At 31.8% G+C, this 60,948-nt stretch overlaps 3 protein-coding genes across 4 annotated transcripts; 2 read left to right on the top strand and 1 right to left on the bottom strand.

Moving 5' to 3' along the window:
* Positions 1 to 2,936: 2,936 nt before the first annotated feature.
* Positions 2,937 to 4,682, top strand: LOC124938288 (serine/threonine-protein kinase PCRK1-like). The gene is made up of 4 exons (XM_047478707.1): positions 2,937 to 3,145; positions 3,224 to 3,888; positions 3,973 to 4,095; positions 4,170 to 4,682. The coding sequence occupies exons 2-4, from the start codon at positions 3,238 to 3,240 to the stop codon at positions 4,665 to 4,667; spliced, it is 1,272 nt and encodes a 423-aa protein (XP_047334663.1). The 5' UTR covers positions 2,937 to 3,145; positions 3,224 to 3,237; the 3' UTR covers positions 4,668 to 4,682.
* A 1,584-nt stretch (positions 4,683 to 6,266) lies between these two features.
* LOC124940504 (OVARIAN TUMOR DOMAIN-containing deubiquitinating enzyme 9-like) lies at positions 6,267 to 11,916 on the top strand. 2 transcript variants are annotated; one of them, XM_047481024.1, is made up of 7 exons: positions 6,267 to 6,408; positions 7,054 to 7,260; positions 7,350 to 7,525; positions 7,892 to 7,965; positions 8,131 to 8,185; positions 10,200 to 10,284; positions 11,126 to 11,916. In XM_047481024.1, the coding sequence occupies exons 2-7, from the start codon at positions 7,227 to 7,229 to the stop codon at positions 11,164 to 11,166; spliced, it is 465 nt and encodes a 154-aa protein (XP_047336980.1). In that variant the 5' UTR covers positions 6,267 to 6,408; positions 7,054 to 7,226; the 3' UTR covers positions 11,167 to 11,916. The 2 variants fall into 2 exon arrangements, 1 of the variants encoding a protein (XP_047336980.1); XR_007099471.1 differs by lacking the exon at positions 6,267 to 6,408 and adding an exon at positions 10,067 to 10,119 and having other exon boundaries at positions 6,751 to 7,260.
* On the bottom strand, positions 10,969 to 11,641 carry LOC124940502 (transcription factor TCP11-like). Its single transcript, XM_047481023.1, has one exon. It carries the CDS (start codon positions 11,639 to 11,641, stop codon positions 11,087 to 11,089), a length of 555 nt encoding a protein of 184 aa, XP_047336979.1. The 3' UTR covers positions 10,969 to 11,086.
* Positions 11,917 to 60,948: the final 49,032 nt, after the last annotated feature.

Below are 60,948 nucleotides of genomic sequence, written 5' to 3'. Positions count from 1 at the left end.
GGCACGGTAGCGGCACGACAGCAGCACGATAACGGCACGACAGCGGCACGGCATGGTAGAGGCACAGTAGCAGCACGGCGGCGGTTTTGATTCTCAACGGTCGCGACAAACGCGACACTGACAACGGTTGAACAAGACAACAACGACTTCTTCTCCAGAGGCGGCAACGACTTTCTTCTTCCTCTAGTAGTAGCAGAAGTAGAGAATAAAAGAAGAGGATTAAGGAAGAAACAAGGACAAATCTACGCTTATTGGTGAAGATAACTTATATCCTCCAACCCAATCTCAAACTCCAATTACAAACCCTAAACCCTAGCTCTGATACCACTGTTGGGTGTGAATGCAATTGAAGTTTGGCTCAGTCCTCTTGTTTATCGATTCCGTTGCACCACTATCTCACACAAAGGAGGCAACCCTCTCACTAGCACCACAAATGAATTTGACCTCTCCCTCCCACCAAGAGAGTAATATATATTTATATTTTTAGGTCAAGTCCAATAAGCGGGTTACTAGAGATTGGGCCACAATGTTGGGCCAACCAATACCCAACACATTTCTTTATCCCTTTCTAAACCTTACAATTCCCATAATAAATTTTGATTGTTCTATTTAGAATGAAGTGATCGAATTATAAATCTGCCGATGAAACCTCGTCGAATAAATTCAAACAAGTTCAAATTGCTTAGTTCTAATTAAAACATTAGGAACAATATTGATTATTTTAGCATGAGGTTTAATATTTAAATCTCTCTTAAGCGATCTAACACTTATATAATTATAAAAGAAAATACGTGAAAATGAAAAATAATTAAGAATTATTTTATTTTACTTTTTTTTTTATGAGATAATAGAATTATAAGAGAGATTAATTTCGAAAAAATATTAAAAAGAAAAAAGTAATTAAGAATTATTTACAACAAAAGAATAGAATCATGAGAGAGCCACATTTTATTTGATTAAGTGAGAGTAAATATATATTTGAAAAGGAGATAGAGTAAATTTAAGCAACCATTATATCAATATATATATATATATATGGATTAGACAACCCTAACTATTCTAGTATAAGGTTTAATATTGAAATCCTTTACTCAGCGAACCTTGTGTAATTATAAAAGAGACGTGAAAATAAAACATAATTAATCCGACTCAAATATTCATTTACTCTCACATATATATTCAAATTAACTAAGTTCTCGATCCGACAACCCAAACAAATTCAAATTAAGCATTATTATTATTATTATTATTATTATTATATATTATGTTGTTATAAATGTCGCGCGCGTTTATCAAATTTTGTGTAAAATTTATAATATAAAGTCTTATTAGCTTAATTGGATAAAGGATTTTATTTGTTTTTGTTAAGTGGTAAGTTTGAATCATACCTATAACATTTTTAATTTTATTTTTAACCGTTTAAAGTTTATGGACGGATCAACCCATGTTCCTACCAAGTATTTATTTATTCTCATATATATATCTAAATTAACCACAACTCGACTCGACAAACCAAACAAATTTAAATTAAGAATTATTATTATTATTATTATTATTATATATATATATATATATTAAATTCAAATTCAATTCATACAACTTAACTACTACAAGTAGAAAGTAGAGGTGGTTTTTATGTTAGTTATATTTGATTTTTAAGTTCTTATGTTCATTATAATTTTTTTTTACCCTATATATATATATATATATATATATATATATAAATAATTCAAAACTTAATTTATTAATTAAAAATATTTAATTTTTATTTTTATAAAATTTAAAATTTAAATAAATAAATATATTATAATAATCTAATAATTAAAACACAATTAAATTTATAAAAAAAATATTTATTGAAAATTGAAATTAAAATATAAAACAATTAATTAAAATAAAAAAAGTATATATATATATATACTCAATAATTATTTAAGAATGAACAAATTATCTATATATATATATATATATTATATATATATATACTCAATAATTATTTAAGAATGAAGAAATTATCTATATTGTTGGTATATATAACTGTGACCACAAGATAGTTAATTACATAATCTGCAAACACTTAACCATTTAACTAGACGCATAATTTATCGTTTGACGAACTAGCTCGAACTCAAGATCTTTGAAAATGATTGGATATTCACCTCTATTTTGTCCTAAATAGTTTTATAACTATATATATTTATGGCAATATAAAATATTGCTTTATCTTAATATTGTTTTTATATTAATTAAAGTATTTTTTTAATAATTTTTATTAAAAACACATTAAATTGAAGTAAAATTTTATAATTACAAAAAAATATTATATTATAATTTTCTAGATAATAAATTTTAGTTTACTAACTTTTTTTTTAATCTTGTGCACGTTAAAAAAAATGTTAGTAACTAAACTTATTTTTAGCTTATAAGGAACAATTATATTTAAAAAAAAAAGATTGGAAAAGAATAACAACATTGACTTGTATATCCACGGAAAGATTTTTAATTTTCGTTACTAATTCTAACAATTAAATCACATATTATTAATTTTAAATATATAAAAAAAAACATTTTAATAATTAAACAAATTAAAACCTAAATAACCTTTTCTTTTATGTAACAAAGTTTTTCAATAAAATAAAAAAGATCAAAGAAACTCCAATGGAAAGCAAAAATTAGGAACTGTTTTTCTAGATTTTTTATAAAACAAATTCTATAATATTATATATTTTTTCTTAAGTTATACTACAAACCCAACAAAAAAATGTTCTACATTTTGTATTCGCGTGTGAAAACGGTGCCGCCTGCCATCTTTCTGCTGGAAATGCATCTGGATGAAGAAGCTTCTTTTAACATTCAAAGTTTTAGATCGAAAGAAACCAGTTTTTTACCTTCTTTATTCTTCTAATGTCTCTCTCTCTCTCTCTCCTCACTCATGGCTGTCCGTCTCCCCCAAACGTTGGATTACCAGTGTTCTAACGCTGTCTCAACACCTGTCCATCAACTTTACTCCCGTCCCATTCTCAGAATTTGGTTGGTGACCTTACTTTTGTCAATTCAAGATTCTTCTTCTTCTTTCAATTCAGCCGTCGATCGCTCTGATATTTGTTTGCAGTCCTTTTAACAAACAGATTCCCAAATATTCAAGGTGGGTTTTCGTTCAAACCTTGTTTCTCATATATGATCTTATTAGATTTTGCAAAAATTTGATCTTTACAATTTTCAGTGAGAAAGAGCGCGATGATTTGTTGCCCGTTCTACAGAGGAGAAAAGAAGGATGGAAACAATCCAGGGCCAACAATTTCAGGCCCGTCTACAGATTCAACTCTAAACGATCTTGATTTCAAGGAATTCAGCTCTGAAAATGTCTCCCTCACTAGCACAGACACGGAATCCATGGTGGAAAGAAACTCGAATTCATCAATTTTTTCGCACAAGCCAAGCGATCTCAGGGTATTCACCTTTTCTGAGCTGAAAACTGCAACGAAGAATTTTAACGGCGCTTACAGAATTGGTGAGGGCGGTTTTGGTTGTGTATATAAAGGTACTGTTAGAACAAGTAATGATCAAGATTCAAATAAGAAATTAGTTGATGTTGCTGTTAAACAATTGGGGAGTAGAGGATTGCAGGGACATAAAGAATGGGTGAATGAAGTTAACTTTTTAGGGATTGTTGATCATCCAAACCTTGTTAAATTGATTGGGTATTGTGCTGATGACGATGAAAGAGGAATCCAGCGGCTACTTGTTTATGAATACTTGGCTAATAGAAGTGTGGATGATAATTTATCTAATAAGGTTGTAACACCTCTTCCATGGGGGATGAGATTGAAAATTGCTAGAGATGCTGCTAGAGGATTAGCTCACTTACATGAAGGAATGGATTTTCAGGTCTCCTTTTTTAATCTTCTTCTTCTTCTTCCTTTATTATGTTCTTAACTGTTATGAACTTATGATGATGATGTTCTTCTGCAGATTATCTTTAGAGATTTCAAGTCCTCAAACATTCTTTTAGATGAGGAATGGAATGCTAAGCTGTCTGATTTTGGTTTGGCTAGGTTAGGCCCTCAAGAGGGATGTACCCATGTCTCAACTGGGGTATGTATATAAGTTTCTTCAACAATTATGGTCATTTTCTATTGCTTATTGATAAAATTGATAAATTCCATCAGGTTGTGGGAACACTAGGATATGCAGCCCCTGAATACATGCAAACGGGGCGCCTCACATCAAAGAGCGATGTTTGGGGTTATGGGGTTTTCCTTTACGAACTAATCACGGGCAGGCGCCCGCTTGATCGTAGTCGCCCATCGAGCGAACAAAAACTGTTGGTATGGATAAGGCCATATGTACAAGATTCAAAGAAGTTTCATAAGATTTTGGATCAGAGGCTTGACTGGAAATATTCTTTAAAGTCTGCACAAAAGCTTGCCAATGTTGCTAACCGTTGCTTGAACAGTCAATCAAAGTCGCGGCCGAAGATGAGCCAGGTTTTGAAAATGGTGAATGAGATTCTCGAATATTCAAAAGGGGCCAATAATCCTCAACGGATGATAACATGTCAGGAAGAAGAAACGTTTAAGAAAGCAGAAGGAAGATCAGGAAACACGGAACAGGGAGCAAGTTGGTTTGCTCGGTTGCGGTTGTTTTTCAATGCAAAAGCAGGCTGACTTTGTTTCATTGCCAAGTTGAATATTTTTTCTTCAATTCCTTTGTTTTAAGATTTTAGATTAGACAATGTTTTTTCTTAATTATATCATGTACATAAATCTGATGTTGTTGTTCTATCTTGTAATGTACAATATAACTCATTACTTGGTTGATGATCACAATGAGATAAGAAACATTATAGAACAAGGTTTTAATATTCTTTAGAGACCTAAAAATAATACAGATTAGGTAATAATAGATATTATTTTCCATATATGTTTTAGTTGCTTCAATGATTATGTTATTTACTATCAACTTGGATACTATCCTAGCCCAAACAATGGTACACAAAAAGTAATGGCATGACATAAAATTTTAATAACTTTAAGACTTCAAAATATATATATATATATTCATGCAAACCTATGCATATGCATGATAACAGTCACCAAAAAATATATATTTCTCATAATATTTGAACCTATTCATTTAAACCATTAAATTTATTAAAGAATAATTAACTAATTAAGCTAAATCATTTTTATTACTTTTAATTTTAAAATATTATGTATTTTTTATTTTTTTTAAATAAATGTAAAAAAGAAATTGTATAGGACACCCCAACAATGACTACTGAAAAAAAAAATATTACTTAATAAAATTTTAAAATAGACCAAGTAGTTTGAGGGTAGATTATGTATATTTTGTGAGTATGAATCACTACTTCACTATCACAAAAGTAAAGCATGTTGCTCAAGAACAATGTCATTACAAATTACACATATAAACAACATATTATTGTTTAACATATTATTGAGTGGGTAGATATTCGAAAAAGATGATAAGTTCTCGACCAATTTTATCGACTTTCTTGAATAAATATTAAAAAATGTATGGCTACAATCATGGAAGGTTCAACGTTTTTCTTTTAATAAGATAATGCACTAAAATAATAAGGATAATTACCCAAAAATTCAAGTTTACAATATCTTAGTGCAAAAGCAAAATAAAATCTATTTTCTTAATCTAAAATTTTCAATAACTATCCAAAAACTCGAACAATACAAAATTAGGATGTGTCAATTTCTCTCTAATATCTTTATACAGAATTATTTGCCTTAATATAACCATATTACCATAATCAAATTAGTTCTAAAAGAGTTTTTTTGGCTTACCATATAAATAAATATTTTTTAAAAACTATTTAATTAGAGAAAAATCGACGAATCTTTAACCAGCTTATACGTATAATGCTATTATTATATAATGCTATTATTATATAATGCTATTATTATGATATTTTCTGAAACTCGTTTTGAGTTAATAGTTTTTCACAAATATGAGTTCGATAAACTATTGAGTAATTGTATTTTAATATTAATTTTTTTCATGTCATGTTTTAAGATTATTTTTAAGTTATCTTATCTTTTTAATTTATCACGTTTTAAAATAATATATATTCCTCACATTGTCTGTTTTTATTAAATGAATTGAATTTTTATTTATTTTAAAGTAAATAAAAATAATAAAAATAAATGAGAAATTATAATTATAATTTTGCTGAATAATAGCTCATTTTAAAATTTAGTCTTTTAGAAAAAAAAAAAAAAAAAGTTGTCGATGGAGCCTTCGTCAAAGATCTCTACTAGAGAAGACAGAGAGAAACCGTTCTTGATCTATCACTATCAGCCTTTGATGATGTTCTTCTTATCCATTGTGAAGAACGGCGGATGATCGTTCAATTTAAGGCGTCTATTCGAGGTTAGTTCGTCCAATTGCGCGACCGTCTTGCTGAGATAAACTCGGATTTCTGAATAAAATGTACAAGCACGGTGATACTGACTTTCGTTTAGGTTATGATTAACTTGAGCTTAAGAAGACTTATCTTCTAGGCAGCTACATCCAGATATGCATTTGCAAAAATCGATTATACAGGTCTTGTGTGCTACTAGTTAACAAATTCTGTTATTTGAATGCATTCTGATTGAGCTGTTCTAGATGTATGATTGATTATAGATTCATTAGTTAAAAATAGGAACTAGTATACAAATGCAGCCTCGACTAGATCAAATTGACCAGGGATATACTTCTTCTTTCCTAATACAGAATGTTACTTGTTTACCTGGCTATCCATGTCTATATGATCAATAAATGGATAAATACAACTATAGAGCTTGTACAATTTCCTAGGAAATATAGTATTTACTGCATAGAACTTATATGAATATCACAATAGTTCTCAGTTTTAGCATTATCTGATCATTGGAATGATTTTGGTAATGGAATTTGACTTTCTGTATCTTGTAGACTTTATAACGGTTTATATCAAAAAGCATCAATAGAAAATAAGAATTTATGAACCAGATTCTGAAGTCATTAGGTGAGGACTCAATCTTCTTGATGTAGGTGAGATTTTCAGTTCAACATATTATGGTGAAAACATCCAACATGACATGCACATCTTCCCAGAACAATACACTACTGAAGATACTATTTATGAGGCAGCACGTATAAATTCAGAAAATGATGAGATTGTGCACATGTTCTTCTAGATGAGTTCTCACAATTAACAGTTGAAGATGCATCTGTGTCAAGAAGTTACCTGTTCTGCAGGTATCAGGAAGCAACCGGCACTAATTTGAAGTTATTGTTTGTTGACAGTTTGGCTTGTCATCTAATATAATGTTTTGAACATCTTGTAGGCCATAAGGAGGGCCAGTCAGAAGCGCGTGATATTGAACTCTCTAGTTCATGTTCCAGCCGTGGAGAAAAATCACGTGATGGAGAAGAAGAAGAAGATTATAATCTGGAGATAACCGATGAATCTGCTTGGGATGGAGAAGTGGAAAAGTGGTTGAATCAAATTGAACCTATTCCTGTGAGTAGTGGAGCTTGCTGTTTATGCTTATTATTTTTTACATTTATTGATAAACGCTCTTTGCCAGTCTTGTTTTATGCATTTAACGTGTTATGTAGGGATTATTCTATAGAAGCGAAAAAATCCAGTTTATATTGACCTATTGACTTGAGAGTGAGACTACCCTTTTCCCTATTCTTTTACCCAAAAAAATGGTTATGTAGCGGATTTTATTATTTGAGAATGCCTCATTTGGAAACACTTACAATTTTGTTTCTGCATTTTACTAAGTTTAGTTTCCAAAACTGAATCCAGATACAAAAACATAAATAAAAAGTGTTTCCATATGGGCAGACATGTGCTCTGATGATTTATTATCAAATGCAGCATGTTCCCAGAATTAATGGTGATATACCTTCTATGGTAGAAATAACATCTGATCATCAAAGGCTATTGAACAGGTTTCTTTATTTGGTTTTACATTTCTTGCTTTATTATGTGATATTGTCACGTCTCATCCTTGGTATAGTGCTAAGGGGATTAACATATTAAGCATTTGTTGTATTGCATGTTTTGTATTATTGCATTAACTGATCTTGTTAACTTTGTAAATATTTACCATACAGATTGCAATTATATGACTTGGTTGTACGCAAAGTTCAAGGAGACGGTAATTGTCAGGTTCGTAATGTATTTCCTTATTTAGAATGTAACTCTTGCCTCAGATTGGGAAGTGACCTCTCAAGTCTCAATATTGGATCTAAATTTGTATATATTATCAGAACTTCAATTCTTACTAGATGACATTTTTGAAACCGGCTAGTTTAAGTCCTTGGAAAACTCCTTTAGTAATATATTTCTTAACTTCCTGCTTCGTTGCCTTCAAAGGCTCCTTTTTTGTGCACTTAATTTGCAGTTGTTTTTGTTTTTTCAACAAATGGCTCATAAAGCCTTGTTAGCCATCAGCCTTGGAAGTGTGGATCTGATAACCCCTTCGTTGCAATAATTTCAATGTGGTCCTAAAATCTCCTTTCCGTTGGTAACTTCATTTTTCAAATGGAGATTCGAGACAACGTTAACTTATTCTAATAGAAGGGGTTATTTAAGTTCAATGGGTATTTGAGTCATCAAAAGTTTCAGTGGCCTATTTGATATTTTCTTGCAAGTGCAATAGGCTTTTTAGATTAGTTCAGTGGGGTTAGGTATGGAAGTTTCAGTGGCGTATTTGATATTTTATTGCAAATGCAATAGGCTTTAAAGCATAGACACATCTACTAACCAACTGAGTTCCTTTTAGTTGAAGAATTTCCTCCACATTTACTGCACCATGAAGAACATACCAAGCATGCAAAGATACATTGAATTGAATTATAATAATGCAATTCAATGAGAATTAAGCATGCAAAGGCTATATTTGGATGTGTATAATTGGAATTAGAATTATTATTCCAATTTTATAAGAGTTGCAATTCTGAACTGGGAAGTACTTAACTAAAACTTAAAAATAATATGCATTCGATTTCATTGGAATTATAATTATAATTTTTATTTTAATTCTTCAAACAAACAAATGATTCGACTTGGATGCCGAATTCCATTTATAATTTTATTTCCACCCAAACCAAACATAGCCGAATGGATTCCATAAATTCTTCCAAGAAAAAATTCCAGTGAATACAGAGACTAAAAGGGCACGGCTGGCTATATCCTAAATCAGAAAAAGAGTTTGATTCAAAATACAATAATAGTTCTTAACACTCGACTCTATGTTTGAGCTCTTCCATGCACCCCTTTACCGACTTCCATTTGATGTGTGTTTCATTATTTCAAGGAGTTCCATAAATCTATTTCTGGTTAGGGTAGAATTGCAATTGCATTTGGAATTGGGAGTTCAATTCCCTTGTTTGTTTTAAGTCTTGAAAAATAATGGATTAGAATTGTTATTATAAATCCCACATTCCCATGGAATTAATGGATCCCATAAATTCTTCAAAGGAGAAACATTTGGCCGAATTATTTCAAGGAGTTCCATAAGGGTATGTCTGGTTAGGGCAGAATTTGAATTCCATTTCTTGGGGAATTGTACAATTTCAATTCCTTTTATTATTTTTGTTATTTGTTTTTGTAGTTCATTTCTAATTCCATTTCCATGTAAACAAACATAACCGAAGAGACAAATATACGCATTATTTGCTTGAATTAGAATAGTATGTTTGTCCCACTCTTGCAGGACATTATTTGTTTGGTCTTGTTCTTTTCCTTTTTGGTTCCCTTCAAGTTTCGTGCCTTAACAGATCAATTATATAGTACCCAATATCATCATAAGTTTGTGAGACAGCAGGTCGTTAAACAGGTGGTTCTCCACTTTCTGGAAACCTTCAGTTTGTAATTTGGGATACACCAATTGGTGTGCTAAAGAGTAAAGACTTATTTTGAACATGTACTGTCATCTCAAGTCTCACACAGATTCTTACTAGGGCTATGTGCCAATGAAATATAGTGAATATTTGGAGAAGATGTCCAAGTATAGTTCTTCATTTCTTTTGCTTATCCTTTTCTCAGTATTTTTGACTCGGGCTAGATCGCGTAACATTGCAGGCAGAGCTGCTGATGCAGTATGTATTATTATTATTATCATTGTCAATCTTGTTGTGATTTGTCTCCATTTCTCACTTTATTCTTACATTTATTGCAGTATGGTGTTAAGATCATATTATTTTCATGTTTCAAGGAGACATATTCAATTGAGATACTTCCTAAAGAACATAGATCTAAACGAGGTATGAATGTTTTGCCTATTTTGATGGTCATTTTCACCACTCATTTTTTTTTACTGAATTGAAAACTGAGGGTTAAATAGATCCCTTAAAAGGGTCCAAATTGGTTGTATTGTTTTTTTGCCAAATCTTCGCATTATGGTTTTTCTTTTTTTGCTAAATCTTCATTAATAATTAGACTTTATGTTGATTTCTAAGTACATTTACTTTTATTTAGAATTGATGAACTAACCTTTTGCATTTCCAAAGAGGTAACATACTTTGAGATTTTATGATAAAAAAGGAAAATCATTTTCTATGTGCTACACTCAATCAGATAGTTAATAGGAATAATTTTATTTATATTTCCTGTACAAAACCAGATCTACCACCATGTGATACCAAGAAGATGAAAAGATAGTGCCAGAAAGTTCAGCAGTTTTAGATTCTGCCTGACACATCTTATTACTAATAAAATTATTAGTTTTTTTTTTTCATTCTTTCTGAATTTTGAATTTAGCAAGTAGTACACTACACAAAAGTATTTTCAAAAGGGGACCCATATTAACTTGATTTGAAAACACCATTTTTGTTTAGAGTGACATAGATGATGAAACTAAGTTTTCAAATGATCATCGATGAGAGCTGAAACCATATTTTTAAATATACAAATTTATTTTGTATATAATTGTTTGTCCCCCACCAAAACACATTGAAAGCTTCCATTAATAATATGCCGGCCGAAATAACAAAATTCTAACAATAGTATACTAAAGTAGAGGCTGCTCTACAACTCCACCATTTTTGTTTATTGAGTTGTAAAAGTTTAAATATCTTGCTCACCAAGCACCTCCTCTTCCTCCAGCTCCATCTCCATCGTCTCCGGCTGAAGCAACATCGCCGTGAAGGGCATGTGCTGGTACACATTTCCTGTAAAATCAAGACTCTTCTGCATCGACTGGCATAAGTTCAACGTGCTGTTGGGGTGAGGCGGCGGCGGCGGAAGAACAGCAGACATACCTGATGGTGGGTTCGGATGAGATGTTTCCAAAATTGGAACTTGGCTGACTGAAGAAGACACAGATTGTTTAGGAATTATGCCGGTACCGGTGGCGGCGATGATAGAGGGTTCGGCTTGTCGGAGGAGCCACTCAATCGTTTCTCCATCGGATCGATGACCGAGTTCTCGGGTCAGTTGAAAGATTCGTGCCGCGCATAGAGCTGGCATCCGAGCACGACGGCCACGACCATTGACTTTTGTGTGTCGGTCCTTGGAACCTCTGGACGACTTTCTCTGGACAGCTAATTTGTCGGGCCGACGGTGGGTGTCGACGGTGGTTTGGATTGTGTCGGCTGGTGAGGCCAAGCTTTGAAGGATCATATTTGAAGGGAAAGAAGAATAAGGACAGAGAGTAGTTTATTGTTGTTTGTAACTTTGTACATAAAATTATATATATTTATATATGTATAATATATAAATGAGAACAGAACTGAGTTTTTTAGGGTTTTCTTGAATGAAGAAAGTGGGGCCGAAATAGAGAGAGCAAGAAAAAAAAAAAAAAAAAAGGTGAGGTGGGGTCCAAAGTGAATCTATATGTGGGCTGCTGTGGGCCCTCCGAGCCCAAGCTTATAAAAGAAGTTTAAGTCTTTCAATTATATTTCCATTAGAACTTAAACAACTTATTTTTTTTATTAAATTAATTTTCTTATTGGGAAGGTTTAGAAGTTTAGACGGCACCAAGATGCTCTTCAACAACAAAAACAAAGAATGATGATAATCATGAAAAAGTTCTATCCTTATTTTATTGTTGAACATATTAACTTTTTGATATGGTTAGTCAATCATAATTCATATGACATTTTTATTTCAATTTTAAGAGTTGTAAGAGCTATTTTGATCTTGCATTTTATAGTAGTTGTTTAAGAAATTTGAAAAAATATTATTTTATTTTTATCACATTATTATAATTTAATAATAAAACAATTTAATGTATCAATTAAAAATATTATTAATTTACTTGTATTATATTTTAATTTTAATAATTCATATTATAAAAATTCCACATAACTTTTTCTATCAAACAACTTTTTTTAGAAAACTTATAAAAAAATTATATTTTTTTTTTAAAGATAAACCAGATCTTGTTTATCTTTTTATTTTTATTTTCTTTCTTTTATCATTTAACCATTTATATTATATATATAAAGTATTAAATAATAATCTCAATTTAAAATTAATAGATTAGTAAAATAAAATAACACTAAAACTAATTGTACGCGCCCGAGTCGAACCGAAAGGGTGGATCTGATGAGCCGTCTCGACCAAATCATCAATAACGAAGCTACTAAGATCGCAGGTCGTTTATTCCCAAAATTTTGGACTGAGTTTTAGACTTTAAGAGTCGTCATCCAATTCATTTTAAAAATTAGGAAAAGTTTCGCGTTTATTGAAACGCGTTTAAACATTAGAAATTATGTTCGTTCGATATTTGGTTACACTTGATAAATGATCTCGATGTTATGATCAATGTGTCATCCGACTTAAACTTTCGTCTATAATTAAAAGTGTGATTTTTATATAATTAATTATTTTATCCATACTTAGACATATATGTCTACAAGTTTTCCATCTAAACATACTTTTATAAGTTTTTTATATTTAAAATAAATCATAATCATGCAATAGTTAAGCTAAGAAAATAAATAGACAAAAATAATCGAAGTTACCTGTAGCAAATAAGATCTCAAAACCGTACCAGCGACTTGAGTCTGTTTAAGACCATCTCCAACCTTAAACTCATTCTCAAACCCAAAATGCAGTAAACGTCACATCAAACACTAATTCATCTCCAACCCAAAAATCCATTTCCAAACCAAAAAAACTATTTTTAGAATATTCTTTTCTTACACTAACTTTTTAACCTTATTAATATTATCTATATATTTATCAACTTTACATATTTAACCTCAATCTTTTCTCATTCATTTAATAATATTAAAATAAAATTAAGTATATATATGAATAATTCATAAACAACAAAATAATTAAATAATACATTTAAATAAACAAACATTATTAATAAAAAAATACTTGGTACACGTGCGCATATAATAAATTTAATAATTTAATTATACATTTAAAAAATATTATAATTTTATATCTTAAAAGTAAAAAAATATAAGTTAAAGAATTAATTTATATGTATAAAATTTGAAAGTTATCTAAAAAAGAAAAAGTCTAAGGGCCATTTTTAAAAATAGTAAAAAATAGTGTGAATGAATAGTGATACTGCAGGTTTTTTTTGAGAGAGAGTCCATTCCCATTTTGGGTTTAGGTTTGCTTGCTGGTTGGAGCAAAATTTGGGTTTGCGTTTGGGTTTATCGGCCGGTTGGAGATGGTCTGAGCCTTTAAGGGTTCGGTTCCAAACTGAAATTTATTTTTCCTAATTTACATATTTTTTTATTAAATTAATTTATTTTATTATTCAAATTCAGTTTTTTATTTTTTATTTTATTTTAATTTTTATAATTTATTATTAAATATATCCTAAATTTAATAATTTATATATTATTCATATATTTAAATTATTATTTTTATAAATTTAAATATTTATATTTTAATATATCTATTCAAATTATTATTTAAATTATTATTATTACTTTTATAAATTTGATTATATATTTTAATATTACTATTTAAATTATCACTTTTATAAATTTAATTATTTATATTATATATATATATATATATACATTTAATTTATTTTTTATACAATACAAAATATTTACTTCATCATCTTAGTAAATAAGTAAATACTAAAATAATATTGATGGAATATACAAGGTTGAGGAATATGGTAACCTCATTCTCAATTAAAATATGAGAAAAAAAACAAAATTAATGAGGATAAAACCAAATTGAGATGGATAACACTAAAGACTATAATTTGCGTGAGGTCAAGAAGGGTATGAAAGACGTAGAAAACATTATTTTGAACAAAATCTCTAATAATTTAAAAAGTGGTAACCTCATTCTCAATTAAAATATATGAAAAAAACAAAATTAATGAGGATAAAACCAAATTGAGATGGATAACATACTAAAGACTATAATTTGTGTGAGGTCAAGAAGGGTATGAAAGACATAGAAAATATTATCTTGAACAAAATCTCTAATAATTTAAAAAAAAGATGATTACATCATTTGTATGTATTATTAAGTTAGTGGTATGATTAAAATGTTTTAAATTTGTTAGTATTCACTGTTATAGATATGATCAAGTAAATATTTATTATTATATAAAAAAATAATTTAAATGTATAAATATATATATAATATAAATAATTAAATTTATAAAAATAATAAATTAAATAGTAATATTAAAATATTTAATTAAATTTATAAAATAATAATAATTTAAATATATTAAAATATAAATAATTAAATTTATAAAAATAATAATTTAAATATATATAATATAAATTATTAAATTTAGGATATATATTTAAGACCTTATTCGGTTTTAAGTTATTTAAATAATCGAAAAAAATAACATTGGTTCACTCTAATCTTATTTATTAAATTATTAAATTCATTAAATAAAATGTTAAAATATCAATAATTTTATATTTAAAATTATTATATTATATTTATATATATCAATATCTTTAATGGTTTTTTATAACCTTACAATTATTAATCATCATTTTTGTTTTTCACTTCAAACTACTATTCAAATAACCTCCAAGAAGCCCTAATAATAAGTTTAGAAAACTGAGTTTGAGAATAAATAAATGAACAAATAAGTTATTTTGACAAAATTAATTTCATACTAGCTGATTTTGAGAACTGACCCGACCCGTCAATTAAGCACCCCTTCATTCCGTCTGTTGGCATGTTTGACTGGTTTGACCTAATTAGCTTAAGACTCCATTTGATTTGCATGTTTCTCTCATTAGACAAAATTTAGAGGTATGTTTACCTTTCAAAAATACTCAAGGGCTGTCGATAGTGGGTTGGAAGACCTAAACCCCACTGACATCATTCATTACCGATCCAAGTTCAGATTCAGAATTTGAAGATCTAAGATCGAAGAAGATCCGAAAAACAATGAAGAACGACTTAATGAACCATTTTCATTTCAGATTCAGGCATGTTTCCGCAATTACAGTTTATCTCAATTTATTGACATATAGTATTAAGATTATAGAACTAACGAATAAATATTTAGATTAAAGTTTCTAACAACGAGACCCAATTATTGCTGCCTAAGACGTGTATATATAAGATAAATATAAAAATAGATAAGGAGGGAGAGAAATGTAAAATGATGATTTAAGCCAAAGAAAAAAAATGAGGGATAAAACGATGACGTTTAACTTGTGGGACACAAAAGAAGATTTACTATTCTCTTCTCGTTATACATTGATTTTTTTCAATACAATCCACATCAATTGTTTTTTTTTCTAAATTTGGGTGGGATGCCTCTATGTAAAATTAAGTTAAAGTGGAAATCGTTAAATCAAGTTGAATTATGAAAACGTTTTAATTGATTAAATGAACTTAGGATAATTAAAATGAACACACATGATTTTGATGAATGAATAAAACTAAGTTTAACAATGTGTTAATGTGCATGTAAAATCAAAGACATCTGCTCTAAGCAACTGATCGTAAGCAGTTCTCCATCAGCCGAGTTGTTCAAACAATAGAGTTGCCATCAGCTGAAGACTCGCTAACAACAGAGTTGCCATCAGCTGAAGACTCGCTATCAGTTGAGCTGCTCCATCAGTAGAGTTCGCCAACAACAAAGTTTCCATCAGCTGAACATTCTCTATTAGTAGATTTTCTATCAGCAAAGTCACTCAAACAGTAGAGTTCACTGGCAATAGAATTGTTCAAATAGCAGAGTTCGCTGGCAACATAGTTGCTCAAATAGTAGAGTTTGCTGGCAGCATATTTGCTCAAACAGAAAAGTTCGCTAACAGCAAAGCTCGCCATCAGCAGAGTTCGCTAGTAGCTGAGCTGATCAACAACTGATTTCGCTATCAGCAGAGTAGCTCATCAGTAGAGCTCACTATCTGCTAAGTTCCACATCAGCTGAATGCTTATCAGCTAAGTCAAGTAGCTGAACACTCATAAATTGCAATACGACAAATGTACAACCAACTTTCTACTCTGACATGCAAAACGATAAATATTCGTTGCCACGTTCGAAAAAATGGATTCAACCGTTTCCATGCCTCAAGTATAAAAAGGCACCAGAGAACAACGATGAAGGGGTCTTTTGCAAGTCACTACGTTACATATACACGAGACGATATACGCTGAGAGACGTTAACATATACAATAGTCACACAAGATAGTTTATTCGATAATATTTTGTATCATTTGATAATCATTTACTTGTGTAAGCTGAACAGATAGTCGTCTATTCAACAAGATAGTGTGAGAGCTAGAAGTTCAGACAGACAAGTGTTAACACTTGTGATCTAAGTGGATTTGTGTAGCGTCTATACAAATCAAAGTATTCTGGTGAAATCCTTATGGAAACAAAAGAAGAGGCGACGTAGAAGTTTTTATCTCTGAACATCCATAAAATCTCATGTTGTCTTTTCATTACTTCATTCATTCTTATATTTTCTCTTTCAAATCCTGCAAGCATTTTCCGCACTTGAAACCGTTCAAGAGTTTGCTACAATTTTTTAAATAAAAGAAACATATTTTCAATACTTAATAGGATTAAAATCGCATTTAAGTGAAAAATATGACAACAATATTCAACTCCCTTTTATTGTTGTCTTCGATCCTAACACTTTATATCGTATTATTTAAAAGAATAAAATATATCTATAATAAAATTATATAAAATAATATTTATCTATAATATATTAAAATTTTTTCTTAATAAAAAAATAAATTTAAAAATCTTATAAAATATGAAAAATAAATAAATATATTAATGATATAGAACATGATGGTCGTGGTGAGGACACAAATTATCCTCACTTCTTCATCGATAAATTACCAATTAAACTAAAAATGTTTGAAAATTACCGATTAAACTAAAGAGGTTCGAAGTGAATCTATTATATTTGATTTTTTAAGAATCATTATGGTTAGTGGAACTATCTTAATAGGTTATATAGAATATATATATATATATATTAAAATTTAAAAAAGAATACATATAAATTTATTTTAATTTAAAAATGACAATTACAACTATTTAATTTTTAAGTTTAAGTTTATTAATTAATTTAAAAGTAACAAATTATATTTAAATAAAAATAATTCAGTTATTATTAAAATGTTATATTTTAATAAATTTATTAAACCCATTGTTGTCATGTGATTGAATTCGTGACAATTTGCTTCTTACCCCGATGAATAAGATCCTCTGCTACCAAAGGGTGGTGTTACCTTGTTCCATCTCACATGGGAGGGACATTATGATAATAAAAGAAAAAAAAATTTCTTTTATTACGTTAATGCCCCTCCTCATGTGAGAGGGAATAGACGAAACACCACTATTTGGTAGCAAAGGATCCCATTATCCCATCTGGAATTAAATTTAGTCATTCAAGCTCATAGATAAACAATTCTAATTTTCCAATATTTGAAAATGTACTTGTATGAGTTTATTAATTGATTAATCTGGTAGTCATCTAAACTAATCATATACTTTTTTTTCTTTTCTATGTCTTATTTAATCACTAAGTCTATAGAAAACTGATACTATTTCAAATAATAAAAAATCATATGTGAATTAAAAAGCAAAATCATTTTTTTTGGGAATATAATTTGGTTAAACAGATGTTCAATTAGTACATTAATTTGCTTCTAGTGGTTGATGAATTAAGATCATCTTCAACTGAAAAATTCATTTTCAAACTCATTTTGGTGTAAATGTCACATCAAACAGTAAATCTTCTCCAACCGGAAAACTCATTCTTAAACCCAAAAGAATATTCTTATAGGCCTTATTCTCCTTGGGTTATTTGAAAAACCCAAACAAAATCAATTTTCCAATCAATCACTTATCAACAATCACATCACTCATTTCATTAACCAAAATACTAAAATACCCTCTATTTTAAATTATAATTTTTTATTTTATTTATATATATCAATACCCTTTAAGTCATTTTACCAAAAATAATCATCACTTTCTCAAAATCATCATCAATCATTATTATTTTCCCTTCTAAGTTTTACAAAAAACCCCAATCCGAACAAGCCCATAATATTCTTCATTACAACAATTTTTATAACTTTTTAATATCACCCCATATATTTTACAATATTATAGATTACACTACAATATTTTAATATCACCCCATTATTTTAAATTTGATTTTAAATAAATTATTAAAAATTCAAAATTCATAATACACAAACTAAATAAAAAATTAATGTTCATTATATAATGTTTTTGAACATTATTATAATTTTTGAACATTATTATAACTTTTGAATATTATTATATTTTTTTTTGAATATTATTATAAATTTATGTTATACAAAAAAATATTATATGAATGAATTAAATTATATAAATAAATTAAAATAATAAATTATATAAATAATTTTAATATATAAAATGGACCTAAATTAAGTGTAGGGGTTAAATTAAAAAAAAAAAAAAAGTTTTGAGTTTCATAAATAGTGCAATTGCATATAATATATATATATATATATATATATATATATATATATATATATATATATATATATATATATATATATATATATATATATATATATATATATATGCGTTTGCAAGAGAAAAGGAGGGAAAACTCATTTTGAGTTTGGGTATTGGTATCTATTGGAGTGAAAAAGAGATTTTGAGTATGAATTTGGTGTTCGGTTGAAGTTGCTCCTCACATGTTCTTTGTGAAGAATTTTGGGATCTAGTTGTAAAGTTGCAGACATATGATTACAAGGGTCACCAACCCCAATCTTTATTACAAAATAATTAACCTGCATTTTTTATTTTTTACTTTTATTTCTTTGTTTTGCTTAACTTTTTTCATTTTATTGGTTTCCTTTTGCAGTTCTGATTATATATAAAAATATTTATTGCAAAGTATATTATTTAAAAATAATAAATATTATTTATGTGAGTTACAAAAAAAATAATAATTTGGGTTTAGAGAAGCCCAATGTTCAATGTTGTGGGCCTGGTTATTATGATGAAAGTTATTCTAAAAAATTGGTGTATATGTAGCTAGGTGTGTAAAAATGTATTGGAAGGAGTGTGAATTCTAACACTCTTGAGGTTAGTAATGCTAATTAGATAGATGTGGCTATTATGAGGCATAACATTAATATAATTTTGGTATATGGGTAGACTAGTGAAATATTTTGAAATATATTTTAAATGAAGTTATAACTTAATTTAGACATCCTTTATACTATTAGTTTATTAGTTGTATTATTTGGTCTAGTATTCTAGACCTAATTATAGGCATAATATTAGCGGTATTATTTGGTCAAATATTCTGAATGTAATTATAAACATAATTTAGAAATATAGTGTTACGGTCTAAAATCAAGGCCTCGGTCCTAGAATAAATTCCAACAACCTTTCTTGGCACCCGGTCTCGGTCCTATGGTGCACATGGGCCAAATTTCTGTTTTGTTGTATAATATTTTGTCAAATATTCTGAATGTAATTATAAACATAATTTAGAAATATAGTGTTACGATCTAAAATCAAGGCCTCGGTCCTAGAATAATTTCCAACAACCTTTCTTGGCACCCGGTCTCGGTCCTATGGTGCACATGGGCCAGATTTCTGTTTTGTTGTATTAATATTTTGTTTTGCTTCCCTTTTCTATTTTACAAACTGAATTATGTTATTTTCTAGTATTTGTTGTAACCGAATATTATGGGGCAAGACATCACCTATATAAGGCTGGTCTTTCTTCCCCAAGGACCCATGAATGGAATAATGAAGATATGAACTTCGACCCCGTTCGTCTATTATTATTTACTATGGACTGTTTGGTGTAAACCAACAGTATTTTCTCTTCGCACCCTTGGTTCTTATATCCCTCCACCCAAATTCTCTATCAAAACCTTCCGCTGCCCTTTGATTGTAGAATTTCCACCGGTCTTAGAGATCAAGAACTTGATTCTTGAACCTATAAACACAACTTACGAAATAAGTCGTAACATCTTGGTATCAGAGCAAGACGATTTTCAAATAAAAGAAACCTGATAGCAGCAAAGATGGATGATCTTAAGACCCTACTCGAAGGGCTGACCCAACAATATGCCTCCATGAATACTGCCATGCGACAACATATGACCGAACAGGCTGCCTTGCACAATGCGTTTCTGCAAAATATGAACAGAAGGTATGCTACTGGAAAAAGTTTGACAACCATTGAAAAAGGTGCGTTTAATGATGGGCAAAATCCCCGCACCCGACCCTATAATATTGCTTCTTGCTACCTTCCTCCAACCCGGCTCACAAATGTTAATATTCCTGAATTTGATGGGACTAATTTGGAGGGATGACTCTTATTTGCCGAGCAAGTCTTTAGGGAGAGCAAGACGAATGATTCCACAAAGCTAGACATTGTCCGCACTCACGTCTCAAAAGAGGCAAGAACGTGGCATGAATCATATCTATGTAATCGCAACCAAAAGGTAGCGTTAAAGTGGGATGCATTCAAGAGGGATCTCTTGCTGCGATTCGGTCGCAGGCCCTAGTACCGTGCCAAGCCGTCGCTGCTGCCCAAACCATGCATTGTTAACACGGTCTGGCCGAGCACAAACCGGACGACCGATCCCAAGGAAGACTGGCGCTATACTTGCAATGATAATTGGGAGCCTAATCATAGGTGCAAATCCAGATTGTTCATGGCCCCGGCTAATCAACAAGAAGTTCAAGAACTCGTCCAAGAATCAGGTTTTTATGACCCACCTTTACTGCTTGAGACAAGGGACGAACGTGTCATTATCTTGCACACTTTCACGGTCTAGCAAGGTACCCCTCGGTCGCGGGTCAACATAATACAAGGCATCATTCTAGAAAAGGCCTTGGAAAATCATAATTTTGTTGCCACAGTACAAATAAAGAGCAAAAACGAATGCCAAAGTGTTTCACTTGTTTTGGAAGACGCTCTTGAAAATTTCCAAAAAATAATCAAAGGGCTCACCCAGCAACCCAATAACCGACCATCAGCCAGGAAGGTAGTCAAAAGACATGGCTATATTATTGCACATGTGTTGCTGGTCTGGATAAAGGACTAGGCTTGGTTGTTTGAAGACATTCTAGAGTATACCCGGAAGAAAAATGGCTCTTTTGCAGCACCGGGCGTGTTGGGCCGAAGGAAGGACTGGTTGTGGAGCATGAAGACCGAAGGCTTCTAAGAAATGCGGTCCTAAGACCCCGACACTTGCTGGACTTGCTGAAGTCCGACCGAATTCTTTGAAATATTGAGCACGCGCATTAAAGGCTCGACAGACTCGGCAGACCACGGTCTTTTTCGTCGAGGGCGATGAATTTTGAAGGGGGAGATATTGTTACGGTCTAAAATCAAGGCCTCGGTCCTAGAATAAATTCCAGCAACCTTTCTCGGCACCCGGTCTCGGTCCTATGGTGCACATGGGCCAGATTTCTGTTTTGTTGTATTCATATTTTGTTTTGCTTCCCTTTTCTATTTTACAAACTGAATTCTATTATTTTTTAGTATTTTTTGTAACCGAATATTATGGGGCAAGACATCACCTATATAAGACTGGTATTTCTTCCTCAAGGACCCATGAATGGAATAATGAAGATATGAACTTCGACCCCGTTCGTCTATTATTATTTACTATGGACTGTTTGGTGTAGACCAACATTATTTTCTCTTTTCACCCTTGGTTCTTCTATCCCTCCCCCCAAATTCTCTATCAAAACCTTCCGTTGTCCTTTGATTGTAGAATTTCCACCGGTCTTAGAGATCAAGAACTTGATTCTTGAACCCATAAACACATATTACGAAATAAGTCGTAACAGATAGTTATGGAATCATTTGTATATATGTGAGTTGTTTCATAATGCAGAGGTCAAGAAAATATACATACTCTTTTTCAATCTTATTATGGTATTAGAGCTCTATCGGTGAGAGATTTCGTTTTCTTTCAAATTTTCAACGTTGATTTTTTCTTTCAGTGTCTTCTTCCTCTAACTAACCCTAGACAACTCTAAACCCCAACCATGGAATCTGAATTAACGGTTGAATCTCCTCTGTTGCTCGTTATGAGCTTTTCTTTCCATATTACCTTAATCCCAGTGAAGGTACATGCTCGATTATTAGCCCAATTATATTAATTGGTGATAATTATGAAGATTGAAGGTGTATGATACGTAATAATCTTTATGCGAAGAACAAACTAGGCTTCCTTGATGGTGATATCATACCTCAAACAATCACTCATCAAGATTTTGCTCAATGGGGTATCATTAATTCAATGCTTAATGCGTGGATTGTGAGTACATTGGACGAATCGATCCGGGGTCGCATTCGTTATTCAGATAAGGTTAAAGATTTGTGGGATGATCTTCATGAGAAATTTGCCATGGGCAATGGACCGCGTATTATGGAGCTTAAGTCTCAGATTGCTGAGTGTAAGCAACATGGTAAGTATATTTCTAAATACTATTCCGAATTGCATCATTTATAGGATGATTTAGCTGCAATTGAAAAGCTACCAAAGTGCACATGTGCGACTGCAACTAAGTATACACAGGTTCAGAATCATGCTATTTTCCATCAATTTTGTATGGGATTGGATGCTACTAAATTTGGTAATTGTGTCTTCTCTATTCTAATGATGGATTCATTACATGCACTTAATATTGCATATGCTAAGGTTGTTGCTGAGGAATGAAAGCAAATTGTTTTGGAAGGGAAATCTACTATTAGGATTGAGGCTGTCGGTTTTTCAGTCAATGCTGCAGTCTTAGGGTATCCTAACAGGTCCGACAATGGCTCGGATAAGCAAGTTTGTAACCATTAGAATATAAAAAGGGCATACGAAGGATAGTTTCTTTGAGATTTATGGCTATTTGGAGTGGTATCAAGAACGCCATGTTAAGAGTAGTGCTCGCGGTGGTGATGGAGGACAACAACCATAACCTGAGCGCACATCTCAAGCTGCTCCTTGCCGCAATATCATAGTTCTGGGCGTAGCCTTGCCTCTCACATGACAACCGCCTCCTTTAGTGAGGTGTCTACCGGTTCGATTGACCGTGCACATTTTCCATATATTTTCAATGAGCATTGGTCACAAATGTTGTAAAATGTGAATATCATCAATGCTTCTTCTAACAAATTCTCGGGTATATCTTTTTCCAATAATTGGATTATTGATACCAGGGTTTCGAATCATATGATGGGTAACTTAATTTTTTTTTCAAACACTATCTCAATTAAAACTAGTGTTGGTTTACCTAATGGTGCTACGATCTTTGTGACCAAAAATGATAGTGTTTTGCTTGATGAATTGTCTCTTGATAATGTGATATATGTCCCATCGATAACTTGTAATTTATTATTGGTATATCAACTCAATGTTGTCCACCGTTATATTATTATTTTTATTGATACACTTTGTGTTATTTAGGAACGCACTTTGAGGAACCTGATTGGAGTGGGGGTGTTATCTAGAGGGGTTTATATTTTTCATACGATTATGGCTCCAACAATTCAAGCACATGTAGTTTCTAATAAAGGATCTGATGTGTTATGGAACTAGCGCTTAGGTCATCTCTCTATAAAAGTTAGTTACACTTTACCTTTTGTTTCACAAACTTTGAATAAAGGTTGTTCTACGAACTGCCATATTTGTTCTATGAGCAAACAAACACGTGCTCCTTTTTCTGTTAGTTTTACATGTGCTACTACTGTTTTTGATTTAGTCCATTGTGGTATTTAAGGACCAAACAAGGTTTTATCGAGTTGTGGAGCTCATTATTTTCTTACTTTTGTTGAATATTTTTCACGCACTACATGGGTATTTTTGATACTTTTTGCAAAAGTGAAGTTGGTACTTTGATTAAGCAATTTTATAAGATGGTAAAAAAGAATTTGCTAAACGTATTCGTGTGTTTTGTTTGGATAATGATCGTGAATTTACCTCATTGAAATCATTGTTTTCTTCTTGAAAGGCATTCTTTTACAAATTTCTTGTGTTGATACGGCTCAACAAAATGATAGAGTTGAACGTAAGCACCGTCATATTCTTAACGTGGCCCGTGCGTTACGTTTTCAAGCTAATCTTTCGCAATATTTTTTGGGAGAATTGTGTACTTACTACTGCGCACCTAATCAATTTCACGCCAACACCTTTGTTGGATCTTAAGACTCCGTATGAATGTCTTTTTGGTAAACCACCACCTCATTCTTACTAAGGTTTTTGCCTCCAATTCCCCGTATATTAAAGATAAACTTAACACACACTCACGTCGTTGTATATTTGTGGGATATCCGTTTGGTAAAAAGGGTCGGCGGTTAAATGATCTTAAATCCCAATTTTTTTTTGTAAGTCGTGATGTTTAGGTTTTTGAAGATCAGTTCCCTTACTTGGATTCTCTTTCGGATACTGCTAAAACTAAATGGAAAAAATATTTTAATCAACCATCATTATGGGTTGATTCAGATGATGACATAGGTATTGACTCTAGGGGAGTTCAACCGACCCCTCTCAGTCCACAACTACTACCTCGACCCCAAAGGAATTGGGTCGTGTCTTGTGTACCAAAAGAGTTTTGATTCATTTTCGCGATCATGTGAATAATATAGTGGTTCAATATAGACCCCCTACTACTACACCACCATCACATTCAGGGACCTCAGATAAGCCCGTTGACATTGCATGTTTTGTATATTATAATAATTTTTTGTCACTCATCAGTATTATCTAGCAACTCTTTTAGATAGAAAAAAGCCTTCCTCTTTTATGGAGGCTGTTAAATCACCGCAATGGATAACATTAATGACTAAGAAAATCTCTTCTTTAGAACGCAACAATACTTGGACTTTAACCCGGTTTCCTACTAGTAAGAAAGCAATTAACATCGGTTGGGTTTATAAAATTAAACATACCTCTTCTAGCACGGTGGAACGTTATAAAGAACGTCTAGTGATTCATGGTAACCGACAACGTGCTAGCATTTATTATACAGAAACTTTTACTCGTGTTACGAACATGGGTACGATACACATTTTTCTTGATATTGCTGCTATTTTTAATTGGGAACTTCATCAGATGGATGTGCATAATGATTTTTTGCATGGTGACTTGTCTGTGGAAGTGTATATACGTCCTCTCCCAGGCTATTCTACTACTTCCGGTATGGTTTGTCACTTACGTAAATCTTTATATGGGTTACCCCAAGCTCCTCGTTAGTGGTTCGGTAAGTTGTCTGCTGCATTACGTTCATACGAGTTTACTCAATCTTATGCTGATTATTCCATATTTAGCCTTATTTGAGATGCCTATTCTATCCATGTGTTGATTTATGTGGATGATTTAGTTATTGTTGGTAGTTATTCCACACTGATTTCTCATTTTAAGGATTACTTGCATTCATGTTTTCATATGAAGGACTTGGGACATTTGAAATATTTTCTTGGTATTGAGGTGGATCGAAGTCCTGATGGGATTTTTTTTATCCCAACACAAGTATGTGCTAGATTTATTAACTGATGATGATATGTTTGGGTGTCGCCCTATTGACACACCTATGGAGAAAAATCACCGTCTTGCTTCGTCTACTACTAATATCTTCGATCAACCTGACCAATATTGGAGTTTGTTTGTCGCTTGGTCTATCTTTCGGTTACTCCCCCGAATTTGAGTTATATTGTTCACACTCTAGCAAAGTTTCTGTGTAATCTAATGCAACACCATTGGGATGCTTCTTTACTAGTCCTTCGATATCTTAAGGGTCATCTGTGCCAAGATATTTGTTTGCGACTTACATCGTCTTTAACTATGCGAGTGTACTCGGACAGTGCCTGGGCTGCATGTCCTCTCATTCGCCGCTCTTTTACTGGCTATGTAGTTTTTCTTGGATATTCTCCTATTTCTTGACGTACTGAAAAACAACCTACTATTGCTAGTTCCTCTAATGAAGTTGAATATCGTTCTATGGTGGTTACTACTTGCGAACTAATATGGATCAAGTCTTTGTTAGAGACTCTTGGAATTTTGCATACGTTCCTTGTACCTCTTCTGTGACAGTCAATAAGTTCTCCACATTGCTAGTAACCTTATTTTTCATGATCGTATGAAGCATATTGAGATTGAGTGTCACTTTATTCGGGATGAGATGATTTCTAGAAATATTGCCACCCAATATATGCCTACTGATCATTAGTTAGCTGGCATTTTGACTAAGGCCTTGGGATATTCGTCTTTTACTTTTCTTCTCAAGGGCATTCGTGACCTCTGCTCCCACTTGAGGGGGAGTATTAACTGTATTATTTGGTCTAATATTCTGGACCTAAATATAAGCATAATAATAGTTGTATTATGTGGTCAAATATTCTGGACATAATTATAGACATAATTTAGGGAGATAGTTATGGCATCCTTTGTTGTTTCACAATGCAGAGATCAAGAATATATATACTATTTTTCAATCTTATTACATACAAATAACTTTTTAACAAAAGATCAATATATTAGGACTATTGAGAAAGCGAACAATTCTAAAAGAATAATGCAAACATAAAGACATGCAAAAACAAAGCAAATAAACACAAACATTAATACATAAATAGAATTAAACATAACTCAATTGCATAATGTGACTACTTTGCATCCAAAACTAAACTTAAGCATAAATAGGGTTAAACATCCTTACCACAACAAGCTTGAGGAATACTCTTTGTCAAGTCCTCATTAAAACAGAGAATATTGGATCACCTAAGCGATCCTGATTAAAGCTCATAAGAATGTTTTCACTTGTATCGTGATGATGGAGGGTTGAACGTTTCCATCTAAGGCTTTACGATTTGACTTTGGACAAATAACCCACAAAAACCAATAAAAATATGAATCCATTTTTCTCCATATTAGTTGTCACAACACCCAATCCACATCTCCCACATTCGAATTTGACGTCCATAACATGGTATTTATTGTGGAATTTCTTTTTAGCTATGAGACCAAGTGTGGTGATTAAAACTCAAGCGTTACCCATATGACAAAACGTTTTTGTTCAACTTATACTTAATTAGCCAAAATTTATCCATGTATAATGCTTCAAAAATAAATACATTTTGAATGGTATAAACTATAAATTGGTTCCACTAGGCACTAATTCACCCAGAATAAGCCAAAATCATATAACCTCAGCTCATCCTCCACATCTAGACCGATGTATTTTACTTGTAATTTCCTCATAAAACATGTTCTTATTGAGCCAATTTCGTCATACTATGTCTGCTCCTGAATTTGATATTGGGTTGAAACCATATTACCCACTACCATAATTAATTAGGCAACAACAACATAAAAAAGGCTTAGGAAAGTTTGATCAAAGCTATGCTAGCACATGAGAAATCTTAATAAAAATTAATGAACTTCCATTCTCCACCTTAAATTCTCCGTTCCTTCAAGTTATCAACGTTGCATTTGAGAACTCTTATTTGGTTTGAATATATATATGAGACTAAATAAGATAAAAAGAGATGCGTGTAATAATACAGGAAGGAAGGACGATAATAACACAAGATTTACGTGGAAACTTTAAATGAAAAAGATCAAATCTAGAGGAGAAAATATTTCACTATGTTATCAAAAATATTTTACAATTTAAAAAGAGCAAGAATAAAAATGAAAAATATTATAGGTATAATAAACTTTAACTAAGACCATATATTTATAAGTCACATAACTAGATTAGTGAGCCCAAATATTAAATATTTATGATTTCTTTTATCGCATTACGAGCCTAGACCCATACTCTGTCAAAAGTACTCTGGATCATCACAACTCTAACAATCTCTCCAGTGATATAAATCTAATATGTCAAAGAAAATTTGATTTTCAAAATACATACAAAAACCATAACCATTTTCACCTCTTTCAAACACCCTATGAGCTTCAACAACCAATACCAACTAAATTTGGGCAATGCTCAAACTTAGTAATGAGAAGCGTCTTCGTAATTATATCGACATAATTATAAACAATACTAATTATACTCACATCAATATCACCAAAAGTAACATAACATTCAAAATAATAGCGCACATCAACGTGTTTAGTTCTTTCTTGAAACATCTAATCCTTCATCGGGAAAATATTATTTTTACTATCACAAAATACTATCTTCATCTATAAATCCTTTTAAGTTCCACGAATAGGTCTTTTAGCTAAATAACCTTTTTTACAAACTTTTGTAATGATGTATTCTATTTCGGTAGTAGATAACACGAATATACTCTATAAAGTAGTTTCCAACTAATTACACAATCGCCAATATAGTAAACAAAACATGTGAGAGATCTTCTTATATCAAAATTGCTAGCATAATTAGAGTCGAAATAAGTTAAATAACAGATAACTTGATCTCTTTTCCTCCCAAACTGTAGGTGAATATCCGTTACACCTTTTAAATAACATAAGATTCACTTAACTGATCTCCAATTCTCTTTACCTAATTTTTCAAGGTATCTACAAACTACATTTACTAAATATATCAAATTTGATTGAGTACAAACCATTACTTACATAAGTACACCAGTTTTAATAAAATATGGAGCTTGAAACATATACTCAATATCCTTATCAAACTAAGGTGGTATTTTAGAAGAGAGTTTAAAGTGAGTTATTAATAGAAAACTAACGGGAGTAACATCAAGTATATTGAAACAACAAAAGACTTTCTCAATATACCTTTATGACTTATGTATAACTTTCTAGCAGCTCTATCTTTTGAAATCTCCATTTCAAGTATTTTTTTTAGCTTTTACACCCTTCATATCAATCTCTTTACCAAGTTACAAGTAATATTTCTGTATCTCTTATTAACTACTATCAACGTATCATCACCATATAAGAGGAGATAAACAAATTAACTATTGTGATCAACTTTAATTTAGACACAACTATCAAAACAATTTCTTTGAAGTCATGAGTGATCATAAAACAATCAAAACTTTTATATCACAGCCTTTACGATTGTTTTAAACCATAAAAGATTTTTTAGAATAAAAAATTTAATCATGTTCTCTTAAGACTTTAAATACTTTAGGTTGATGCATATTGATGTCTTCATCTAAACCTCTATGAATAAATGTGGCATTCACATTTACCTACTCAAACTCCAAAAAATACATCGCCACAATGCCAAGTAATACTTGAATCAAAATATGTTTCACAATAGGAAAAAAACACGTTAGTACAACAAATCTCCAAAATTTGAGTATAACCTTCCTCATCGAGTCTTTTAGGATGTCTAATCACATATGGGCTTATATGTAACAATATGATATAGTGGTGTAAGCAAGTGAAGTATCTTTCAAATCTAGTTTAGTTAACGACATTGTCACATGTTCAGATTTCAATCTAATCTCAAACTCCACCCACATGTTATCATAAGAAGATATAAGGGGTGTAACAATTAATATAGGTGTCTCGTCAAAAATAATATTTAGACTAATTATTACCTTTATGGTTTCAAAACACCATAGTTTATACCCCTTTATAATGGACTTGTAGCCAATTCAAATTCACTTCACAAATCAAGCCTCCAATTTTCCTTCATCAACATGAGAATATACAGAACAACCAAAAAAATTCAAATCAGAATAACTAAAAGGAATATCATACTTCTTGTAGAGTCAGTTTATTATCGCAATCGAAAGAGACCAGTTGATGAGAAAACATGTTGAAGCTATAGCTTCAGACCAAAACGACATTGGTAAATCAACATTAAGAAGTATATGACATACCTTATCCATTAAAGTCTTATTCATTCTATGTCACACCATCATATTGTGAATTTGTTAGACACTGTGGTGCCTTATGATTCCTTCAATACTACATAGAATATTGAACTCCTCGGAACATAACACCAACTCATTATCGGTATATAAATATTTTATTAGTTTTTTAGTCTGATTCTTAATCATAATCTTCTACTCCTTAAACTTAGAGAACACATCACTTCTGCTTCAAAAAGAAATCCCAAACTTTTTTAGAGAAATCATCAACAATCGTCAACATATAATATACACCTCCCATAGAAATTACTTTAGACGACCCCCAAAGATTTGAGTGAATATCAAGTGTTCCTTCAGTGTTGTGGAATCCTTTAGAGAACCTATCTATTTTCTACTTGTCAAGGCCAAAATACCCACAAAATTCAATTTACTAATACTTTGTCCATCAATAAGTCCTCACTTACTCAACTCGATCATGTCATTATCACTCATATGACCAAGTCGTATATAACACAACTTTGTAGCATCATCATCATATAGCAAAGATGTGTCGGCAACAACATCGCCTATAAATGTGGAGTTTTTAAGAATATATATCATGTCAAGTTTTCTTTCCACATTCATCATGACAAGAACGAATATACTAACCTTTATAACTCCACCTTCCACATTGTGCTTGTACCATTTTGAATTGAAATACTAAGAGAAATAAGATTTCTCTTCAAATCAAGAACATGTATCACATCAACAAGTATTCAAACAAGTCCATCAAACATATTGTGTTTATTGTTTCTATAACCACGATCTTGAATGTTGAATTATTTCCCATTAACACAACACCTTTTGAAAACTGTATCATATGTTGAAAACTAGTCCCGATTGGGACACATATGATATATACCACCATAATTAAGTATTCAATCATCCTGCGATCATGCTTCACAAACAAAAGCCATGAAGAATTCAATGTCTTTGGCTTCATCAATATTGGTTTCCTCAAAACTTTTTGTATGTTTTAAATTCAAAATATCATCCTCTTTCTTAATTTTATTTAGTATCTTCCAATACTCAAATTTTATGTGACCTCATTTCTTGCAATAATTGCAAGTCTTCTAAGTTTTCTTAAATTTGATCCATTTGTCTCATAATATTTTTGAACCCTTTCTTGGGTTCTCCCTCAAGCAATAAAATCTTTTAGTGAACTATCAAAATGACTAACAAAATGTTTCATCTTCTCCTTAGATAATAATGCATCATAAAATCATTAGTCGTGACAATATCACGTCTAGATAAAATAGTATCACGGAACGTGATATAGATAGAGGCAACAAATATAGTAGAATTAAAACTAAATATTCATCATCATACTTGACTTCAAGGCCTCCAAATCAACAACACTTTTTTAAATGCCGATAAATGCTCTGGTAAGGATATAACTTGTAGAATACGATGAAAATTTAATTGCTACTTTAGACGCATCTTACTAATAAGACTTTTCGTCATACATAACTGTTTTAGCTTCAACCATAACCCATCACTCTTCTCCTTAAGAACATCTTGTAAACTATTATTCGATAAATGAAGATGCATATGAGACATAACGTTACGATCCTTCCTCTTTTATCTTCTATAGTCCACGAATTGTTCATCTTATCAAACCATAATAAAGTTCCGTCCAATCCATCTAAATGAGCAGAACTCGCATCTTTACATGATATAAAGAAAAGATAGTGTTGGGATCTAACAACGGAATATTGTAGTTCATACTCGACATCTTTAAAAATAGATATAGTCTTTTATATATATATATATTATATATATATATATTATATATATATATATTATATATATATATATGAATATATATATGAGACTAATAAAGATAAAGAAGCTATGCGAATACTAATAAATGAAACACGATAATAATACAAGATTTACGTAAAAATATAAAACGAGAAAAAAACCCGACCAAAGGAGGAAAATTTTCACTATGTTATTAAAAGAAAATTACAACTTAGAAATAAAGAAAAATAATGACATATTTTGTGTGTAATAAATGCTAAGTATGACCATATATTTAGAGGTCACATGATTGAGTATACTGAATCCTAATACCAAATAGTTAATATTTCTTTTATTGCACCAAAAGTTTAGAACCCGGTCAAAACTCATATGGTTCATTATATATATATACTGAGAATATTTTTGTTGAACCATTAATACTAGTGCAATCAATAATTTCTTTGGTCACCTTAGCCCACAAGGCCAGTTGGCTGGTTTAGTTATACTGATTTTTATTTTTTATCAAACTTAACTTGTATCCCTTATTTTTAAGCTTTCTTCATTTTAGTTTATATAAATGAGTGGTCTTATTCTTAAATTAACATAATGTTCTTACATTGCAAAGAGAAATATTGATATTTTATATTATATTATAATTTTAAAAAATATATTTTTGATTTAAAATTAATAATAAATATCACATTAAAAAAATTCATTTAATAAATATTTAGTTAAATTGATAAATATCATATAATTCAAAATTATAGCAAAATTGAAAAAAAAACCACATAATTAAATGATTATAGTAATATAGATAAATTAAAACTATATTATTTGTTAAATAAGGTATATATGTTAAGGTTTATAGTATAAATAATATTTTATCTAATTTTTTGTATGCATTTATAATATCTATTCTTTAATCTTTAAATTAACCATTTAAAATTATCATACAAAAGGATAGTAAACAAAAAGAAATCATATAATTAGAAGATAATAGTAAAACTCACAAAAAAAAAAAATAAGAAGAATAAAATGGACAAAAAATAAACAAGTTAAACATGTCAAAATTTAAAGTACATAGATATGCATGTTACTCATTTTGGATAGATTTATTAATTTCTCGTATAATATTTTATTTGATATTTCTAAGTTATCCTACCCATTTGCAAAACTAATAATAAAATAAACATAAAATGACATTAAAAAATGATAAAATGTACATAATTTAAGAAGAATCACACTCATAAAGAACTATATTTCTTCTCTGTCTAACTCTAAATAATAAAAAGGTAAATCATTAATTTCAAAAGCAATACAAGTACCCGAGTTCTTTACCTTACCAAATATATAGCTTTCTTCACATGACATTCAATTCTCAATTCAAACTTTCATACTCACATGTACCATTTGTTTAATTCCAGAAATGAAAGATAAAGCATAAATTTAAAAAAGAACACAAGCACAAGAGTTCTTTTTCTTAATGTAACCCTCGGAAAAATCCTTTGGTTTCGTGGAAGCTTGAGGTTCGAGAATTTCAACTTCGGTTTGTGTGTCAGAATTCTTTTTAAAATAAAACATTATTTTAAAAGATTTTAAATAATTTCTGACGGCTCTTGAAGTTAATTAAAAATAATTAATTTGGATTCAAATTTAAATAACCCAGGAATTTGTATTAATTAAATTACAATTTGATTTTTTTAGAAATCTGTTTTGTTTAAATTAATTAAATATAATTAATTTAAAAGATTATTTATTTGAAACAGAGTTGCCAATTAATTTTTGAAAATTAATAAAAATGGCATACGTGTACAAACATATTTTAGCCACACTTTTTTTTAGTTCGTAGTTTGGTGATACTCGGGAAATGGCTTTCGCGCTTTATTCTCCGTACCCATTTTAAAAACAGTCTCTACTTATAAATTTGGTTTTTAAAAATCAGTTGTGTAACGTTTTATTTTAACCAATTATTCTTCCGATCCTAGGCATGCGTATATTTTATTGTTATTTTAAAGAATTGTAACAACAATTATTTAAATGTTGGTACATGTTGTTGATGAAGACTAGGGAGGAAAATAACTAAAGAACATCAGTTTAAAAGACATTAGAGTTTAAAAATAAATCATATACAAGCCTTTGTCAAAATATTTTTTTTTTGGAAATATACCAAAATCATATTGAAATTATTTTCTAATTTTTCAGGATTTTTAAAAAATACTTTAAAATTCCTAAATTATAAAAATAATTTTGAAATTTGAAAATATGAACCAAATATGCCTTAAGACCGATGTCCTAGGTCCTAGGTTCATTTTATTATTTGAGGACTAAGAACCCTCAATCCTAAGTCGAAAACCCCTTAGTCTGCGTTCAGGATCCTCGGTAGGGGTGTTAAGGCCTCTCGGTCCTTGGGCTAGAATTCTCGGTCGAGTGCTAGAATTCTCGGTTGGACGCCTCAGTTCTGGGTGGAAGTCATCGGTCTTGGGTTTGGGAGTTCTCGACCGGGTGTGAAACTCCTCGAGCCTAGGTCTGACTTTTTGGTTGGACCTTTTAGTCATGGGTGAAAGTCATCGGTCCTAGGTTCCGAAGTTCTTGGTTAGGTGCGTGACTCCTCAGTCCTAGGTCTTACTTCTCGGTCGGATGTAAAAATCATCGGTCGGACCTCTCGGTCCTAGATGAAGAACATCGGTTGGATCTCTCGGTCTTAGATGAAAAGCCTCGGTCAGACCTATCAGTCCTAGCTAAGTTTTATCGGTCAGACCTCTTGGTTCTAACCGGTCCTCAATAAAATCAAAATTGCAGGTTTGACAATTTTGACAGAGGCTTGGATTCTTTGATCCAAGGGTATGGGTAGATTCACAAAGATCCCAAGAACATTTAGACATCATACCAAGGCATTGTTGGTATTCTTATCTCATAAAAATTACACGTAAATAATATATGAAAATAATACAATGATAATAAAACAAATACAACAGATTATTTAAGTGATGAAGAAAAATCTTCTCGTTTGCTCCGAGGCCTATGGAATCACAGTTCCCTTAAAATAGTTTCACTGTCTCCCGTTTGTGCTGAAGAGTTTCGTCGGTGGCTGCTTCCTAGGATACAACGGAACCTGCAATGATTTAGCATAGAAAAACCACTACAACAACGAACTAGATAAAAGTACCTGAATCGCAATCACCGGGTTTTGCACAAAAATGGTCGAGTCAAGAAACTCGAAGAGCACTCACAAGAACAAGGAAAGACTTTAGAATTCTAAAGTGAGAAGTGATAAGATAATGTGTGGAGAGGAATCAAGGTGAGGGGATATTTATAGTTGAAAATTAAACTCATAATCAATTCTTTAATCCAACGGCCACTAATCCATTATCCATTTATCCAACGGTTATCCTTGCCTGCCTTTTCATTATCTTTGCAAGTTACATCCAACAATAAGTATTTTGTAGTTACAATAACAATTAACTCCATTTGTTAATTGCCTCATTCAAGGCATTACTGTTAATTGTAACAATTAACAAATTTAATTTACAATGAATTTGATGTGAATTTCATTTGGATGAAATTTCACCTTAATTCACATTTGAATTTAATGTGAATTTCATTTGGATTAATTTCCCTTTAATTCACATTTGAATTTCATGTGAATTTCATTTGGATTAATTTCACACTTAATTCACATTTGAATTTGATGTGAATTTCATTAGCCCAAATATCATTTCCATTTAATTAATGGAATTATTTTAATTCCAACAATCCCCCACATTAATGAAAATTGAAAGATTAATCCGTTGAAAGGTTCAACAGTTGAATTCTACATAGGATAGGTAGGTGTAACCCTTTGAACCTTCCCTTATGAAAGTATATAACTTTACTAGCCGATTAGTAGACTCGATGTCCTTGAACTATTCTGCATTTTATGTAAACGATTACACACTTTCACATAGAATTCTTCCTAATACATGTCAGTTCTCATGATTGTGTTCGTTTTGGCCATGAACACTCGCCTGGTTCAGTGAGAGGGTCTAGAATTGAGCCGTGCAATTCTTTCGAAGCGTCCCCACTTCTCTCTCACATAGGTGATCTCTTTGTTCACAAAGAATCATTAAAAGCCTGTGTGCTTATCCTTTCCCGAAATGCTATTTTATCGTAGAATTTTTTACCCATAGCAATCTACCAAATTTAGTACAATTAACTTGTCCCATTGAACCTAGTTCTTGGGATCTCCAGTCATCATAGGTTGGGTTTACCTTCATACTAACTTATTGTAGGCTTAAGTCCCATTCCTTGTGAGGACTTTTACACCAACTCTCTATTTAACCCTTTGGTTAGCGGATCCGCAATATTATCTTTTGATTTTACGTAATCAATTGAGATAATTCTAGTAGAGAGTAATTGTCTAATGGTATTATGTCTACGACGTATATGTCTAGACTTACCATTATACATATGACTCTTAGCTCGTCCGATCGCAGATTGACTATCACAATGAATAGAAATTGCTGGTACGGTCTTAGACCATATTGGAATATCTTCTAAGAATAGACGTAGCCATTCAGCTTCTTCACCACATTTGTCAAGAACTATAAATTCAGATTCCATCGTGGATCTAGCAATAACAGTTTGTTTAGAAGATTTCCAAGATATAACTGCACCTCCAAGTGTAAATACATATCCACTTGTTGACTTAGAGTCTTTCATATCTGAAATCCAATTAGCATCAGTGTACCCTTCGATAACAACAGGATGTCTCGTGTAGTGTAGACCATAATCACGAGTATTTCTTAAATACCTAAGTAATCGTACAATGACTTTCCAATGATTATTACCCAGATTACTCGTGTATCTACTTAGGTTGCTTACTGCATAGGCTATATCTGGTCTTGTACAACTCATTAAGTACATTAGACTCCCAATTATTCGAGAATATTCTAATTGAGAAACACTATCTCCGCTATTTTTAGATAGATGTTGACTCGTATCTATCGGAGTCTTAGCCAATGCAGAATCATCCTTAATAAAATTTTCAAGGATCTTAACCACATAATGTGATTGACTTAGAACTATCCCTTCTGATGTTCTAATCACTTTGATTCCAAGAATCACATCAGCCAATCCCATATCTTTCATGTCAAATTTTGAATTTAACATATCTTTAGTGGATTTAACAATTTTATCATTACTTCCAATGATAAGTATGTCATCTACATAAAGACATAAAATGACGTAACCATTTGTTGTGTCTTTAATATAAATACATTTATCATATTCATTTATCTTAAATCCACTTGAGATCATAGCATGATCAAATTTCTCATTCCATTGTTTTGGAGCTTGTTTTAAGCCATACAATGACTTAACTAATTTACAAACTTTATTTTCTTGTCCTTGAGAAGAAAACCCTTGAGGTTGATCTATGTAAATTTCTTCTTCCAAGTCTCCATTTAAGAAAGCTGTTTTTATGTCCATTTGATGAACTTCTAGATTGCGCAAAGAAGCAATCACAAGAATCAATCGAATAGAAGTTATTCTCGTAACTGAAGAATATGTATCAAAATAATCAAGACCTTCTTGTTGGAGATATCCTTTTACCACCAGTCTTGCCTTATATTTATCAATTGATCCATCAACTTTCATTTTCCTTTTGAAAATCCATCGGCAACCTAGTGGTTTATTTCCCGGAGGCAGATCCACTAGTTCCCATGTATGGTTTTGCAAGATAGATTCTATCTCACTATTAATTGCCTCTTTCCATTGAGGCCTTCAGACGAGTTAATTGCCTCATTATACGTTTGAGGTTCACTTTCCATCATGAAAGTAATAAAATCTGGACCAAATGATTTTTCGGCTCTAGCTCGTTTACTTCGTCTAAGTTCAACCTCAACTTCATTCTCCTTTTCTTGTTCATCTAGTTCAAGAAATCTTTTTGGTGAACGTTGTTCTTCATTAAACTTATATGGAAATACATGTTCAAAGAACGATGCATTTCTCGATTCCATTATCGTATTCTTATGAATATCCGAATGTCTGATTTAAACACAAGAAAACGATAAGCACTACTGTTATGTGCATATCCAATAAATATACAATCAACATTTTTTGTCCAACTTTCACCTTTTTAGGTAATGGTACGGCTACCTTAGCTAGACACCCTCACATTCGTAAGTATTCATATGATGGTTTTCTTTCATGCCATAATTCATATGGACTCTTATCTAGCTTCTTTCGTGGAACCTTATTTAAAAGGTAATTAGCTGTCAAAATAACTTTTCCCCACATGTTCTATGGTAGACTAGAACTTAATAGAAGTGAATTCATCATTTCTTTTAATGTTATATTTTTCCTCTTAGCTGTACCGTTTTGTTGAGGAGAATAAGGTGCTGTCGTCTCATGGATTATACCTTGTTGAGCACATAACTCGGAAAAAGGTGATTCATATTCACCTCCTCTATCACTTCTTAACACCTTGATCTTTTTACCAAGTTGGTTTTCAACCTCATTTTTATAGAGAGTAAATTTCTCTATAGCTTCATCTTTACTTCTAAGAATATACACATAACAATATTTTGTGTTATCATCAATAAAAGTAATGAAGTATTTTCCTCCACCACGTGTTGGTGTTCCTTTTAAATCACACACATCTGTATGAATTAAATCAAGCGGTCTATTACTTCTTTCAACGTTTCGAAAGGATGATCTTGTCAATTTCGCTTCAACGTAAAAATCACACTTGTGTTTCTTATTAATTTCGAATGTAGGTATACTCTTCAGTTTTATTAATCGATGCATCGAATCATAATTAATATGACTTAGTCTACCATGCCATAAAATGGAAGACTCCAACAGATAAATAGAAGAGTTATTCTTTTCATTCATATTTGGCTTAACTTCCATTACATTGAGTTTAAAAAGCTCATCAGTAGCATAACCTCTACCTACAAACATTCCACTTTTGGATAAAATAATTTTATCCGACTCAATCACAATTATAAAACCATGCTTACTTAGAAGAGATCCGTATATCAATTTTTTCCGAATCTCTGGAACATACAACACATTAGTCAATGTTAAATCTTTCCCTGAAGACAACCTTAACACCACTTTTCCTTCACCTTGTATGTCAGAAGTGGCAGAATTCCCCATGAACAACTTTTCACCATTCTTCACTTCTTTAAGGCTTGAAAATACTTCATTGTTGACCCACCACTCTCATGGATTAGACCCCACCAAGTTAACCTCAGATATCATCGCACATAGATCCATGTCCGATAATCCTTGAGTCAAGTTAGCCTCTCGAACTCTTCTCAGCTTTTTGCAATCGGAAGATCTATGGCCCATGTCATTGCAATTGAAACACTTTCCCGTGAACTTCTTAGAAATTCCTCCTTTAGGATTAAGATTCCGGTTTTTGACAAAATAATTTTGTTTCTTCTTGTCTTTACCATACTCAACCACATTTGCTTTAGCCACATGTTGACTAAAGTATTTCTTTGAGGCGCTTTTATTTTCTTCTTCAATGCGTAGACGAATCACCAATTCTTCTACGTTCATCTCCTTTCGCTTGTGCTTAAGGTAGTTCTTGAAATCGTTTCAAGACGGTGGCAACTTCTCAATAATAGCAGCCACTTGGAAAGTTTCTCCCAAATTCATGCCCTCAGCATGAATTTCGCTCAAGATAACTTGGATCTTTTGAACTTGTTTAATGACCGGTCTTGAATCTACCATTTTGTAGTGCAAAAATCGACCGACCATAAACTTTTTTGCACCCGTATCTTCTGTTTTGTACTTACGTTCAAGAGATTGCCATAGTTCTTTAGCCGTATTCTTTTCACTGTACACATTGTAAAATGAATCTAATAAGCCATTCAGTACGTAATTTCTACATAAGAAATCTGAATGGTGCCAAGCATCAATGGCCGAAGCTGCTTGCACATCAACTTTTGGATGCACGTTTACATCCGACGATGAAGCCACGTTTGGCTCATCGATTTTGGGAGTGGGAGGATCCTCCATGAGGAATCGCGCAAGACTTAGGATCGTGAGGTAGAAGAACATCTTCTGCTGCCATCTCTTAAAGTTTGAGCCATCAAACTTTTCTGGCTTATCCAGATGGTTAGCTGGAACTGGCATCCTCATGTTAGAAGTAGGTGTTTCGGTAGTCATTTCTGAAACGAAACCAGAAACGTGTAAGAATCTAAGATAAGTAATATTTGACACTGTTTTAAGATTGTTGGTATTCTTATCTCATAAATAATATATGAAAATAATACAATGATAATAAAACAAATACAACAGATTATTTAAGAGATGAAGAAAAATCTTCTCGTTTGCTCCGAGGCCTGTGGAATCATAGTTCCCTTAAAACAGTTCCATCGTCTCCCGTTTGTGCTGAAGAGTTTCGTCGGTGGCTGCTTCCCAGGGTACAACGGAACCTGCAATGATTTAGCACAGAAAAACCACTACAACAGCGAACTAGACAAAAGTACCTGAATCGCAATCACCAGGTTTTGCACAAAAATGGTCGAGTCAAGAAACTCGAAGAACACTCACAAGAACAAGGAAAAACTTTAGAATTCTAGAGTGAGAAGTGATAAGATAATGTGTGGAGAGGAATCAAGGTGAGGGGATATTTATAGTTGAAAATTAAACTCATAATCAATTCTTTAATCCAACGGCCACTAATCCATTATCCATTCATCCAACGGCTATCCTTGCTTGCCTTTTCATTATCTTTGCAAGTTACATCCAACAATAAGTATTTTGTAGTTACAATAGCAATTAACACCATTTGTTAATTGCCTCATTCAAGGCATTAATGTTAATTGTAATAATTAACAAATTTAATTTACAATGAATTTGATGTGAATTTCATTTGGATGAAATTTCACCTTAATTCACATTTGAATTTCATGTGAATTTCATTTGGATTAATTTCATTTTAATTCACATTTGAATTTCATGTGAATTTCATTTGGATTAATTTCACTTTAATTCACATTTGAATTTCATGTGAATTTCATTTGGATTAACTTTCACACTTAAATTCACATTTGAATTTGGTGTGAATTTCATTAGCCCAAATATCATTTCCATTTAATTAATGGAATTAGTTTAATTCCAACAGGCATCAATCGACCTGGGTGATGATCAATTCATTCAAAATAGTTTATGGTAAAAAATTGGGTTTTTGGTTTAAAAGCTTTTTTGAAGTGTAAGGAGTTTTTCAATAGCTTCCTTATACTTCATATACTTCATTGATACAAAAACATAAATATTGGCTATTCATTTGGACCAATTTCAAGAACTCAAAATTTTCAATTATTTTGAAAATTTTAATTTTGATCAAACATGATTCAAATTGTTTCCCAATATCATTAGAAATAAGTTGATTGATTGATTCTAACCTAAATAGAAAGCTTGACAATGATCTTAAGATCGATTTCTAAGCCTAAAATTTAACAAGAAGACAATATACAAACTTGTGAATATTGAAATATAAAAATTTCAAATTCAAATTGGAAATATGAATTAAAGGGTGATTAGAAGCTTACCAAAGATTGAAGAACACACCTTAGGGCTTAAAGAAGATTTTGGGATTCTTAGATCTAAGCTTTAAGGCCTTATGCAAGGATTTCAAAAAATCTGAAAGCTTGAAGCTTTAATGGAGGATTTTCTTTTTGTAAATCACAATTCGAAGCTTCAGAGTGGATCTCTTGGCTTCAAAATTGTTGAGAGCTTCAAGTGGATCGAATCAGGAAAAACGCCAATAATGGCGTTTTGGCTGTTCTTCATCCAACTTGTTGATTTGGGCAGTGATTATGCCTTTAGATGTAGGGGAAATGATCACCGTAGTAGGGTGATCATTTCACCTTTCGAATGAGCCGAAAAGGTTGAGAAACAACCAAGTTCCATCTATGAAAATAAAAAATGGTGGCTATTCTTATCCTTCCGGTGATCGCGACAAAGACGACGATTGGGGTGTGAAACGACGTCATTTCGGGTGAGAACGTGGATGCGGAGCGGTCCGTTGGTGTTCCGTCAGTGTTTTGGTCATTCTGTTGCATTCTGGTTGACAAAGTTAATGCTCGCATTAGTCGGTTCACTACTTCGCAGACTCATGCTCCTTTTGTTGCAGTGGGCTACACGTGCGTGTCTAAGGTGTTGGATGAGATTTTAGCGCCTATCCAATGGACGCGATACCGGTTGTAGCAATAAATCTGTATTTTGGCTACACCCAATTGCAAATTTATTTTTATTTTAAAACCTTAAGGGTTTGTTTGAAATGTATTTTCTTTCACCTTTTTTACTTTAATTTTGATCTTTTAAAATACACAAAATTTTAAAATAAATATGACAAATATTTTGTCAAATTTTTTATTTTTTCTATTTTTGGGTTAAATAAATATTTTTTGGGATGAAATGAGTACCTCATTTCATTCTAAATTATTTGTTTTTTTCCTTGATTTTTTCTAAAACTATAATGAGATAAAAATGAGTACAACATTCATCCCAAATAATTTTATTTATTTCTTCTTTGGCCAATTTCCTTAATTAATTAAATTTTAATTATTACAATAATAAATTTAATTAATTGTTTTAATTAGGTTTTGACCTAAATAATTATTTTAATTTTTATAAATTAGGTGTGTAGATTATTAAGATCAAATACGTGAATTCCTTAAGAATGACATTCCACTCACTCTCTCAATTAGAACCATCATTTTCTCATTCCCAAATTTGAAAGTCACATGTACCAACATATTCTTATCTTTCAAGGATGCATTATTAACATCACTTTTAATTCAAATAATAATTTCTTCGATCCCCAAATTCACACTAATATATATCATCATATTTTAACATTTAAAGATGTATTATTAACACTACTCTCAATTCAAACAACAAATTCCTCAATCTTTTGTCTCGAATTTGAAATGTGAACATTTTAATCAATAGACAATTTATGATTATTGAATTGAATTATGTATTATAGATATTTAACTATTATTAATGAATAATAGATAAAAGATAGAATTAATATTTTTTTAACTAATTATATAAATATTAAATATGTAGAGATAATATATATATTTTTAATAAATTATTTAAATTGTAAGATGAAAATATATTTATAATTTAATAAATAATTATATATTATAAAATAATTAATATAAATAAAATTATTGATGTCTATATAAAATTATTTATTAAAAATATTCTAGTAAATAAAAAATATAAGACTTTAAAAATTAAATAAAAATAGTTAAAATAATAGTGTATATAATAAAAATAGAAAGAAATAAAAGAATATTTTAACCAAAATAAAAAATATTTAAAAATTAATTTAATTAAGATGAAAATTGAAAAATATTAATAAAAAAAGAGACAAATAATAAAAAAGATTAATTTATTTTTATTTAAATATTTTACGAATTAATTTTTAAGTAAGCGTTTGTATATACATTTAATATATAATTATATAGATGTGAAAATAATTAATATAATTAGAATTATGAATATACATATATAAAATTATCTATTAAAAAAATAAAGTTAAAATGGAAACGATTTTTTACATAATATATTGTAAGTTTTATAATTAATTACATATTCATTATTTATTTTTTAAATATTAAAAATAAAAAAGACATTGGTACACTTTATATTTATTTTATATTTATACCCAACTTATTATTAAATTTATATTTAGATATATTAATCAATCTAATTTATTTTTTTAAGTCTAAAAGTTAAATATTATTATATATTTATAGATGAGTGAAGTGTTATAATAATAAAATAAAATAAAAAATTGAATTTGACTATTGATATTAAAATCTTAAGTTAATTCTTAAAATTTTATAATTTTACAATTTCAGATAATGTTATATAACGAGTCTAATTTTAAGTAGACTTTTAAATATGTAAATTAATACAATTTTGAATTTACGATAATAAGATTTTACAAGTATACAAGTTTTTAAATAATTTTAATTTTACGATTTTATAATATTTTACATTAATAAAACAAATTTATATTTATATTTATAAATTAAAAATTGTATTATTTATACAAATAAATAAATTAATATAATTAACTTTATAATATATTTTTTTATAATATTATTTTTCAATTAAATATATATTTAAATATATAAATTTTTAAAGTTGGTTATATATAAAATACTTTATATATATATATATATATATATATATATATATATAATATAAATAATAATTTTTAAAATTAAACTTTTATAATTTCAAATAAAATTGTTTAGTGATTTTGACCGTTTTGGTATATTCTTAGGTTATGAGTCAGATTATACAAATTCATTGTTTGTTGGGTTTTTCTCAGGGTAAGATGTGCGCCCGACTCTGTCAATAATGTTTTTTTTCAATAAATCTTCACTATTTAAATTTTAAACAATATTAATAAATGTCACAATGGTTTGTGTAAACAAGCCCCTTTATTCATACTTTTCTTAAACTTATATCACCTGATGAAAATTCTAGACTTAGACCTAAAACACACCAAAACATATAAGTGAGACAAAAACATATATCTCCATATAAGTGTTTCTTTTAATCTTGAAAAAATCTAATACTGTTCTTTAAAAAAATGGATGTGTAAGAAACTTTGGGAAACATTGCCACGCCTCACAATATATAGAAGCAATTTGAGTTTTCACTAAGAAATAGTATTCTAAAATAATATTGGCTAATATTAAAAAAAATAGATTTCCAAACTAGGTAATAACACAGCCCAAAACTCCTCCTCCGTGGCTTGAAAATAAAGGCCCAAATGATCAAACTGAATTGAGATTTGAAAATTTCAAAATTTTGTCCCGACATAAAATGTTCCAGTCGCAATCAGTTCTTTCCATTTGAATCAGATCATCTGTGTGGTACTGAACAATACTCAATACTTAGTTAAAGTTAAACTAAATCTATCACATGCGGATAGAATGGGCTTTTGTTGTTGGTAACGGAATCTTTTGCCACTTTTGTTTTTTGTTTTTTTATGATCTATCTTGCATGTGTATCAATTAGGCTTTAGGAAAGGTCCCAAAAGAGTTAACATAATAATTCACTGTCATAATGAAAACAAACAATTATGAGGACAGTGAAACCTTTATTTTAAAATTCTTTTCATCTAAGCTACTCCAATATTAAGTTGTGAGTCATATAAACTGTGGGTATTTTTTTTTTACTTTTTCTTTATTGTGGGTGAATTTAGGATTTAAACCAATTTAATATATATGTTAATTTATATAATATTATTTAGTTTGAGTATAAAAAGTTATGTTAGTGGGTAATTATATTTAAAGGTTATTAATATTTCATACCAAAAAAAATAAATTTTATTTTTATTAATAAATTGATCAATAAAATAATAAGCAAAATAATGGTTTTGTTAGGACATGTCTCGCGTGTTTGTAAGAGGCGAGACTGCAAGCCGTGCCATTTTCTGATATATGGGCACTAAGACAATATAACTGACACGACTAGATGCAAGTTCGGTTTAAAACTATATATTTATAACGAATCAAAATATTTAAAATAATAAAATTTAATTTGAGATTATTAAAGTTTTAGGGTATAATTTGAAATGTATTAAACAATTATATTTAAAATATAAGAAAAAACCAAAAATAAATTGAAAAAGGTTATTTTTTAAAGACGACCGATAAAAAAACGTGGTTAACGTAACACGAATAACCCGTGCCTGGTTTCTCCGACTGTAATGGGTCGGGCCAAGTTGGGCCAAATGCTAACTATATCTTTACCTAAAATGACCTAAAATATAGGTCAGGCCTAAACATGGGTTATCCCAGATTCTGCTTTTTTATGAAAAATGGTCCATTGAACATTTAACAAACAAACAGATCTAGGATGCTACCTAGTTTCTGAATCAACTTCGCCCATAGAAAATTACAGCCATGCATAGGCAGTGTAATTAAGTACCTACTTGAATGGGGACTAAGCTATATATGCTACATATACAAGCTACCAAAATAAACAATAAAGAGATAGAATAACTCATTTTATAATTAAATAAAAATTATAATTACTAGTGTAGTCATATATGAAAAAGAAAACATTGGACCATTAGATGAATTAAAGCAGAAAAACATGTCAACGTGGACGGCTGTAATAAATTAGCTCAATCGAGCCCATTGTCATTTACCACCACAAGTCACTCAGTCATATGTCATTTTATTCACAATCTTCTAAATTTAAATTTGGCTCTCATGTGATCATAACTCTGTTATAAATCTTTAATTCCGAATTCAATTTAAAAATTCAAAACAATTAGCTGAATGGAATTATATGTGAAGCCGCAAAAGTGGGCCTGAGCCTAAGACAGAGATTTTTACACTCATCTCAAAATGAACGTGAATCGCACGCGTTATTGAATCAAATATGACAATAAAATGAGAAGATGAGTGAAGAGAGGATAGTACATTTTAGAGAGAGAGAGAGAAAAGATGGAACTAGAGAAAGGGAAGAGCAGTAAAACCGGCGGCGGACGTGAACATGTTTCCATTACAGTTAATACTGTTAATTGTAATGAGGAATTATGCTCTTGCCGGTCTTTGGCGGAGAGGTGCGGCCGTCTGGCGAAGAAACAACGGGCAAAGTTCTACATTCTCCGGCGATGTGTGGCGATGCTAGTATGTTGGCACGAGCGCTCCGATTAGAACGTGACATTTTGTTATTGATAGATCGATCGTACATGTATGTCTTGTATATTATATGTATGTTCTATTCCGTCTTTAATTAATTTGTTTGCGAAAATAAATAATAATAATTTGGGCCGACAAATCTAGACATTAATTTTATCGATCTATTCATTTCATGTTATAAATCTTTTAAAAAAGATTCATAAGAGTGATTATTTACTCTAAAAACACCTTAAATAGAAATGAGAGTCACGGGACGAGTAGATATACTATCCATCAATAATTAGGCTCATATGAATTCACAACATGCGACAAAATAGAGAGTACCTAACGATTAGATCGTACATGCAACAACATTAATTTGTACATGTGTATATGTGGAGTTGAAACAAATGAGATTTATATACTTAGAGGATATTCTTATTAATTTTATCTTAAAAGTACATAAGTTTGTCTTACAAAAATGCAAACATGCATGTGGTATGCTTCTTATAAAGCAAAAACAATAATTGTTCATGCTCCCTACAGGCCTTCTCCCTTCAAAACCCTAGACTGTAGGGAGGTTTCTGACATCTTACAATACCTTAGAAATGGTCATGAGATGATTCAATTATGTCTTTTACCCCTTAATTCCATTTTTGTCTAGATTAAGAACTCAAATGTATTATTCTTCTTAGATTGACAAAAAAAAGACCAAATATGTAAAAGCTTTTTTCTATATTTATTTTCTAATTTTGTTCTTTGTTTTTAGCGAAAACACGAGATTAATTATAATGATTGTGTATGTTAAAGATAGGGCCATTAATTGATATTGTCCAAGTTTGAAAATAGCTATGCCCTACAAATAAATCATAATAACCACACATTAAGAGGGACTTGATCGTGAACTTGTGATGTAGGGGCCTGATTTCATGCATTCTAAACAATCTCTAATGAATGGGACAAATTAAAGGGTGTATATATAATTGGCTGGAAAATTAGTTTACTACTAAAAACTTAGTAATATTTAACTTTTATAATAAAAAAACATACCATATCTTTATGAAATGCGATTTCACAATTTGTAGTTTTTATAACTTCCTAAAAATGTGTCAAGTCTTTAGTTTATGGTACAAGTTACCACCATGATTATTTTGATTTATTTCGCTAATGGTTTATGTTTCACAGTATTCGATTTATTCGTTAATCAATATAAAAATGTTGCTAATCATTTTTTTCAAGCTTATTTGTTCAAACTACTGCAATAGTTTATTTATAATAGCATTAAGTCATGCATCACTCAAAATGTTATTACCAATTTAACTAGATCTAATCCTAAAACCAAGGGACATTTCTTAAATATATATTTTTTCATAAATATATATATTGAATCAATATTTCTTTGTCACGGACATTCTGTAATAGGGCCAGCTTTCATTTAGTTTATTCATTTTTTATTTTGAATTGTTTGTTTCTTACTATTATCACACCCTTTTACCTCTCATTATATTTTGTTTGAATTTTAATAGTTTTTTTAATTATTTTTTTTTACCTTAAAAAAATCACTTCACAGTTATTAAGGATAGTTGTGGAGAATCTAGTTATGTGGTAAACATACATCTTTGGTCCTTAAAGTCATAATTTAAACATTTTACACCTTACACTTTGTTCGGATTTAAGTTTTTTAAAAAACTTAAGCCTTGTTCGTTCCAGGTTATTTAAATAACCTGGAGAGAAAATAATATTATGGGTGATAATTTTGAGAAAATGAGATGTTTTTTTGGTAAAAAAACTTAAAGGGTATTCATATATATATAAATAAAAGAAATAATAATAATTTAAAATAAATGATATTTTAATATTTTGGTTAATGAATTGATTGATTTGATGGATGAGAGAGGGAGAAATGTGATAATTGATTTTGTTGGATTATTTGAAAAACGTCATAGAGGAAAAAAAATAATGATTGGTGATAATTTTGAGGAGGTAATAATTATTTTTGGTAAAAAAACTTAAAGGGTATTAATATATATGAATAAAATATAAAATAATAATTTAAAACAAAGGGGTATTTTAATATTTTATTTAATGAAATGAGTGATGTAATTGTTAAAATGTGATTGATTGAAAAATTGATTTTTGTTGTTTTTTTTAAATTAAACAAAATCTTAGGCCTCGTTCGGATTTGGGTTTTCCAAATAACCCAACCAAATCAATTGTCACTTTACTCCCCCTCTCATTCTTCAAATCAATCAAGTCATTAACCAAAATACTAAAATACCCTATATTTTAAATTATAATAATTAATTTTATTTATATATATCAATACCCTTTAAGTATTTTTACCAAAAAAAACATAATCATTTCCTCAAAATTATCACCAATCATTACCAATAATCATTTTTCTCTCTCTCCAGGTTATTTAAATAACCTGAAACGAACAAGCCCTTAGGCCTTGTTCGGATTCAGATTTTTTTTTAAAAACGTAGAGGGAGAAAATAAATAATGATTGATGATGATTTTAAGGAGGTGATGATTATTTTTGGTAAAAAAAAACTTAAAAGTTATTATTAATATATATAAAATAAAAAATAATAATTTAAAATGAGGAATATTTTAGTATTTTTGTTAATAAAATGAGTAATGTAATTATTGAGGAGTGATTGATTTGAAAATTAATTTTAGTTGAGTTTTTTTGAAATCCAAAGAGAACAAGACCTTAGGGGTTGTTCGGTTGTGGTTTTTTTAAAAATCAAGAGAGAAAATTTAAATAATAGATGATGATTTTGAGAAAATAATGATTATTTTTGGTAAAAAGATTTAAAGAGTATTGATATATATAAATAAAATATAAAATAATAATTTAAAATAGAGAATATTTTAGTATTTTAGTATTTTAGTTAATGATTTGAGTGATGTGATGAATAAAAGCGGAGTGAATTGATATTTGATTTTGAATTAATTTTTTTTAATAACCCATAAACAAAGCATTAGTTTTTTTGAGAGTATAAAAAACATTGACTACAATGAATCATAGATGAATTTCCCCTTTAAGATGCTGTTTAGGAAAACCATAAATTCTTTTAATGGGAAATTTTAATAAAGGATAAAAAGTTATATATATATAAAAAGTATGACAACTTGTAAATCAATGCAATGGCCAGTTACAAAGAGCATGTAAACAACAAAAAGATTACAGTTCAAAAAACAGTACATTAAAAAACAGTACAATGTAAAAAATAATGTTGACTCATCATCTATTAAGTACTATCATTTTTCACGTTTATGCATTGTCTGGTCACTATCATTAACCTTTTTCATTTAGTCGTTATCACTGCCGATGTTCCCATATAACAAAAAAAAAGGTACAAATTTATTTTTTCAAATATTTGAAAAAACTAATATAACAATCACAAACCTTATATTTCAATATCATATGTTTTTCTTAATGAAAATATGAACACTAATAAACCTAATTTTAATCTAATACTCTTGATCATCTAGAATTATCAAGTAATCCAATAATCTGGCGTACTCTCACTAATCATATTATTAAATATTTTAATAAAAATATCAAACTTTCTGATTTTGTAAAGTTTTTTTTTTCATATATAATATATTTATATATAACCTTAATTAGGTCATTTTTTCTACATTAATCCATTATCAAACAAAGTTTTCTAAAATTAGTCTCTCTTTCTGAAGGTGGTTGGAGGAGCTTAGACTCAATATGAATTTTGGGCTTAATGAGGTCATTATTAATTTCCTCTTGTTAGTTTTGTATTATAAATAGAATATTAAACCAGAATACCAGATTGTTTATACCTTAAAATCAAGATGTTTTCAACTAAATGACTAGAAAAAAAATGTACTTTTCAAAATAATAAAATAAAGGTGTTACTAACTTTAATTTGGTATATCTATTAAACCCTTTAATGTAAAACTCTTAGACATTGAGTTATTACATTGGATAAAACCTACCTTAATTATTTACAAAAGAAAAGTGCATCATCTTGTTTTAATTAGGGTAGACACACTTTTTACACCATAAATTTTATAATTTTAAATATATTCTGAGCCAACAAATTATTTAGAAAATATTCATCTACAGATTCATTGCACGCAATTAAAATAAATAAATAATTTTGGAGATATCTTATAAGTCGGACTCCAAAATAATAAAATTTTGAAATATTTTTTATAAAACTTAAAAGTGGTAAAAATATTTAAATGAATTAAATGGACAATTATTTACAAATTAATTTTGTTTGTGTTTTTTTTTTTTTTTTACTAATTTAAAATAAAAATAAATAATGGATCAAATGAAGTGGCCGACAACCACCGCAAATGGCGACGGGACCACCAAAACAGGCGGTAGGAGGAGCAACAGACTATACCTAAACAACAAGCCAAGACCCAGGTAAAGGGTGAGCCCAAAGCCCCAACGTGAAGGATCCAAGACCGCGGTCAACAAGGAAAAAATTGGTCAACGTACGAGAGTCAACTAGTTGCGAACACCGGTCAACAATGCCCAAGCCACATAACTGCCCAACCACGTTCCGATTCCCCTCCTTCTCCGGTGATAGCGTCTATAATAGGGAAAAATAATACCATTTTTGAAAAAGTCTATCTCTCCCATTTATGGATCATTTCTTGTGAATCAAACATGTAAATGATCACAAAAGGACTGTGAGCAATTCCTCAAAGCCCTTACACGAATTCAAGAATCGGTTAAAGCCAATTTAGTCGATGAACATCGGCTAAATAACAAACACTAGTAAAAAAAATAGGCATTAGTAAGGGCTAACGCTGTTACAGAAAGTACTAAAAGCCGTTACTATTGATCTTCAGTAAGAGCACAAAACGTCGTGACGGTTCGTTACAGACACGTACATTACAGATAGTTAGGACTCATTAGTAACGGCTATCCAACACCGTTACTGTAAGTATTATCTGTAACGGCATTAATACCGTTATTGTAAGTATTATCTGTAACGGCACTTGAAGGGAATAACCGTTACTGAAGTTCTTATCTGTAACGGCACTTGAGGGAATAACCGTTACTATTGTTCTTATCTGTAACGACACTTGAAGGAATAACCGTTACGGAAGTTCTTATGTGTAACGACACTTAAAGAATAACCGTTACTAAAGTTCTTATCTGTAACGACACTTGAAGGAATAACCGTTACAGAAGTTCTTATCTGTAACGACACTTAAAAGAATAACCGTTACAGAAGTTCTTATCTGTAACGACACTTAAAAGAATAACCGTTACTGAAGTTCTTATCTATAACGACACTTGAAAGGAATAACCGTTACTGATGTTTTATCTGTAATGGTGTTCGTAATTATAAAACCGTTACAGATAATTTTTATATTTTATTTTATATTTTAATTATTATTAATACTTGTAATGCAAAAATAGGCAAATTTTATAATCCAAATTACCCAAAAATCTCATTAAATATACCAAAATATCATAATTCAAAATACTCAAATATCATAATTCAAAATACCCGAATATCATAATTCAAAATACCCAAATATCATAATTCAAAATACCCGAATATCATAATTCAAAATACCCAAACATCATAATTCAAAATACACAAATATCATAATTCAAAACATCCAAAATACACAAATACCCACAATCAAGTAGGAGGTGGAGGACGGGGAAGAAGTCCACCGGGAAATATAGATAACATCATTGCCATCTGATTCTTCATCTGAAGCATTTCTTACCTCATTTGATCACGCTCAGCCTCAGAACGTAGTCTCTCTTCCTCAGAATGTTTTCTCTCAGCCTCGCAACGCTCTCTCTTAGCCTCAATCACTTTACGTGACATTTGTCTCTCAGCCTCAATCTCTTCACGTGACAGTCGTCTCTGAGCCTCATTCTCCTCTCGCAGCTCTATATTCTCTGCTTCACGCTCCTCTCGAAACTTCCTCATCTCTAATTCTCATTCCTCTCGCATTTTGCGCATTTCTTCATGTAAAACCAGGTTGTCCTCGCGTAATTGTTGAGTGTCTGTGCGATGATGATGACTACTCGAAGAACCCCGAGCATCTGCTCTAAACGATGTAGGTCGTACGCCTGCCCCCATACCTACAAATCTACCATGTTCTTGAGACCCGAAAGTGTACTCTGTCAACTGTAGTTCATTTCTACTTGGGTCTTCTTCTATAGCAGTGCGCAACGCAGACTACAAAAACAATTAATTTTGGATTAGTACAAAACATAAACAAACACAAATTAAACATATAAATAAACCACACTTACCACTTTCTCAATAATAATAGCGGGGACCTCCGGATTTAGATCCTATAGAGTTGGTTTCTTAGTATGTGTGTGGAGAAATAGGTCAGCAAAATTAGGCGATTGTCCAGTAGTCCTCTCCTGTACAAATTCAATGATACAAATTATAATAAAACCAAAAAAACATTCGAAACTTTATATGAATTGAGAAAACGCACTAGTTGCCTCTCGACTTGTGAAAAAAAGATGTTACCCGCATGATTCTTGTACACAACATTCACTCTATTATTCTTATTTGAAATATTTGTTTTCTAAAATTTTGAATAGTTTTTTGTTTAATAGATTATTAAATTAAGAGTTTGTTAAAAAAATAATAGTGCGATCACTTACCTTGAACTCCGGAGTGAAGAAGCGACGCTCTAGAAGATAATGCCAATCACTAAGTGCGATCTCCGGTGGGGGATTAGCCCGAATCGCTGTCACGTTATCTTCCAAAGGTTTAATGTACAAAGTGTTCTAGTGACATCTACATCTATCCCAAAGTTGTTTTGCGTGATGTAGCCCTTCACGCCGATAAGTGTCGATGTTCCCCTCCGTAGCCTCGAAAGGATCCTAAAAAATAACTATTTAATCTAAAAATACAATTATAGATTGTGATTAATTAATACATCAAAACAAATAACTTACCGTGATAGCCCTTCATATGTGATCCAACTATGTGGAGCTAAGGTCCGTCCAACATAGGGTCATGTGCGGTACTACATTGAAGTCCCGAATGACACTCTCAATATGCCTCGACCATGCAGTTCTATTATCGCACATTAGCTTACCATCTATCGGATTAAACACTAGTGACATTTTCTCTCCAGCCTACAACTTACCAACTGCAGTATTTTTGTTTTTACCCCGTCTCTTCCTCGAAGATCCTAAAAATGAACACAAATTTATATATGGATCATAAGAACATACATAATCAAACACCGGTACCTACGTCATGCTTAGACGGGGATTGTATCTCATCATCATCTATAGTATTTGGTACACCATCAATGACCATATCATCATCCCTCTGTATATTCTCGTCCAAATCGATGCCACCAATAGAGATGAGTAACGCTAAAGGGTCCTCAGACTGATCCTCGGTCCTCTGAACGAGGTTCTCTAACTGATGCACGAAGCCCCTACCCTTCTTAGGTGCCATGATCACTGTAAATATACAATGTAATGTTTATTAGAGAAATGTGCGATTTGAACTCATGCCTTAATAAACACAATTAAACCTTAATTAGAATAACGGGGATTTATTGGAGTAACAGTTTTCCATCCAATCTTTGATGCCATATCCGTAGAGTAAAACACTTGTTGTGCTTGGCTTGCCATTATGAATGGGTCACTAATTTGAGTTGGTAGAGTCTTGTTCACATTGATACTAAAATAACCGTACTTGTCAATCTTAATGCCCCAATCTTTGTGAAGAACATCATACCATCTACATTTGAAGAGAACCACACGTCTTCCATTAAAATATGATACTTCTATGATTTCATTGAGCACTCCATAGTAATTAGTTGTCTCTGCCCCATTATTTCCAACAACCAATACACCGCTATTTTGGGTGGTCAAACTCTCGTCGTGTTTCTTCGTGTTGAACTTGTACCCATTTATTTTGCACGAGTTATAATTTTTAACATATATTATTGGTCCGCCACCTAAAATCTTAAGATTCATTGTTCTATCGGAGTCATCGATTAATTGGTCCACCTATTATTCATTAGAAATTATTGGTAAATAACTAGTAAATTTTTTTTAGTAAATGTTGAGATTTACTTACTTTCCCTCTGAAATAACTAACATATTGTTTATCCCGTTCTTCATTTGAAATATTGGGTTGGCATGATTGCATGAAATCGCTGCACAAGTGTTAAATTAACTTAATTCTAAAAGTACTTAAATCAAATATAAGTAGTAATGAAATTGTTTCACTTACTTATAATATTCTTCAGCTTCGCGACAATTTTTTAAGATGTACGAATGAGCACGTTGATGATCCCCTGGTTGGTATGTGTAGGACGTGCCATTAGATAACTCTTCTATAGCAAAGAATATGGACAATGTTGTACTAGTTTGTATCGAGGCATCTCGTGATTCTTGATCCTCCAAATATCGGGCACATATGCTCATACTCTCATTCACAAGGTAACTCTCGCTAATTGAACCTTCTGGAGAGTTCCCGCGTATGAAAGCTTCTTGGCTGCCCACCCCATAACGACGTTTTTTACTTTTTCAATGAGCGGCCCACAATGAACAATTTGAATCTGTCTTGTTGTGAGTGGAATGCCCAAATAACGAACCGGAAACGAACCCTCGGGGATGCCCATAATGTCTTGTATCCTAGCCTTTGTCTCATCATCAACACCGCCATAGAACGCTGCACTTTTATCTACATTAATTGATAAGCCTGTAACATCAGAAAAGAAGTTAAGCGCATCTTTTATAGTTTTAATGGTCTCAACATCGGCATGAGCAAGTAAGAACAAGTCGTTTGCAAAACATAAATGAGTGATCTTCTCCTCTTCGCAGAAAGGGTGGAAAGTGTAATGGCGATTCTTTCGGAATTTCGTTAAGACACTCTCAAAGACCTCCATGATCAACACGAAGATATAAGAAGAGAGAGGATCGCCCTGCCTCACACCATTTTCGCCCTTGAAATAGCCCCCGTGTACACCATAAACGCAAACGACAAAGTGGGAGGTAGAGACACACTGCATAATCCAATCAATGTAAATTCTAGGAAAACCAGAAACAACAAGAAAGTCATGAATAGTTCCCCATTTAACGGAATCAAATGCCTTACGAATATCAATTTTAAACGCAACTCGAGGAGAAATCTTCCTTCTCCCATAACCCTTAAGAAGATTCTGCATTAGAAGGATGTTATGCGATATAGACCTACCGGGTATGAAAGAAGATTGTCCTAGACTCACTATCTTAGAAATAACTCTTTGAAAGCGCTTAGAGAGAATTTTAGAAATAATTTTATACACAACATTACAGCAGGAAATGGGACGAAAATCTTGTATTTTTTCGGGCACGAAGTTTTTGGGAATAAGATTAAGCACAGTAACATTCCATTGGGTCAACATTTTCCTATTACGAAAGAATTCAAGCACCCCCTCTGTAATGTCATTACCCACAATACCCCAATTAGCTTTAAAAAACTCCGCATTAAAACCGTCAGGCCCGGGGCTCTTATTGCCGTTGATGCTAGCCAGAGCATTTCTAACTTCTTCTCTCGAAACAACTCTAACAAGATCCCGACTATCCTCAGCAGTAATTCTTTTGTCAACAATCTGATATAGAGTATTGAGATGAATGAGATGTTGCCCGGTTTTAGTACCCATAAGACCACGATAGAATTGGACAGCCAAATCCTGAATTTGATCCTGTCCATGCGCAAAATCCCCGTCATCCTTCATAAGTCTTTGGACACTGTTCCGAAGATTCCTAGATGAACACTTACGGTAGAAGAAAGCTGTGTTCTTGTCCCCAAGAGAGACCCAATTCTGTCTCGACTTTTGTCTCGCGAAACTCTCCTCCATAGAATTGAGCTCTCTAAACTTTGCAAGGGCAGATTTTTCCTCCTCCCGAAGAAGATCATCAATGTCATCATGAAGAAATCGGGATTGAACCTCCTCAAGATTAGCTCTTGCAGCCATGACCCTTTTTGATATGTTGCTGAATTTTCTGCGGTCAAACTTAATAAGTTGGTTTTTAAGAAGCCTCAATTTCTTTGACACTCGAAACATATTAGAGCCGTCCACATGATTATTCCAGACCTCATTGAGAATGTCCTTGAACTTATCATTTTCCATCCAAAAGTTGAAAATTTTAAAGGGGCGTTTCACTTTCTTCTCCTTCTCCCAATAGAGCTTAAGTGGACAATGATCAGAGATTCCCGGGTTAAGAATATGAACATGGCTTCTAGGATATTTAGTAGCCCAAGTCGAATTAATAAGACCTCTATCAATCCTGCTCCTTCTAATATGCTCATCACCTCTCATGGAGGACCAAGTAAACAAGTTTCCGGAATTAGTCGGTTCAACACACCCAATATCACGAATACACTCATTAAAGTCAATCATGTCTTGAGTGATATCGGATTCAGGGCTCCTCTCATTTTCAAATCTAGTAACATTGAAGTCCACAATAACAGCCCAAGGATGATCATCATCAATCTTAGATTTCAAACAGTTCCATAAAATCCTTCTATCCGATCCCGAGTTACAGCCATAAACAATAGCCAAACGAAAGAGATTGTCATCAACTTTGTTTTTGACTTCAACCATTATGACTTGATCAGAAGAATAAATCATCTTGATATCAGCCACATCACTGTTCCAAGCTACCCAAATTCTGCCGGTCCTATTGTTAGAATTGTGTAACAAATTCCAATTTATGTCCATACAAAGACCTTTGATGCGATCAACGTTGCGTTCCTTCACCTTTGTTTCAAGAATACCAAAAATAACAAGCTTCTGCTCATCAATGATCTTCCGAATTTCCTTGCTTTTAATGGGATCATTGAGGCCCCGTATATTCCATGTCATAATATTCATGAATGGATATACGGGTTAGACTCCTGAATTTCACTGTCCTCATGGCTATTAAGAACATCCATTTTATGATCCCCTTCAACACTGCTTTCACTTTCAGAAAATCCATAGGAGTCTTTGCTGTCCTCGATGGCCACGGTTTGATTTGCATAATGGTGGAGACTAGAATAAATCTTATTGAAATTACAATCACCCATCAGACCAATAGCAGTTTGCTCACTACTATTAGGAGCCTGATTTGCTGAAACAACAACATTCACACTAGCCACATCATCTTTAGAGTCAGCCAACGAAGATACTGCCAACTTAACCCCACCAGATTCAGACCCAGCAAGATCAGCAATTGAACCAGAAAACCTAGCTAAATTATTCAGAAACCCATCAATCCCAGAATCCACCCTTGTGGGCTTATCAGACCCATTAGACCCAACACAACCAAGACCTGTTAAACCAGAAAAACCAACCAAACCAGACTTTGAAACTGCCAATTTAGAACCAACCGTCGCATACCGATTTGCCAAACCAGACCCATTATATTCAATCCCTGCTGGACCAGACAAACCATCCTCAACTGCCTTGAAGACTGTCAAACCAGAACCTGCTATTCCAAGCCGATCCAAGTCATACTTTGCAATTCCAGATTCATCAAATTGGACCTCTGTTGACCCTGTAATACCAATAATAGTTGTTTTGGAGACAATCAACACAGAAAAATTTGATTCAGACCGATCAAATTCAGGCTCTATCGCTTCAGGACCTGCTGTATGGCGTTCTCTAACGAGTAACTCAGTCAAATCATTACTGCTTAGAACCTGTTGAAGCCCAATTCTGCTATTATATTTATCATTACCAGTATTATTAACCTGAATATCCTCAGGAGCACTTCCAGTCCAAGCTTTAACATCAGACCTATGATTGACACTAATCCGGTCGATTATTGAGCATTCCTCAGTCCTCTCAGCATCACAATCAACAATATAGACTGAATCCTTAGCCGCTCTTGAAGGTCCTTGGTCAAAAACATTAATTGGAAGTCTCATCTTGTCATTAAGGGCTGAAGAAAAATTGTGATTCACAGAATTTGGATTACTGTCAAAATTAGCAACATTAAGATCCAAGGAATCAGGCTCTAGGATAATCTCTAGCTTGGATGAGATTTTGCATGGGGTAGAAGACCTTAGAACAGAGATCTCCTTTTCACTAGACAACTTCTGAGCTAGATTCATCACCCCATCATCCCGAGCATTCACATCCCCTTGAAAAATGGATCCACGATCCTGATTAAAGACATTACAGTCCTGACCAGGAGATACCCAATCCTGCATAGAATAATCACAGTTCTTGTTCATGGAATTTCGTTTTTGATTTCCTCGTTCAGTTCGACCAAGTTCATCACCATTCGCATGATTGAACTTACATGAATACTGACCCTGGCCCTGACCTTGCCCAGTCCTAGCTCTCTTTTGAACCCAGACTTGCCTTAGCTGTTTCTTTTTATTCAATCCCAACCCATTGGTTTTCTTAGCCACCTGCTTATAAGACAACCTGCCTGCCTTCACATTTCCAACATTCACATTCATATTTGCTTTCTCATGATGACCAGATATATGAACCAGCTGATCCACTTTCTGAACATCCAACTTACCATGACCCTTGACATTGTTTCTAATCCAGTCACGTTTGACAATCTTCTTTGCCTTGACCCAGCTCTGTTTCTTCAAGCGTTTCTGTCTGGAGTTACCCTTAGATCTAGCACCAAAACTTACAAGTTTCCCAGACTTCAAATATTTATTCAGACCATCCACTATTTGAACAGGAACCAGCCATATCTTTACATGCCTTGACCGGGTCTAAAGCTTTCCAAACGCTCCAGATTCTTGGCAAAGTTGGGAACCTGCCGGTGGTGATCTTGATCGATACAGGCATCACCCACAATTTTATCAATAGCAGGATTTTGGAGAAAATAGACCATAAAAGCATAGAAACCCAGGTGCAATCGGTTAGAGTGGTTGATGGATCTAATGTGTTATGTTCTAGTGTTTGCAAGGACTTAAGGTGGTCGATGGAAGGCAATGAATACCAAACAGAAATGAAGGTAATTTACATGGACGGATATGATATTGTGTTGGGAATTGAATGGCTGATTACTCTAGGCCCGTCCTCTTGGGACTTTGAAAAGCTGACCCTATCCTATGATAAGCAAGACAGAACCACGGTCCTACAAGGGATTCCTCGGTCGCAGGCCAGTTTGATGCATGGAAACCAGCTGGAAAAGACCTTAGATGAATATATTGTTGCTTCCAAAATGCAAGTAAAGAGTAAGCCCGAAGGCCAAACTGTTTCACTTGCGGCAATGACCTTAGAAGATATTCCTAACGATCTAATTAGAAGCTATGGCTCATTCGATGCTGTTGTTATGCTGGTTCGGGGAAAAGACTTGGCCTGAATTTTTGAGCCAAGTATGGAGTTTAATCGAAGTTGGAAGAAACTATTTTTGCATCAGGCGCTGGGGACATTGCAGCAACCAAGACCAGCTCTAAACACTGAAAAACTCGACCTTGGGTGCACATAAATTCTAGACAGGGGCGGAGTGGCAAGCGACCCGGCAGCACAAAAGACCGCAAGGACCCGGCCAGTTCCACTACTGAAGCGATTCTGCCGAAAGTTTTTTGAGAAAATACGGTCTTATGCTGCGACCCTTGCTGAATGTGCCGAAGCCCGACCGAAGCAATAGTTTTGAAGTTGAAGGTGCATATTATAGGCTGACCAGTCCACGTTCTTTTCGTCGAGGGCGATAAACCTCGAAGGGGGAGATTATGTTACGGTCTGTTCATCAAAAACCTCGGTCCTAAAATACCTTATGCATCCGTCCCTCGGCCCAAGTGTGCATATGGGCCAATTTATGTTTTTTATGGAATAATTCTGTTTTGTTTATTTTCTCTTGAAACCGAATTCTGTTATCTTAGAAGTTTGTTGTAACCGAATACTTTTGGGTAAACCAGCCTCTTTAAATACTGATGCCCACCCCACTTTTTGGGGTTATGAATTGAATATTTTGGAACTTGGTGCTCTAAGTTATCTCTCGGCCCTCCTCCCCCTTCTTGGACCGCTAGGTGTAATCTAGTGGTATTTCTCTCCTCCCCTTCGGCTCTTCTCTCCCTAACCTCGAATTCTCCTCTCAATCTATGTCCGCTGGGCTTGAGTGTTGAATTCCATCATCAAGAACCCGTTTCTTGAATTAAAGAACTTGAAAGGCTCGGTCATAATTTAAAGTGTAACACATTCTTACACGCATCAATTTTTTCGTACGATAGACCCATGTCTGTAATGAATTTCTTGCACTCATAATACGATTTTGGCAACTAATTAGGAACTGGTAAAATTTCATCCGTCAATAATCCCA

The sequence above is a fragment of the Impatiens glandulifera genome, chromosome 5, assembly GCF_907164915.1.
Source record: "Impatiens glandulifera chromosome 5, dImpGla2.1, whole genome shotgun sequence".
Lineage (NCBI taxonomy): Eukaryota > Viridiplantae > Streptophyta > Magnoliopsida > Ericales > Balsaminaceae > Impatiens > Impatiens glandulifera.
This window is presented reverse-complemented; position numbering and strand designations above follow the sequence as displayed.

Excerpts from the sequence above, each read along its gene's own strand:
- LOC124938288 (XM_047478707.1), top strand. The coding sequence starts at position 3,238 with ATGATTTGTTGCCCGTTCTACAGAGGAGAAAAGAAGGATGGAAACAAT. Across the intron at positions 3,889-3,972 it reads ATGAAGGAATGGATTTTCAG|ATTATCTTTAGAGATTTCAA; the intron begins GTCTCCTTTTTT and ends GTTCTTCTGCAG. Across the intron at positions 4,096-4,169 it reads GTACCCATGTCTCAACTGGG|GTTGTGGGAACACTAGGATA; the intron begins GTATGTATATAA and ends AAATTCCATCAG.
- LOC124940504 (XM_047481024.1), top strand. The coding sequence starts at position 7,227 with ATGCATCTGTGTCAAGAAGTTACCTGTTCTGCAG. Across the intron at positions 7,261-7,349 it reads AGAAGTTACCTGTTCTGCAG|GCCATAAGGAGGGCCAGTCA; the intron begins GTATCAGGAAGC and ends AACATCTTGTAG. Across the intron at positions 10,285-11,125 it reads AGAACATAGATCTAAACGAG|CTCCATCTCCATCGTCTCCG; the intron begins GTATGAATGTTT and ends CTCTTCCTCCAG.
- LOC124940502 (XM_047481023.1), bottom strand. The coding sequence starts at position 11,641 with ATGATCCTTCAAAGCTTGGCCTCACCAGCCGACACAATCCAAACCACC.